A 72,089-nucleotide genomic window follows, 5' to 3' on the forward strand; every position below is an offset into this window, starting at 1 on the left:
CGGACGCTGCAGTCTGTGACAGCACTTTGGATGCAGTTAAAAGAGATGTAAGGTTTAGTCTCCAGGTGCTTCTCTTCTTCAGACTGTCAGAAGGTGCAGTGAACAGGATATGGAGGATTTTTGAATTTTGAATTTAGGATTTCTGAATCACTCCTGGGACAGTAGAATTCTGTCCTATTAAAATCCAAAGCCGTTTTCAAGGGTTAACAAGATTTAAAACCAATCTGACAGTGCTTGGAAACAAGGAGAAGCCACTGTGCTGCAATATAAAAGAAAGACCGAGTGATTAAATTCAAAGACCAAACAAAGTTTACTTTCCAACTGTGATGACTAACATTCTGCCTGTATGGCTTCTCTTCCATCCTGATTACATAATCCTCAGATTAATTATCTGTGTGTTTCAGTCACTTCCTGTAGCGCGACCCTCAAATGGGCTCCCTCTGCAATCTGGCCTATCGACTTACAGGGCGCCAGAGCTTTTTCTTTGAAGACCGCCTTGGCTTCAGAGGCGAAAAAAACTCTCTGATCTGACGGCGAAAGGAAAGGGCCCCTGCAGTGTGCCGTTACAGGCTGATAAAAAAAAAAAAAAACTAGAAAAACAACATTTGGGTAACACGCACACTCCCCGGGAAAAAAAAAAAAATTAAGAATAATTTGGTTGGGAAAACAAGAGGCGGTACGGGACAATGACAATCTGGCTACTTTGGTAATTTCCTCTCTGCTTTCACTCGTGTGATGTGGTCGTGACTGTTCTGCCGGGATCAATCAAACCTGCGAGCAGATGGCATCGCACTCCTCCGGTGGACTGGGGACTGTCTGTGTTTTTTCAGAGATGGTAATTGGCCCGCTATGTCACGGACCGGAGCATCCTAACAGGCACTGCCATCACCGCTGCGCAGCGACAACACCTATCGTTCTGCTTTGTATGGCTCATAATGTGGTACCTGCGCGACGGGCTCCATTGCATACCAACTCAAACTCATGTTAAACGCTGCTGCGGATAATAAAACTATGATGACAGTGTGGTTCGGGGAGTAAAAACACATTTCGGCACAGCACACAAGCCAGGAAACGCAACATTAACTTTGGCACTTCCATTTATCCTCTAAGTCATGACTGTAACATCACTATAAGTCCCCCCCAAACAGAATTTGGTTGACTTTGCGTGCCTTACTCAAAGGCATCCATGAGCCCCACAAGAGTCAAAGATATCACATTCTGGATCTGAAACTCTGCGCTGGATTTGCAAACAGGGTTTGCATTTAGGTGAAGAAAGCTTACGCGGATAAATGGAACCGTGTGTGGGAGACTCAGCAAGCTGTAGAAAAGAGAAACAGAGTAATTGCATGTGTACTGTATGAATCTGTGTGTGTGTGTGTGGCTGAGACGTCGGGCATTTCAAAGCTTTGATGTTGGAGCGCCTAAATGAGGGCCACCAGAGGTCCAGACTAATGGGACATCATGGGGAGATTAGAGGCCAAGTGTAGCAGGCTGACAACACAGCATTATGTATGCGTGTGTGACAGAGAAAGGCAGCGAGAACGCACGTTCATGTGTGCTGGAGTTCCTGTGTGCATTCTTTTTGCAATTAAAAGTGAAAGTTTGGCTCCAAGTCTCAGACAAGAGTTTGTCGGTAATTGGACAGGAAGTATCTTGTTGTGTCCACAAGTGCTGCAGGAATGTCAACAACACGACAAATGTTCTGTTTTTCATCAAATTTTCTAAATATATCCCAAAAAAAAAATCTAGCACCTTCCTCGGTATGGTATAAATCCTTTATTAAATAATCATAACAATAATTATAATAACAATCATAAAAAGAGCATTTCTGTACAAAGACTCCTTTAAAACAACAACAACAGCAGTCCTAGCAGTGCGAAGGGTGTGTGTGTGGGGGGGGAGGGATCCTGTCCTCTTTATGTTGTTTGGTCCTCCCAGGCCGAAGGGAGCGCTGTGACTGTCACTGTCAGTGTCAAATTACTGTTTCTGATACCGGCTCCAAAGGCAAGCTGGATCCCCGAGGCTCCAAGGCACTTTGAAAAGAGTCAGTGGGATCCAGAGATGTGGGCCTCAGAGGAGAGAGACAGCGAGCGTCGTGAAGGTGACAGGGATGGAAATGTTGAGTGCGTGTGCGTCGTGAACTGATGGTATTTTATGTTCTTCTTGGTCTCAAATATATGAGTCGCGCCTCGCAGCAGAAGTCATTGTTCTCTTCATTTTTAGGCCTCAGTGCCTTTCAGTGTGTCCAAAGTGTTTCTGAGAGAGAGTAAATGTTCTGTACATACATCTGTATATACAAGTGAAGCGTGTGGATGAACACTGAGACCTTCCCTCTCACTCTCTCCTTCTCATGGCTTATGAGTGCGTTCAGAGCATGCAAGGCAAGACCCTTTCAGATTGGCTCAACACCGCCTTGAAAAAAAAAAAAAAAAAATACTTGTCTTGCTGTGAGCGCTGCCATTTAAAAAAAAAATAAATCAACACACACACAAAAAAAAAAACAATAAAAAAAAATAAATAAAAAAAATAAATCACTAAAATTGGCCACAATTAGCCAGCAGGTTGAGGTGGGGTGATGTGTGTGTGCTGGAGGGAGGGGAGGAGGAGGGGTAGGTCCTTTAAATCATGGCTTTTTGAGGTCCACATGTAAAAGAGAGAGAGTTGCATTTCCCGCTCTCTCGTCTCGGTGTCACCTCAACGTTCCTTTTTCAACATTTCCGCGAAACGGTTTGCTTTTAAGGCTTGTCGTGTGTCCGGGCGCACAGTCATTCGATTGAGGAGAGTTTCTGTTTCTGGTTAATCGTTTGTTTTTGATCCCATTTTTATTTTTTAGTACTCGTGAGAACGTGGCCCCTGTGAGAGAGGGGCGGGGGATTTTAGTGCTCCGTCAGTCAGTCTCTCTCACTCTCTCTCTCTTTGTTCCTCTTCCTTCAGTGGTTCAGTCTCTGCCCTTAACAGCAATCCATAGGTTGCACCGCCCAAAGCTCCTTGACCTTTTTACCATTAACCACAATGTAAACGTGACCTTCTGACAGGAACCAGCAATAACAGACTCCGACAACTAAATCTAACAATAACGTCTCTCTGTCATTAAAAGAAAGTGTTAAAATGCCCCCCCCCCACTCCTCCCCACCTCTACACACACACACATACTGTCTTTGACTCCTTTTTTTGTTTTTTTGTCCAACTTATCTGCCATCGCAGACTGGCAGCGGGCCAGAACGAAAACATTGAACAGAAATAGAGTGATTGAGCAGAAAGACAAACTCGAGGGATGTCGGTGACTAAAAATACCACAAACTGTCAGGAACTAAGAGGATAACTGAGGCCGATAGGTAGCGGGGTCTACGACGGAACAAAAGAGCCAACAGATCACACAAAGGAGCTAAGTTCTAGGCCACTGTGTTCACATGTGATCAAAAAAGACGCTTTCTAAGCACATTCCTAACCTACCACCTTTCCAACACAATGTGTCTGGCTCTCTGTTTGTGTAGTTTACAGTATCCAGTTTCAAAACTAGACCTCTTACAAATCTATGATGCATTTATAAACAGTTCTCTTTTGGTGGACCAGGAGCAGTATTTGATATGTGTAGATATGTATTTTTGAGGCCTGACACCCCGCAGTGGGACAGTCCCTCTCGGTAACCCTGGTCTTTCCCTGACTGGTTCCTTTTGCCACAAAAAACTTACCGATACTGGACTGTGCCACATTTTCCAAACAGAAAACAAGTTCTCAAAAAAGTCCACGCGTCCTGGGATCTGCACCTTTGAGGAAGTAAACTGACACTAAAGTGAACTGGAGGAAATGAAGAAGAGTGAGAGGCTTTTGTAAAAAAAGGCCGCGTCTCTCGTTTTCGTTTCACCTGTTTCCGTGTCGCCTCTCTCTCACGCCTCGGTGCAGCAGCGCTGTTGGTTGAGTTTGACCTTGTGCTTGAGGCCGTCGTACAGTTCGAAGTTGTAGTTCTCCAGGGTGGTGGAGGAGCGGGACGACAGGCCGCTGTAAGAGCAGGTGCAGTACAGGAGGAGGCCGGCGCACACCGCCCCGAGGAGGACGCCCAGGGAGCTCATGACGATGATCGTGACCAGGATGGGGTCCAGCGTGTACAACCACGAGTTGTCCTTCTCTGATACACGTGTCACCGGAGGTTCGGATGAAGGGGACGCTGTGTTCCACTCAGGGAACTGTAAACCTGTGACAGGGCGGGAGGGAGGAAAGTAGACAAGAAATGTTGGACGAGTGCCGATTGTACAGACGCAGAGCTGACACAGAACAGCACATTTCCCAGCATTGGGATTCGTGAATTGTTGCAAGAGGGAGAGCTAGGAGGAATGCACTTTGGAGAAAAGACAGAAACTAAAAGAAATGTGCAGAAAGGGGAGAAGCATATTGAAAAAAAAAAGGTAACGACCAACACAAAACTTCTCCAACTACTAATCGAAAGTTATGACGGCCAGCCTTACCGCCACCGAGTGGGTCTCTGCCACTGAAAAGTCGTCCATCTCCAAACTCATTGGGTCTCTTAACTGTCGGAGAGAAACACAGGACACACTGACTTTGAGCATCAAGCAAATTCTACACAGCAGTTATGACAAAGTAACAAAACAAAAACAAAAAAAATCACCAAAACATGGAAGTAGAAATTGCACTGTAGTTGTAACATATTTGGAGCAATTGTCAGATCGCTTATATTGAATATGACTGTTTCTAGTTCTAATTCAATGCACAGTATTGTAATACACACACACACACACACACACGCCCACTTAAGAATAGAAAAATATGACTTTATTAATAGAGAAAGATCATTAAGATACATTCCTGTCAAACACACTGTCATCACATGAGATACCGATGGTATAAGACTGCTCATTCTGAATAAAAATGCAAACATGTCATCATCAAATAATTAAGATAACCCATCATTATCACTTTTAAAATCATCGGCACGGTCACTGTCAAGTTTAAGAGGGGTGTAGTAGGTGATTGAGGAGAAACAAAACAAAACAAAAAAATCAGCATTTAAGAAGTGCGCGTGACAGTCGTGCTTTCTGCGATAGAAACACTCTTGCCGGGCGGCGTGAACTGAAAATTGATATGTATGCGAGTGTCTGGATTGGAAGAATACAAGTGTGGAAAAACTAGAAATGGCTGAAGCACTTTAGTTGAGCCCAACAGCTCAAGTGTACTTGTACTTTAGATGAGTTTTCTTTTTTACTGTGTGTGTTCGTGTGTATGCATTTGCGCTTGCTGCTCTTGGCAAGCGTTCAGGAGTGGGAGTAACTGCTTGGCAAGGGGCACGTCCAGATCTGGAGGTCTATGATGGCCAATGGCATTATTAATACCGTTTCCGGGGCAACTGAAGTTGGCAGCGGATTGGGTGATGGAGGTGCGGTAAATGGGAGGGAAAAGTGCTTACCGCAGCCTTAATAAATGTTATCTGTCCATTAACTAATTACAACTATTAGAGGCTTGGAGCGTAATGGTGTCGAGATGGACCGAGTAGGGTGTCCAATCCCTCCTCCCCAAGTTGATTTAAAAGCACATGGTGAGAGCGTGCCAATAAAGCAATTTTTTTTTCACTCCGGAGAGAAACGCGCAGCTTTCTAAATCGTGACAACGAATCGGGGTGCGTTCTGCTGAGCTCTGGGCTTGTAGGTGATTTTTGCAGCTGTGACGGACCACGAAAGCACGAGTTGTTAAGCCGCAGAGGGAAGACCACAATTTCAGTCAATCCGGGGTGTTAAACTGAGCTCGTGTTAAATCTCACCGCCCCTGTACAGACTGATAAAGAGAGAATTTGGTGCCAATTTGTCTGTCAGTCAGATTTTGGAGAAATTTCACTTCAAAATAAGCTTTTAGATCGCAGATGTGCTAAATATTAACAAGAGGTGAATTAGCTATTCTATAAGCCAGTCGTGGCATTTTATGGCACTTAAGCGAAAACCAAACAGCTGGATCTCTGCTCTGGTTTTCATAACGTCTCGGATCCCTCTCAAGGGCGCACATATACAGCAAAACACTTCACTTATGGCTTCCAGCTGGTCCAGCGGCATTGTGGGATTTGTAGGAGTATAAATCAAGGAAGAAGTGGTGATGGCAGACAGCTGTGTCTATTTACAACCCCCCAAAAAACAACAAGCACATATTCAACACTGAAAACACGACAAGGCTGGGCTCGGCGTGGCTTTCATCTGGGCAGCTTAAAGACATGGGGAACAACGGGAGTGGGTGGTATGAAGCATGAATGGAAGTGGAACAACGTGCTTTATTACACCAGAGAATCAAGATGAAACACTAAACACTGAAGACGGCCACATCCATCACTGCCTGATGCCTTTATCGGGAGAAGACGAGACGTTCAATCGAACGAGCTGGTTATCTCCATTTGTGATGCAGGACTTTAAGTCTGATGGATTTGCATTCCTTTGTTTTTAAATGTGCACATGCTTTGTTGAAAAAAGGACAATGGAAACATTTTTCCTCCTCTGTTGCAACACCCTCGCTATTGGCACAACTCGTATCGCAGCTATCCTGTTGTTATTATACAAGATACCGAGAGCTTTATTTTCTGGGGCTTGCCAGATCATTTCCATAGCGAGCACATTGAATGCCTCTCAGCCTAACAGTTTTCTCCTCTCTCTCTCTCAGCACTGCAGAGCTCCTCGTGTCTCTGGGGTCTTGTTTTAGCCTTGTGGTTTGGCAGCTCTGGCTGGCTCTTGTAGCGGAACCAGCTCGAACCCCCCCACCCTCTTCCCAGCCCACACATTTCTGTGTGTACATCCGTGCCGGGGTCATTCCGGGAGGACCCGTGAGGTTGCGAGGAGCCAGACGGCACTCGATGGTCCGAATCGTGCTGCTCGGATAAATAACTTACTCAGACCCGAGTCCTCTCATCGGGAGCAGCGTAGTGTGAAATGTCAACAGAGAACTCCGTAATGGAACAGAGAAGAAAACAGCAACCGGAGCGACATCCATAAGAGACAGAGAGAGAGGCCACAGTGTTTCTTTGCAAATTTCCACTTCGCAATGCAGGACAATGTCTGCGTCATCATCGCCGTTGCAACTGTAAACTAAAGGAAAGAGGGTTCGTCGAGTGGATGTTCTGTTAGTCTTGCGGCATCCTGACTCACACTGCCACTGACATCACAAGCTGGCATCCCCCTCTGCCAAAATACAATGCAGCTAAGTGCTTCTTTTTAGCAGAGGGTACGGTGTCGGTCCCGGCTGTCCAACCTCACTGTCAGGACCGGCTCCACCCCTGGGGTGGCCATACTGGAGGACCAGTTAGAATACTGGAAGCACTGCGAGGAGCTGTGATAGGCCACTGACAGCTGGCTCTTCTTGGTGGCCAGGTGTTGTCGACAGCAACAGAGGGCTCTGACCAAGATGGCCACAGCCAGGAGAAGGAGGGCGCCCCCGGCGGCCATAATGTAATACCAGTGGATGGGCAAGGGAGGCACAGGAACGCCTGCCCCTGGTGGAGAGATACAGAATAATTTGCCAGCGGGAAAAGAGAGGAGTGGCACTTTTCTACATTTAATTCTCTATTCTCTATCCCTACTGGTCTTCATCATACGAACAGCAGGCGTGCACCTCATATGAGCATGCGCGAGCATGCCGGTTGCAAAAAATAAAATAAATCTCCAAGGCCAAAACAAGAAAAAATGTAATGCATCCATTTCTCTCATGTGGCTCGGGTTGCAGTCGGAGGACAAGTTTTCACACCAAGATCATCGAGAGATTTGGTTTGAAATCAGTCCAATAGTTGATCCAATTAAATGCAATGCCATTACTTTTTTTTTTTTTTTTTTCAAGCTCCGCTGAAATGACTTGGTGTGAAACGAAAACCAAAAACGATTAGTCATAAAAACACTCCCACACATTGAATTAAGGAGCTTCCTCTTCCTGTTTTCACACTAGCACAGGAAGACACAAACAGCCGCCTGGTACAGTGTCAGAACCATGCGAGACACATTCGGACACCACATGGGAATCCAATGTTCCACAGCTCTCACCGAGCTGCTATTGGATTGGGATTTGTTAGTTAGCTGGCTCAAGTTGGCAGATTTGTTTTGAGTACATAATTTATCCCTTTCTCTGCTCTTGGTTTTTGCATTTTCTTTTTTCTCATGCATCAGCCTCCTGGCCAATCCTCTCCTCCTCAAGCCAAAGCGCTGTCTCCTCGGAGACTATCTCCACAGATCCTCTATGCTGCTGCTCCTGGCTTGAACCCCTTTTCTCAAATTCTTGGTAAGGACCGGCTAACGGGCTTCCAAGAAGCTTCTACTCCTCCATCCAACTCTGCTGAAACAAACCCTCGAGAACACTGAAAATCGAGCCCACATGTAGGATCCAGACTGGAGAGCTGTATGTACGGTGTCACATTGAACTAGGGAAAGTGAAGCAGAGCTGAATACATCCTGATTTTTGGACCATGTCACATAATTACAGAGGGAAATGGTGCGTGCTGCTGCTACTTCACACTGCACACACTCATTAGACAGAGCTGAGTTAGGGAGAGGAGAGAGAGACACCCGTGCTCGATGCTGCTCAGTCACTCTATCTGATTACTTTTCACTGGGGACACTGGTGTGTGTGTGTGTGTGTGTGTGTGTGTGTGTGTGTGTGTGTGTGTGTGTGGTGATATTAATGTGTCAAGGGTTAGAAACCGTGTGCATGTGAAGGCAGAGGAGTAGAAAAGCTGAAGAAATGCACACACATCACATTCGTACCGAAACCGCCGAGCTCTTATCTTATTGGAAGACATTATGAGATGCCAACAGACTAACATCAATCTCGTAGAGTCCCCCTGGATGCTCTAAATATTTTTCACGAGGCAGACAGTTATTTAAAACCCCTCGGGCTGCGTCAGGCAGCCGAGACCTGAGAATATGCAGCTCTTTTCAAACATCGGACTCCGTGAGGAGGGCTTGATTTAGCTCACCTTGCGCGCCGAGTTTGCTCTTTTGAGACTAATCCTTTGTTTCCATTGAGACTGACGAGTAAAAATAAGCACAGCAACAAATTACGGAAATTATGTATTCAGCAACTTGGTTAGAGTTTGAGAAAATTTGTTTGGTATTTCCAGATCTAATCATTTCGATTTTAGTGGGGTTTTTAGCAGCTGCTGATGATGTGTGGGATTCAGTTTTATTAATCTGGGATCACAGAACTCTTGCAGACTCCGTTGTCACTGAAGGAGTGGTTTATGCTCTTTTTTTTTCGTTTAGACAAGTTTGTGCCACCAAGCAAAAAAACCCCAGGCTAGTGCATTACCAACGGGCAGGGAGCAAGACCAGAGAGGAAGTGACATCACACCAAACTCACCTGGATTTTCAGGAGAGAACGCTGCAAAGGGTTCTGCGAGGACAGAGAGAGAGAGAGAGTCAGGCAGAGACGGGAAGAGAAAGAGAGAGTGAGAGAAATGTTAGATAACTTTAAATACGAGGGAAAAGTCAGCCAAATGTCACAGAAATGTCACAAGACTATCAAACTCCTCCTGAGGAAATTTAAGTTAATTCCTCAGATAACGCACATGAATTATGGCATTTACTGGGCTCCTTTGCTAGAATGCATTTTCAAACCGAGCGCAAGGTGTGAGATGGGAGTTTGAGACGGGTTGGGCCGAGAGTGTATACGTGCATGTGTGTTCACAAAGTTCACGCATTTCAAGTTGTTTATCTGTGGAGTCCAGTTGAACAGGAGCGGGCTGTTTTTTTTTTTTTTTTTTTTTTTTTTGGCTTGCTGTAAATGCACAGAGCAGAACCTTCACTTTGATTGCCTGGAATGCAAACACAAAGAGCTGGTGTGTGTCTCTGTGTGTGTTAGAAAGTGAGTGTGTGTTTGTGTGCGTGTCGACGGGTGGGTGAAAATGAAAGAAAGAGGGAAACCGACTTGGGAACTGGTGCCTTTTGGCGGGAACGCCAACGTACTGTGAAAAACTCAACTGTGTTGGGTGATAAGCAACATCCCAGCATGCTCTGGGAGTGGCAAAGGAGGAGCGGGAGGGGAAGAGGGAGGAAATGCAACGACGTGGAGGCAGGAGGACGAGGGCTGGGGAGGAGGGAGGGGGCAGCGGGGAGGGGGCTAGGCTGTCATCTTGGCTGCTCTGCTTTGACTCTTGCGGGACTCTCATGACACACACGGCAACACAAAAATGACTGATAGAGAACGCAGACACGACGAGACAAAAACGCACAAAAGCAGACGTGTTGGCCGAAGACTAACAATGCAACACATGCGCACACTTTCCCTCAATTACACTGTGCCGGCTCCCCGCTGCGGTCCGGCTCCAAAGCGCACTGGACGTCAGTCAGAAGTGATGACGGCAGGTTTTTGGCTCTGAACCCCTCGGCTTGGTCTCTGATCTGTTTAAGACCCTCTCAGAAGCCCCTGCTTGGGCCAGATTAAAGAGGCTGCGCTGGTGCTCGGCTCACACCAGGCACCCAAGAAAACTTGCTTGGGAAACAGCCCGTCTAGTAATTCCCTTTGACGGCTCGGGAAAAGCTCTGTTTACAAATACGACGGAGGAGTGAGCGCGAGAGAGATAGAGGGAGAGGAGAGAAAAGAGAAATCTAATGAAACATAGATTAGCATCGCTGGGGCCCACGGGGCGTTTATGGCCTAGTTTTCCTATTCTTCTTTTCTTTTCTTTTTTCTTTTTGGTGGAGGAGTAAATTCTGTCCCTCCCTCTCCTTCCTCCTTTCATCTCTTTATTAGGTGGGCTCTTTGGAGGAGAGACTGTCTCCGAAACTGGGATGGGAGGGTGAGCGATGGGGAGGGGAGGACCGGAGTGTGGGGGTGTTTATCACTTCATTTGTGTCACTGTAAAGGACCTTGAGGCTTGAAGTGGAAGGTAAATAGATTCAGATTGTTGGAGGGCGAGATGATTAGGAGATGGTTGTGCTGACAGAGAAGGAGGTCGGTCAAATGGATGTGTGTGTGTGTGTTTGTGTTTGTGTATTTTCAATATTTTTTGGGTGGAAAAGATTTTAACAAACTCAAGCGAGAAGTAAGAAAACATGACTTACGTGTACATTCTTTCAGAGGCGAGCTGGAGCTCATGTGGATGTTGTCTATCCAGATGTGTCCTCTGGTGCCATGCACAAAGAAACCCTCCATCACGACCTACCGCAGCCAAAACAGAGGAGGAAGAGGAGGGAAGAAGCAGAGAGAGGAAGACGGAGACAGGATGGAGGCAAAGGGGTGGGGGGTTGGGGGGGGAAGCAGGGGGGATGGAGGCAAATTGAGAATGGGGACAAGTGGGAGGAGGAGGAAGAGGAGGAGAACAGGGATAAAAACTTAATACGGTGCCTGTGATTTCAAAGTTGCACTCAACACTTGCAATCATTCTCCCCATCTCTGCAAGCATCTTCGACTAACTTTTTTATGAGAACGTTAACTGCTTGTGATGTCTCTGACAAATGCACAGCAAAGCCCCAAACAATCATGAAGACAGTGGAGACAATATGGCATGCTTTATCTGCTTTTGAAGTCAAACCTGGCCTGAGGTGACACAGAGGTTAAAACTGATGTTCTGAGATGAATTCATCTCTGCAACCTGCTTGAATGGAGACATTAAAGACACGTTTCCCTTTCTGAGGAGACACACGATAAAAGGTGTGACCCAGATACAGATTTATCAAGCGAACGTACTCGCGGGCACTGGCCAGGATTCAAATTCTTTCCTTCTCCAGTCCCCTGCTTTTTCAGTTTTTATTTGAACTAAGAACGGAGTTTTATCATTACCTGGAAGTCTTTAGGGGAGCGAGGCAGGATGGTGCGGCCCTCCTTCCAGACGGGGCCCTGGTCGTCTTTAAGAGTCCACAGGACCGTCTCCTCGTTGTGGGCGTCCCGCAGCAGGACCTTCAGGTGGCCCTGCGCCTCGCCCCACAGCTGGTACGAGAAGCTCAGGCAGAGGGGCCCCGTGTCGGCGGCCACCACCGGGCTCACGAGCCGGGCTCGCTGCTGCTCCGTCTTCAGGCTCGCGTCCATGTACAGATAGCTGTTGAGCTCTGGAGGCGGAGGGAGATATGACAAGAGATTAGTGTTTGTAAAAGTCATCGCGCATGCTTTTATTTAGCTGTATTTACCAATTTTGAAAAACCTATGAAATTTGGATTTAAAACACTCGTTCAAATCCCAATTAGATAAACTCAGGAGATCATATGTCAGGTGAAAAATAAAGCTGATTGCTGAAAGACAATTTTACAGCAACAATATGAAACCGAGATGTTTTTTGTATTTTCGGCACTTTCAAAAAAATTAGCAGTGCTTTGTTTTAACCTTCAATTTGCTGGTTGTCAAATGAAAGTGGTAAAAAAAAAAAAAAGTGATTTAATGGGTTTTCATTTCAGCCCTCAAGGCAATAAAAAAGTAGGAAATTTGAAAGGCTGTGGAGACTTTTGATACCCACTGTAGATGGATGCTGCTAGAATTAGTTGGTGTGGCACAAATGGAGCACATACACATGGCGTGTGTGCGCTCAGTCACACAGTTATTAATCATGACCAGTGGCACATGTATACTGACAGTCGTTTCACACAATTAGACATTTCCAACAAGACTCTTAAACAAAAAAAGAAACTAAATCATCAGTTGCTTACAGGAATGGGATCACAATAGTCATGCCACACAATAGGGACAAATATAAACATAGAAGAATAGGTCGACATTTGTGCACCAGAACTCCAGCTAAGACCCTCGGGGCCTATTTCTCTTCATTCCCTTCCAGGTAAATGACTTAAACAACGGAAAAGTCCAACAAAATGCACGTCGCTCCATTTGTTTACACCAGAGGATGTTTACTTTGCAAATTGGATGTCGGCATGAATTCCATTGTGAGCAAGTCAGGCTGCCAACTGTATGTATGAGTATGAGAAAAAGGAGGCCGTGCATATGTGTGAGAGAGTGACTCAGTCAGGCGTCTGGTGAAGAATTTCTTAAGTGGGCCCTGTGGGAAAATGTCCACTATCAACAATCTGCAGATTAAATCACCTGCTTTATCATGTCTGTCTGTCTGTGTGTGTGTGTGTGTGTGTGTGTGTGTGTGTGTCTGTGTGTTGTAGCACAAAAATCAGGGAGTGCACAGAAATATTTTGCAGAATATGCGTGAATGTGTCCATTTTAGTTTTTTTTTCAGTTATACTACAGTTTTTTTTGTCCCATAAGAGTCCTGTATATTTTTAATGCAGTACGCTCAGGTCATTTAGAGACTGCACTCATAACCTTTTGCTGTGTGTGTGTGTGTGTGTGTGTGTGTGTGTGTGTGTGTGTGTGTGTGTGTGTGTGTGTGTGTGTGTATATTTCCAGCAGATCACACAAGCAGTATCTGGGGGGACAAATCTTTCTCCGATCTGACAGCTCCCCTCTGCCCGCCATACGCCCAGAGTCGCCTGTGTGTGACACTTCAGACAGTGTGTGTGTGACAGTATATCCCTTGGCCCTTTGCAGCCCTGGAATAAGTGTGTCTGTGTCACTGTGTGCTCGCCCTTTTTTTAGTTAGGTGTGTGTGTATACTGTGAAAGAGAACATATTTTCGCGCTCATTTTAAAGCCTCTTCCATCGTCTTTTCTTCGTGTTGAAGCACGCACATCTTGCAGAAAACTCCCCCCATTGTTGCGTCTCTTGGTCACCAGACAGCTCATAATCGAGGCTGTCTCGCCACACGCGATACAACAGAGCAGTATTAGTCTATTTCACAGTGGTTTCCTGCAGCCAGAAGCAAACAATGATTCAATCTACGAAGCCTGGTTATTGTGTTTTTACTAAGCTAAATACTACAACAGAATATGATGGCTAATTCTAGAGCTGCGCTTTTTTTTCCTGGTTTCATGAGGTCAAGAGGTGAGGCGTTTGTGGTCTCTGGGTCACATGGGAAAAAGGAACTCTATAGAGGAGGAAACAGTGATTTGATAGCGGTGAAATAATGATCCTGCGCTGGCTGGGATTTCTGACCTTTGACACGTGCAGGAAAATCAAAGTGACTGCGTGGCGTGTCAAAATGGCTGGAAACGATACTTCATACATGAGAGCTACAACCTGACTAATCTAAGCAACCCTTTCCAATCCGCCCCTTGATGAAAGAAGCCGCTTTGAAGCCCCCTGTCAAAGACGGTTAGGGCCCAAATAGGTCACACTTCAGGAGCATTTCCTCCCACCTTTCCGCTGTGAGATCTGTCGTCCCGCTGAACATGACCCAGGTGACGTCACAAATTTGACAGAAAAACGTGGGCTTTTTTTTAACCTCTTTTTTAATTCTCTCCAGCTGCAGAGACGCTGAATCTTTCATGGACACTTGCTCTAAACCAATGACTTTTAAAACAAAGTTGGGATAACAATCCCCTTTCCCTGCCTATGAAACATTATAAACAGTGCTATAAAAAAAAACCTCCCTAAACCCAGCAGGAAATGCCTTCTATAGCTTTTAATAACATGCCAAAAGCTGCACTTTTGATCCGTGGGTATGTGTAAAGCGAAAATGCTTAATTATTTCTTCAAGGAATGTCTAAGTAGATGGAAGTCTACGTAGCATCATATGGGATGTGCTTCAGGTAATGGAGGGGCAGTAAAGGACGGCTGGGAATAACCGCTCCTCTTTGGAATCTCCTGCTCCGTCTTTAATTGGAGCTACTGGGTCTTAACCCCTTCCTGCCGAGACTTTAGACGCACGAGCTGGTGTGTATCACACGTGTCACATGCGAGGCTGCACGACAGCGCCGTGGTGTCTGTTTCCCTCCGATTCCCTCAGTTCATTTTCATTCTCATTCGCTCGGAGAGAGCAGCGCGGCTGGCAGACAATGTTGCTGCTAAATTAGACCGGGTTCAATTTAAGGAATTATTTTAATCAAATTGAAAAAGGCCTCAGTGAAGATGCGGAAGGAGAATGACTCCATTTAATTATAGAAAATAGAGTCTTGTCTGGACCCAGTGAAGTTGATAAAATAAACTTAGTGCATTTGTGTTTGTGCAATTTTCGGCAGCCAAATACATTTCTTCTTGCAGCTGCATACATAAAAGCTCGCAGAGGACGGAAGCTGATAAAAAGTCACCAAACACCAGATTCAAATTGGAGATGGCCATAGTCTAAATTGTTTCGTCAGTTCAACCAGAACTAAATTTAAAACGGATCCAACATATGGTCGGAAAAACTTTCCCAAAGCTAAATCCGAGTCATTCTGCTAATCGGCGAGTCAGAGAATCTTTTTAGACTCACCGTGGCTGTGCAAGGACCAGAGCAGCGGGGCGACAGGGTCGTGCGTCCACCCACACAGGCCGTGGTCAAAGTCACACACGCTGTCCGACGGAGGAGAGGTGGCTGCTGTAGAGGTGGAGGAGGAAGAGCGAGAGCCGAAGGGCACAGAGGCGGGGCGGGGGGGAGAAATAATTTAGGATAAAGAAGCTGCTCTACATAATGTCACGCAGCCCTTTCAAAAGCCTTTCTTCTTTATTATTACAGTTTCCTAATGACACTATTAATCCAGCAGTTATTATGCTTTCATGTAAAACACTTTCGTCTCACCCGTAGTTGTGATGGGGACAGTGGTGGTTTCGACGTCAGTCGGGGTGACGGTGTCGGCCGGTGTGCTGGTTTCTACAGAAACAAACACGAGACAACTCAGGGTCAAAGGCGGTCTTATGAAACAATCCTCAGATGAAATCCCCTGGTGTTTATTTGACTGATTATTAGACATTTTGCTTATATTCCAATGTTTCCATAGAAACATCAACTAATTATTAGCACAAAGACTGGAAAGAGCACAACCTGGGTCAGCACAAGAGAAAAAAAAAATTCACTTAACAAAAAACAAATGTAAAAAGAAAATTCTCAGTTTTCTGGGGGTCAATTTTTGTCATGCCAAGACAGCCTCATAGTGAGAGGATATGTCAAACAGGAAACCGGAGTCATACTGCCATTTAAGTAACTTTTTAACCCATAAACAACATGTTTAAGCTTCTTATTAAGGGTGTGTATATCCAAAACTAACCCTCTGTCTTGTCTCCACTCGGAGACAGGCGGAGGATGGCACAGATCGCCCCAGAACACCCAGGAGGGCCCCTGTCATGTTGTGTCTGTGAGCTCGGGCGTCAGTATCTGTCTCCCGCTCGTACTGGCCTCAAATATGCAGACAAACAGATGTACAGGCCCGGATGTCCACAGTCTAATACACACACACACACACACACATACACACACACACATGTGCATAGAAGGCCTGGCGCTACAGCTGATGGATGGATGTGTCTAACAAACTCCCCTCGACCTTGGACAGGATGATCACACTCTGGGACCACTCTGTGGCTGTCAGGAGAGCACACACACTCTCAGAGACTCCCACTCTGAGCTGTTGGGTATGCATGTGTTGCAGACCGTGTCCCCTCACTCCATAACTCATATGGAAAAAGGGGAAAGCAAACACAAAGTGTGATTTTCAGTCTGCCATTACCATCAATTGAAATCCACATTCATCACAAAGAAGGACAAACAACGCACAAAGGCATAAATAAGCCAACGGTTCGCTCGTTAAAACGCATCACATGCAAACGCACATGTGTTGAGCAGGCTGCAGCTGGAATGACAAGTGGTGTTATTAGTAGCAGATGCGTCAACCCTGCTGGTGTGTTATGGGAGTTATACGGGAGTTTGGGTCAAGTCTCACCCCAAAGGTCCAAATTGATCATGTGTAGAAAGAAACAGTGTGAGCTGTTTGCCCTCTCCGTTTTCTGTCTGTTTAACTATTCCATAAAGCCAATAACAACATATTTACGCAATGAATGTGTTTTGTCACTTTCACTAAGCTAGAATGGAACAGATTGCACTCATCTGACATTAATGACTACGAAATAATTTGTGCTTTCTTCTCGGGCTTCATATTCATTTGTCAGCATTGTCACATCCAAATGACTCTGGGGCTCGGATGCCTGATCATGCGAGGCAGAGTGTACAAGTGGAAAAAAGAAACACAACGAGTACACAAACATCTAAAAAGAAAGAGTCTCATTGGTTCACCGATCTGAACGCCTCTTACCAGCACCTCCAACTGTTCATTTTCCTTTTCCTGTATGACTACATTATCATTTAAAGCAGGGGTATCAAACTCATTTTAGTTAAGGGGCCACATACTGCCCACTTTCACCTCAAGTGGGCCAGACCAGTAAATTCATAGCATAATAACGCATTCATAACGACAATATTTCTCTATGTTTAAATCATTGGTGAAGGTTTTTGGATGATAAATCCTATTTTAAGGTCTTTCTACAATAAACTAGAAACATAAAGACCAAAAACTCAGACATCAGCCCACTGTTTATCTGCCTGGGCTCTCCTCTGCAGATTCCCTAGCAGCGAGCGCTGCTGCCTGTGGCAATGAGCGCTGCTGCCTCCGGAGCAGAAATCATATTTACTCTGTTTTTGAAGCAATTACTGGATCGATTAAAAAAAAAATTACAAAATGTTTGTACTCATAAACCTCCATATTCTCATAGAAATGGAATTTATGTCTTTCTGTAATTTTCACACTTAGCAAAGTCATCCGGCGGGCCGAGCTGGACCCCCTGGCGGGCCGGATTCGGCCCGCGGGCCGTATGTTTGACACCCCTGATTTAAAGACTGTGAAATGCAATAAGGGCAACAAACACACCGCGATCTGCAATTGATCTGCTTAAAATAACTTCCTGTGGAAGTGAGCGCAACGGCGCCCCAGCTGGAGAAATGGCAGACATGAAAGGACCGGCCACAGCTGGCGACGGCTCCTGACATTAACCCAGCGTTAATGTCACGTCCTTTATGCCAGTCATTAACTACCTAATGAGACTCTTATCGCTGCCGGCCCACTGGGGAGGCAGAGGCAAGGAAAGCGAGTCTCTTCCTGCAACCTCTCCTCCTCCTGACTCTCAGATGCGCGACCACCTCAGGTTCACCACCTTCTCCTCCTCATTCTGTCTCTTGTGTTCGCTCTTCTTGTGTTTGCCATCTTTATTCCAGTCTAACCTTTGAGTCCTCCAGTTAAGTCCTGGGACCAGGTGTTAAAATAAACCCAGTGTCTCCACATGACTTGCGCGCTCCTACGTGTGCCTATAACTAAACACACATAAACACCAAAACACACATTCTACAGTCCATTAAGATTCCAGCCGACTCCTGAGTACTCTATGCTTTCAAAGGTCAGGCCTTGTCACAGTGTAAATGTGCTGACCTTTCCAGGGTGTGACAGGAGTGTCGAGGGCAATGGGAATGGGAGTGACTTGGCGTGTTAGTGTGTGTGTGTGTTTACGTGAGACACAGAGAGAATGTCTGTTAACGTATGTGACCTGCCTACCTTGCCCCGAGCCCCTGACCTTGAAGCGTGTGAGGACTACAGGCGGGCCCTACTGTACATGCGCATCGGAGGGCCTTGTAATGCGTGAAGAGTCCCTCTGCAGCAGATTGTTGTCTTATATAATGTGCCTACTGCTGCAGGTGATGATGCAAGTCATCATCATGCAAGGGATGAGACACCAACACTTAGAGCTGGGCCCAGGGGAACTGCTGACATAGATAATGGAGATGCACACTTGCATACATGCATGCTCCCGGATACGGATTTAAAAAAAATTTTTATTTCATTTTTTTTGTTTTAAATACACAGAGAGGTGAGGGCCAACCCTCCCTGCATAAAAGACGTTGTTCGCTCCAAAAGAATCTGACTCAGCAATATGTCAGAGAAGAGAATTTTTTTTTTATTCAATTATGGAGAAAGCCTTTCTGTAAATCTCTCCCTGGCAGCCCCGAGCACACATACGCTGATGGATGGATGTGTGAGTACATACAAACCCCCCCCCAAAAAAAAATCACAATGGGTAAGACGATCAGCCATTGTTTGATAATCAGACGGGTGAGGTTAAGTGCTCAGATCAAGGTTCATCCACACAGTCATGTTTCTATCACTTTACATTGACTTGCATTCATTTCTCGGAGGGTTACTCTGATCAAAACCGTGACAACTGGTTGCCAAAGGCTTAACCTAAAATTTAATCACTTACATTGAGGGTTATTGCTTTTTTTCCTCACAGTGTGACTGTAAACCAACTCATGTCCCCACAACAAGTAATTAAAGCATATAAAAATACACGCACACGTCTGCTCACAGTGAGGCAGAACTTCCAGAGAACATCTCAAATAATATATACGTAGGACCAAACTGTGTTTTTTTAAATTATTATTATTATTATTATTATTATTATTATTATTATTATTATCATTTTACAGTGATCTCTACTGTATTTACTGGGATGTGGAAGGAATCAGAAATATAGTGTGAAGCTAAAACACTTGAGGTTTAAATTACAGGTGTATGTGCCTGTGTGAGCTCCACTACTCAGTGCAAAGATTAAAATGATTCTACCTGGAAAGAGAAAAAGGTGATATATTTTTTTTTTCTACTCTAACATTTCTTTCCTGAGCTCATACATTTTTCATTCTGGGAGTACGTACAACTAAAAAAAGAAAGGAGAAACTGTCTCTGTAAGCCGCTGTGTGTGAGACAGCTGTGAAGTGGGAAACAGAAGGAGTCGGGACCAACAGCAGCGAGCATGGAAAAGAGGTGCGAGTGATGAGTAACAGAGGAGGAGGAAGAGGAGGAGGGCGGGAGGAAAAGAGAGGAGGCATGGTAACCAAAAAAAGAACAAAAACATTTATAGACCCACGCACTGAGCCTCAGGGTGGGAAGAGGAAGAACTGCAACCATGTGTAGGAATGGGGAGAGAGGCCTTATTCTGCCTCGCTGTAATAACTGCTGCTATGTTCAAACTGCACAACAGTAAAGATATGGGGTAAAAATGAGTCCATTTTATGAGCCGTGTGAATGAGACGTCACTGAGGGCACAACAGAAACAGTGAATAGTTTGAGTGGAAGAGGAAGTGAGTGATTTACAGGATGTCAGCAGGAGTCCACTCGTCCTGCTGCGCTGCAGTGGTCTGTGAACAACGTGTGACCCTCAGCAACTTTCTGTGCCACATTTCCCCTCCAGTCCATCTGGTAAAAGTCACCTCTTTGTAAAAGAGTGGTACTCTCTAAGGCACTTCATTTTGCTTCCATCTCAGCAGTTACTGTTCATTGTTCAGTGTATTTCTGCGCGGCGTTTTCCACAGGGCACTCGTCAGTCAGCAGCTGATGTAAAACACATTGTTTCCTGTGTTGTGGATGAGTTCAGTGGGGGAAATAAAATGCCCAGAGACGTGTGTTTAATGCAGCAAACCAAAGGAACGGTCACAAACTGCATGCAAGTGAAATTACTGTTATTATTCTTTTACTTTTTTTTAATTGTTTTTTACTATAATGTTACACTAATATCATGTGATGTGTGGTTAAGCTTGCTTTAAAGTGACTAGAGGTGATCGTGACAATGTGATATTCTGAATATTTAATCTAGAGAGCAGCGCACTTCATCAGCCCTCGTGCAAAGATGCACATAAATCACCTTAATGAAGGCACAGCCTGACTTGCATTTATAGTGTTGATTCCACAGAGTGTGTGTGTGTGTGTGTGTGTGTGTGTGTGTGTGTGTGTGTGTGTGTGTGAAGAGCCTGGAGACCGTACATGTACACGTCTATTTTTCTGCGGTTTGTTTGGTAAATTAGTGTCAGAACGTGTGTCCGTGCTGAGCATGTTGAGTTGTAACAGCTCCGTCGTCCTGTTTAGGCACAGAGGGAGTAGTAAACAGTGTCAGTCCATATGTGTGTATGTGAGTGTGTGTGTGATCCAGCACTACCGCACATCTGGGAAACAGACCATGCTGGAAAGTGAACAAACCCATGCTCTCACTCTCTGTTTCTCTCTCTCTCTCAGGGTTTTAACATTCCTTAAAACCGAACCCTGTCCACTCCCTGCTGCTGCTGCTGATGATGATGATGATGCTCGCATAAGTCAATCTTAAATATTCCAGGTGAAACAATATCAGAATTGAATCCAAATTATAACTTTTCCAGCTCTCACAATTCCTTTTTCTTTTCACCTCCGGCAGACTCTTATGACTCTCACGCATATCTAATGTGGACCTCATGTTTCGAGTGAGCCACCTTCCTCAAGGTCCATTCAATCCTGGTTAGAAGTCACCTGACTTCATTACAGTGCAGGGCAAATAATTCAGCCTGGGATACTGTGGGCTGCAAATTATCATATATAAAGTCACACCCTGTCACACAAGCAGCGGCACAATGTCCTACCTGGAAGGTCACAGCCCAGTATCTCCACCCTCATCCCGATCCCGGCTGGAGACCACCTCTCTGGATACAGCCTGACGTACTGGGCCACCGTCTCCTCAAAATGACGAAGCTCCGGAGTGTCGTAGTGTGTGTTCCCCTCAAAAATCTGCACAAAATACACAAAACTGCAACGATTACTCAACTTGGAAACAAAAAGCGTGATCCTCCTCATCTGTTGTTGGAAAAATTGCTCAGAGGCTTGGTTCAAAATCAAACACATTGGACATTTATTCTTGCAAGAAGGAGCAAATACATGCACCCTCAAAGAGAGGTGTCCAGCATTGCCCCTAGATCTCCTCCGTAGGGCAGCTTTTTACAGTGTGACAAACAATTGACAGTCACTCCTATTCCCTTTGTATCTGCTTTCGTATGGTAATACTGAGTTGGCTGTAGGTCACAAGATAAGGACACAGGGGAGTCGTCAATTAGATGTGGAAAGTAAAACAAAAAGGAACTTGCAAATAAGAGAGAAAACAGAAGAGACTTTTCGGAGCCTGCTTAACAACAGACTTTCCGGAGCCACAATGCAAACGAGAGGAAGGGACAAATCTTTTTTTCCATCATCTGTCCTCCACCCTCTCACCCACCTTGGGTAGGCTCGTCTTGCTGTCCATGATGAAGTTCCACTCCTTTCCGTTCAGACTGTGCGCCACTTTGTACTTCCTGACAAATGCCCGGTTGTCGGTGGTTGCTCCGCTTCCTGCGTCTCCTCCCCTCGCTCCCTGGGTGATGACTCCGCGCACCGTTTTGGGCACACCCAAGTCCACCTGTAGAGATTAGATTTAGATTTGGATTAAAACACTTAATGCAAAAAAAACCGCATAGTTGAAGCTTGTTTGGCAACTTCATATGCAATATGCAGAAGCCAGAATTTAAAGGAGCTACGTGTTGCATTTATAAACATGACATTCAGACTGTGAAACCTACTCACTGCATCTTTAATACATAAAACAAACCAGACATGCATCTGCATAAATGTATTTAAAAGCCTCTTGTACCTGCAGCCACTCCTCTCCGGCAAGGGGCTGTGCCGGAGCGGGGAACCAGCCGGAGCGGCTTGCCACAAGTCGGGCGGTCCCGGGATTCCACACCATGTCCCGGCTGGACGAGGCCGAGATCTGTGCGTCGGGCAGCAGCCCGGACAGCAGGCCCTGCAGGTTCGAGCAGGGAGCATCTGGAGCAGAGGCAGCGAGGGCAGAGATTAGACTTTCACTTCCACTTCGGGGGAGTGACGATGGAGAAGATTCAGCGATGGCTATAACATACACTCGTGCCGTTACACATATTCCCACCAGGGAACTGTTAAGCTTCGCCGCAGGATTGCACTACTGGCCGCTAAAGCATTAACAGTTTAGACTGGAAGAAATAAGGAAAGGATGAGTGAGAGAGCGAGGAGGGAGGGAAGAGAAAAAAAAAGACGTGTAACGCAGCACTACTGCTTCATGTTCCATTTGCAATTAGACTACCATTAGCGAGATAAAAGCATATGCTTAGTCTGCTGCTGAATGGGCACTCTTTCCTGCTTCACATCCCACACAAATATTTAAGCATCTTTTAATGTTGTTCGGTGTAGTGTTTCTTTATATTCTGTACAAAAGCTCATCTGATCACTATGTAGCACATATTTTAAGTAGATTCACTGACTCAGGGAAAGTTCTACGTACACGTCAAAGCACTGGGAAATGAAACTCAATCGGATATGGATGGGCGAGTAGAAAATAACTTGCCGAGGGAGTATGTGAGAAGGAGAAATGAGGATTAAGGGGATAAGAAAGGTATAATACGAAGAGCTGGGAGGCAGAGGAGTAGAGAGCGGAAAGAGTGGAGGAAATAAAAAAGCAAAGAGAGAGGGAGAGAGGCTCAGAGAAGACGGCTGCGGGAGACGGGGAGAAGGAGAGCAATATGTAGAGATGAGACGCCTACGGACACAAACAATGTGAGGGGGAAGGATGCAAGTGGGAGGAGTTACAGAGTGGTGGCGTTGAGAGGTAGCGAGAGCTCGAGGAAGAAGAGGAAGGGAGAGACACAGAGGAAGAGAGATAGGGGGAGATGTTAGTTGTGCTGACGGTTTAAGAGAACACAGATCAAAGTTTCATGCTGTTATGTCACTGCAAATGCAGGAGATGTAAATAATGAATAATAGGCACAGGAAGTGTATGTGCACACGCCGGTGGGTGGTGTCTGTTTCTAAAAAGGTGCGCTTGCTTTTGAGGTCATCAGTTATATTTAGAAACTGCCCGTGTGTGGATGTACCTATACTGTAAGAGCTAATAGTTATTTCAATAGCAGCTGTTGAGACCGAAGCGAATCACAGTTTCTGATGTAAGAGCGAATGGGGAGCCGTGAATGATTGATCGCTACTCGTTTCTCGATATAGAGGAGCTCGCGGTGCAAAGAGGACACATCAAAAAGTATCTAAAACCATGAGAGGGGGGAGGGGGGGGGAGAAAAGAGGGCCAGCGTTGTGGGAGTCGGAGATAGAAAGCGAGCGCAGACGGAGGGAAATGACACCGGTGGTGCCGCCGGAAGGAAGACTCGAGTAAAAGTTTCCTCTAATTAGCCGGAGGGTTGCTATGTTTAAAAGATAGCAAGGGGAACGTGGAAAAGACACTGAACACACATGTGATGCATGTGTGAGATGCTGGTTTTTATGCTTTCGGGTTGATAGAGCTCAATTTATTTTTTTAAAGCAAATTATATTCAGTGTTCAAAAGGGTTTTTTTCTTGGCAGGAAAAGGTGCAACATTGCAGGTTTTAACCCCCGAGGCACCAAACTGGAGGATCAAATAACCGATGAAGTGCTGATGAGACTGAACCCAAAAGTGCAACAAAAAGTTGTTGTTTTCTTCTATTCAAACTTTAAGCAGGGTGATGCTGGCAACTGGAGTTTCTTTCAGGAAAATAACAGCTTAGAGAAACGTAACCTTGCGACAAACACACACACACACCTGTAATCTGGCATCCGTAGAGCTCGAAGCGGAGGGCGATGCCGTTCCTCCAGGTCTGCGGTCGGATCCGAACAAACCGGGCCAGAACCGGCTGCGGGACGCGGTTCAGGACCACTTCGGCTGGGTCTGTGTTGGCGTGGAAAATCTGGGAAAAGACAAACAAAAGGTTGGAGGAAATGTACTGTACATAGGCTCTGTAAGTGCTTCTTCCTCTCTTTCTCACACACTACCTCTGGCTTCAACACCCACCCACAGTGCACCGTTTCGCTTGGCTTCACACACACAGTGGCAGGCCGGACAAAGCACAGACAACCCAAACACGGATCCAATGTCACCCGCCCAGCTGTCGATGTGTTCTCGGGTCAAAGGTTCAGCTCTGGGAGGCTGAGAAAGCCCAGCGAAGGATGGGGTTCTCTCTGTTTCACCTTACACACACACACACACACACACACACACACACACACACACACACACACACACACACACACACACACACATCCACCGACCTGCACACACCTCCATGCTGGTGACCATAGGAAGCAGTGGGAGACGTGACCTGACACGACCAAACATGATTAGCCGTCAGACGCAGGAAGTCTGTCCAGGTGGGCAGGATGGGAGTGAAATTCCCTTCCTAAGGCGTCCACGTAAAGACGTCAACATTCACTTCTTCTCCTTGAATGCTCCCTTCCTTCCAGGGCGGGGCAGCGGGGGTCGGAGGGCAAATGTAACAGGGGTGGTCAAGTTACTTCTGATTTAGGGCAGAAAAGGGCCGAGTGATGCTGCAGGGCATTGAATGGGGATGCTCAGTCTTTCCTTTTTGCATCCCGGTTTGTAATTATGAATAACTTCCTCCTCCACATCCTCTTCCCTCCACTCTCTGCTTATTGTTACCACATCCCTCTCAATCCCTTCATCTCAAACACCTCCATTTTCTCCATAAATCCCTTCCTCGAGACCGCACAGTTGATATCTCTCCACACCTCCTCTTTCACCCCCGTATGCCTTTTCTTCCTCCTGTCGGTGGCGACTAACTGAAACCACACACACACACACACACACACACACACACGCCTTTTCTTCCTCCTGTCGGTGGCTACTAACTGAAACCACACACACACGCGCGCGCGCGCGCGCACACACACACACACACACACACACACACACACACACACACACACACACACACAAAGACTCCGGAAACCACAGGAAACCAACACAAACACACACATACATCCTCCGCGCTCAGATAAGCAAAGGAAGTGTCTTTTAACCGACTGTTAAGTGTCATTCACTCTATCTGTCTGCGGTTGCCGGGTGATAGGGAGAGCTACCGTTGACCATTGACGGATATCAGCCAAACCACAGCGCAGAGCGTTGCAGCCGCTGCACACAATGGAGAGATGGAAAGACAACTGCTACAAGCAGCTGAATTAAAGATTAAAGGCATCATTTCTAAAAAAAAAAAAAGGTCCCAACATGATTTTTCTTTTCCTTTCATCCCAGCACAACATGATCAAACCTAAACATGCTCCCACAGCCTAAAAATTTGATTCTCCTCTTCTTTTTTTTTATGCTGTTTTATCATAAGTGAAAAACAGTCTGGTTCCTATTAGAGTTAAAATATTATGATACCATACTGCTGTAACCTGACCCATTTGTAAAACCCCCGCACCTCTTAAAATTATATTCCAGAAATTCCATAACCAGTGGGAATATGAGGGATATGACTTCAAAATCCTACTCAAGGGGTTTTATTTGATTTTGGGCATGGCCTGATTTAATCAAGTGGAGCTGACACTGGTAATACAAAGCAGTGGGAGTGTTTGAACAGATAAGTGGGGCTATCTGTGCTGTATCTGCTGCAGCATCGAGGACAGACAGCTGCCGTGTTTACCTAAGAGGCAAAACAGTGGATGTGGGCACTTATGGGGGTTACGCAAACACCCACGCATGCTCACACACAAAGACAAGTGTATGATGGAGGGTCTGCCGCGCGTACAAGCTGCCCCATCTTTTCCACTCCGAGATATTCTGTCAGTGAAACAAAAGGAGTGGAGAGGACGGGGAAAACTGTAAAAGGACTGCAGGAAGGAAGAGTGTCCTCAGAAGGGTGGTTAAAAAGAGATGATGGAGGAGGGTGTGAGTGAGGGGAGACACAGAAAAAGGTTGAATGGAGGACAGAGGATGTAACTCAGGAATATGAAGAGAGGAATGTGGAACAGGAGGCAGGGAGTGGTGGCGAGTAGGAAGGAAAGAACAACGAGAAGATTCATGGCTGAAACAGGAAATACTCCATCCAAGTATTTATCTCATAATTAGATAAAAACTGTGAAATTCTATGGAATTTCCTCAAATCGGAAGTAAATTACTGGCACCGCATCGCAAGACAAACAGCGCAATTCAAGCAAAAGTTTAAACTTTTACTTGATTTTATTCTTTAATGAAAGAAAATATATGATGAAGTGTGATTAAAAAAAAGAAAGATGACATGTTTAGTTGAATTAATGGCTCAGTTTTTTATTTACTTTCCAGAAATGTCTTGTTCCAATATGCGAAATGCCCAGAATCACTGAGAGGCCATTAGCTGGCGCATTACAAAGCTGCCAGCTGCTTTTCTTTTTGTTTTCATCCCAGGATAAAAGCTGGGAATATGGCCAACATCACTGACACAAAAAGAACAATTTGTTCAAGAAGAATCAGCTCTCGAGAAGCTCTTTTCATTTTTCTTTTGGATGTGTGCAAAGACAGAAGGAACTTAGACAGGAGGAGGAGAACGGAGAGAGACGAGTCTCTTCCTCCAGTCTATTGTCAGGATACCTGAGAGGTCGCTCATTTGACTCCTGACCCATTGCTTCGAAGGTCAAAGGTCAATGGCCTCAGGAAGCAGATGGTTGGTCATTGACCAACTTGTTGATAACATGGTTACATTTTGACTAACTGGGAATGAAGACAATTAAAATACAGCTTTTCAAAGTGCATGTGTGCATGTGTGTGTGCGTGCGTGTCTTGGATGTATGTGTAAGGTTGCCGGCGCGTTGTCTATCCCACCTCTGTAATCTGCCCAACAACAGGCATGTTTTTGTCTGTATGAGTATGAGTGTCTATCAGCCTCGCCCCTCACGTGACACGCCATCATAGTAGACTGAATAATTAATGTTGTCATGTGTGTCCTGGTGTGGAGAGTCATGAAAATATAACTAAGGCAGCCGTTACAGACAGACACACACACACACACACACAGACACACACACACACACACACACACACACACACACACACACACACACACTCAGCAGCATGCGACGGTCAGACCCCCATTTGTGTGGACATTGGCGGGATGCAGGCACTGTAGGTATTTAACTATTGATGGCCCCGCCGGAGAACGAGGTCACAGTGAACGGTGTGTGTGTGTGTGTGTGTGTGTGTGTGTGTGTGTGTTATAGGAAACACCATCACTGAAGATCTCAGTAAATACAGTGAAAAGAATCTAAATGGAGAAAATCCACTGGATCCTGTGAGAGCGAAGAACATTTGTTTCTGGGAAATGAAGCATGGACAGATGTATATATCATAGCATGATTCATTCACCGCCTCTCCTCCGCTTCTCGCTCCATTCTGTGCTCTTGGCACACGTCTCCCTCCTCTGCCTGTGTTTGTCTACAGGCTGATGGCACCAAGGGGAGATGTGGCAAGCTCTGCGCAAGCCATTACTCGTTTTCACGGCCGTTTTTTTTTTTTTTCATTCCCATGTTGTTCCATTGATCCCGGGACTCTTTCTCTGTCCATTGCACTCCTCATCCCCGTGTCTCCCTGCTTCTCCCCTTCCCCACTTTCTTGGTATGAAGATGTTGACAGTAGGAACTGGTTCCAGCTGGCCGCCCTTCACAACTGGCTCCAAGAAGGGCTGGCAGTGTGTGTGTGTGTGTGTGTGTGTGTGTGTGTGTGCAATGATCCTCACTCTACCTTTGGTTGAAGTCTCCCACTTGATGTTAATAAATCGTGTCTGACTGTGTCTGTGTGCACATCTTTACCTGTGTGTGCATATGCAAAATGATTATGTTTGTATTTTTTTTTTTTTTTTTTTAAGCATCAGCATGTAGAATAAGTGAAAGACAAAGCGTGTTGTTTGTGTCTGTGTTTGTGACACAGTGTGATGGAGGAGCAGGCTGAAATGCTGTGTGGGCTGTTTTTTTCTCTGTCTTAGGTTACTGTACGTGTGTGTGTGCGTGTGTGTGTGTGTGTGTGTGTGTGTGTGTGTGTGTGTGTTCAACAGATTTAGCCCAACCTCACAGTGCATTTCACCGAAACAAAGCTTGTTTAGCACTGGGACTACTGGGATTTTTCCTCACAGATGGATGACAGTGTGTGTTTTTAATTTGAATTCATTTGGGCTCAAGTGTGTGTGTCTGTGTTACAAAAAATATATAAAAAAAACAATGTGTGTTTCCATGTGAGATGTGCAATTCCTAAGTGTGCTGGCATATCATCAAGTAATGAGGTGCATATGTGAGCAGTGTGACTTAAATTAACAAGTCACATGGGTGTCAAAATGAAAATGTGTTCGTGTGCAGAAAACGAGTGAAAAGAAAAATTACACAAACGCACACAGATGCACAAGGCCTGTGTGCCGGTGTGACTGAGGTGACTAATGTGCACCGCCGGTGTTTTTTTTATCTTCCTGCAAGCACTTTGATTTGCTAAAAAAATTCACGTTTTCCTTCTGCTTCAAAACTTTATTGGCATTTCTTCTTTCTGCCTTTGTTCACGCAACAAATACAGACACACATCTTGACAACAAATGGGAAAGGGCTCTCGCCCAATAACAAACACGGTAAAGTAGGAACTGGCAAGCAGGTCCTTTATTTTGTTCGTGTGCGATTCATATCCGATGGACACTCGTGCCTCAGCCCTCCACAAACACGCATACTACACACGCCCATGGCACGCGCGCTCTTTTGCAAAGCCACATTAACTTCAAGCTCACTGTTAAATGACAATTAGAAGAACCAAATCCCAGTCTTTACAGGACCCCCTGACGAGAACTGAGCTTCAACTACTTAGGGCTCTTTGGGGGGCTTAGGATGGGCTAACTGGGAGTTTGTGCGACATGACTGGTGGATTAACAGTCACGGAAGATTCCCCCGCGGCCCGTGGGGACAGGAGGAAAACCTGGCTGACGAGGAGTATGAAGGGTACCGTGAACTCTTCAGTTTTAGCCTTATAATGTCCGACCGGGCTAAAATGGTGGCTATGAATTGTCCTAGTTGCTCACTATCACTATCTGATGTTCAGGAAAAATCTGTTTTATCCAGAAGCCCTGCCTCTTTATTGTACATCAGACTGCAACCAGGCACAATAAATCCTGGCCTAATTTGAGAGCCCTGTCCTGCAGAGTAAATGCTGTAACTACCATCTTTTCTTTATCATAATGAAAAACAGATGGTGTACTTTATCATATCTTCAATTTATGGAGATTATGCAATATCATATTAGTTAAAGTAGCGGATATTATTTCCAGGGATACTCAAAAAGTCTTTGGTCAACTTAAATTAATGCTGTGTTTCCCTGCAGTCACATCTTTTTCGTCTTTTAGTGATCGCTCATCTTCCTCCTGGTGTTTTCTCAAAGCTGAAGACGGTCTTCAGAGGAACCACCACAGCTACAGTAATATCTCTCACAAATGCATGTTGATGCATCTGTCTGAATCCATATCTGAAAGTAGTCTGAGCATTTCTTTTTTTTCCCCCTCAGACAGATTATTGGATTCAGATTACACCATACAGACAGAGAGGCACACAACATATACATATGCGCACACACGCACATATCTCAAGACAAGGAGATCAGCCAGAGGTTATCTAGAGGAGGGGGCTGTGGGAGTGGAAGGAGTGTGTGTGTGTGTGTGTGTGTGTGTGGGGGGGGGGGGGGGGGGGGGGTTTCTAATAAATATCACAGATGTTGACTTTTAAGTCAAATCCACATTTTGCTCAATAATCTCCACATCAAATACCCCCCACTGACCCCACCCAAACCAATCACTGGAACACACAGATGAGGGGCCCGGTCTATGTGGGTGAGTGGATGTGGATTAACTCCTTCCCCCCTCTCCCACACACACACACATACACACACACGCTACTCTCTTTTTCTGCTTGAAATCCACTGTGACCTTAACCCAGATACGAGGGACAGAGTTCGAATCCCCCGGAGACGGGCTCACTTCCTGTAGGGTACCACCATGACATCAACAACCTGCACTGTATATGTATTCACACATATGTGTGCACAACCCTCACACACAAACACACAAAGATGGATACAATGAGGCTCAACCAGAGCTCGAAACATGAACGGTTTCAGGAAATAATGCAGCAACGCAAACTTCCTCAATCCGCACCTCGTGGAACTCCGAGGCTTTCACAACCCCAGGTGTGCGTGTTTGTATGCGTGTGCGTGTTAGATCTGAGAGAGACGATAAATAGCGAGCCCAGATAAGGGCACATAGAGGACTCCATTGTTCTTGTTTGTCAGCTTCTCCCTCTTATCTTTATCTCTTCCTCCCTCCCGTTCCCTTCTTCTCCAAGTCATAACTGGGGTCATGACTTCAGATTCATAAACCGTGCTCGAAAGGGGAAACACTCCTTCAGGAATGTTGCATCCACTGATACGACTCATGGATGAATACAACAAGCCCCTGTTGTTTGAGAACATTTAGTGATGGTGATAGAAAAAAAGGGCCCCTTTGTTACGCAAAATTTCAAATTCTGTTTGGAACAAATAAATGTTTTAAGCTCGTGGGCTCAATTTCCCTTTAATGCACGCTTGTGTGTTTGACTTCTTTTTCATAATTTACAGTTTATGTGTGAATGTAGAAGTGCATATAAAAGCTTACCTTGTGGTTCTTGCCATGCCGGTACACCATCCAGTCCTCTCCATTGGTGCTGACCTCAAGCTTGAAGGTGGTGACGTAGTAAGACTTCTGAGTCTCCTTGGATACGGCACCCTGCGTGGAGATCCCTGTCAAAACCTTGAGGAAATGGAGGTCAACCTGGAAGAAAAGACAGGATTTAAAACTCTTTATTGGATAGAAATGTGTTTTCTAAATGAAGTGACTAGAGCAGATTAGAAATAATAGAAGAGAACTGCACAGATTGTGGGATTTATGGTGCTGATGGAGATACCGGGCCAGCAGCTGTGTGTATCAGTCACACAGACAGCAGGGGATGGACGCCGACTGTGGCCTACTGCTGAGGGAAGCCTAGGTGGTATTTATGTGTGTGTATGTGTGTGCATCTGTGCATTGTCATGTGTAAGGGGAGGAAGGCTGGAGGCAAAGATCAATGGCGTAGTGTTCGGATGCATTCCATGAGAGCACCTTCATCAATCACGGGCTTCTCGCCGCACTCCTCTGAGCTCCACGTAGGCATGTACGCGTGTGTGCGTCTGAGACAGGAAAGATTGAGAGTGCAGAAGCACTTCCTTATCATCAGTCCACAGTTCCTCCATTTCCTCTATGCGTGTACCGCTGCGTGTCCTCGCAGTAAACGAGATGCTGTTGCTCAGTGCATCCTTTCCTCTACACTAGTATCACAGAGACACATTTATTGTCCTCAGCAAGTGAAAGTAATCCTGATTCAGATATCTTTAGGTGGTTTTTAGGGTCACTTCACAACTTGGGTTGTGATGATTTTTGTTTTGAAATGTAGGATTTTACTGGATTACACTTCTCTCTTTAAATTATTATACACAGAAAAGATTAAACCTACTGTTGTTTAAGTCAGAGTTTGTCTTTGCTGCTCTAAATATCGAGAAAAAGAAACTTCTTCAACGGCAAAGTAGAAAGACGACGTGTAATACGGTATGATCTTGCACATTAATACCTGTATGTACTCCTTGTTGCTGTCCTCGGAGGGTGTCCAGGCGTTGTCGTCGTTGTTGAGGCGGGCCTGACGTGGTAACCAGCGGTTGTCATAGAAGGTTGTCGAGGCAGAGATTTGATCGTCGCTGATCTTCCCCGACTCCATACCGAGAGCCATGCTGCAGTGGAAAGCTGACGGGAGACGGAGGAAGCAACGTTAGCTGTATGTTTGTGGAGATGGAAAATGAGCTGTAAGAAAGAAGGAAGGAAGGGAAGGTGGATATAATGAATGACAAGAGAGGAAAAGGTAAAGTCAGACAGAGACGAAAGGACAGCGAGAACTGGAGAGCCACCCAACAGGTGAGCAGAGGCAAATTGAGGTGAAGTTAATTTATATTCTAAAGGAAAATAGTATGAGCCTGCTGAAAAATCATGCTCTATTAGGAGAGAGCAAAATAGTCTGAGAGGGTTGAGAGAGCGCTTGGAGATTGAAATAGCATTAAAGTAGGCAAAGCTGAAAAGATCGAGAGGTTGAGAGTAGAGAAAGATGAAGAAAGAAAGATGAGTGTCAGCAGAGATGACAGAGACGCAACGGTTGAAAGAGAGAAAATAGAGGTGGGGATAAAAACAGGTAAACAAACCTTTTGCACACACAAAAATACACACAGTCACACACTCTGTAAAAGTTATCTGGCACTCACAGTCGGTGACTTCTTTGTGCGTCATGTTGTAGCGGGCGGAGAAGCCGTCTTTGGCCACGGCCATGTCGGTGTGGAAGGAGAGGGACAGCAGGCCGGAGGACGACTGGATTTCTGGAGGGATCTTCGTCCCGCAGTACCGACCAATCAGAGGAGCCACTGCAGACACACACACACACACACACACACACACACACACACACACACACACACACACACAGAAATCAAATCGATGCAAACGTGCAGGATATTTTTGTCATTTTTTGTAGTTTTTTGTGTAAAAAAAAAATCCTTTTAAGACACTTGATTAAAAAGTAAAAGGAAGATGTTTGTGCTGTTGTATCCTATTGCATTTACTACTTCAGCTATATGCTACTTGCTACAAGATAAAATCTTACGAACGACAGTGTGTTCGTTCTTTCCATCTAAAATTAGAAAAAGGAATCCAGCAAGGCAAAGACAGGTTTCCAGTGGCCATGCTGCTTCAGTAAGTGTTGTCTAATGAGTCACAGCATGCTTCCCCCCTCCATGTCCCTGCCTCCCATCATTCCTCTCTCTCCCTCAGCGCTCCTGTCCATCCCTCCATCTGCCATGTGAGTCTCAGCCAGGGCCCAGCAGGGGGATTGGAATCCCTCTGCCTTAATGCAAGCTGCACTGGGATCAGCTGCAGACAAGCACGCACACACAGGCACACACAAACACTGAGGATTACAATAGTCTCAAGACAGCTCCCTCGCCAGACGTCAAATTCTTCACCCTTCTTCCACCCGTCTTGTCTCCCGTCCCTCTTTCAAGCCCGAGGACTGAGCTCACTGGAACTGGGTTACACTTTAATTTGCTCCTAATTCTCAACTTTGAATGGTATAAATTGTTTTCAGCTATCAAAGCTGCTAAATTCAAGGCTATAATTGGAATTTTAAATCCACTTGGATCCCTTTTTAGCAACTGAAAATGGAATAATTAGAGCAAATCCTCAGTTCCCCGTTTCATATTTTGAAAAAAAAAAAAAGAGGGGGGGGGACTCTGCAAGTGAGAGGTGAGAAATGAAGCACTCACCACTACTAATGTGGTTTTCATCAGCACCACAGCTACTACCATTACCCTATGGCTATGGCGGCTACTGTCAAAAGCCCTTGATAACATCCTCAAATGTTTTTCTTTTTCCTCACTACTTCCTGATCTTTTGCAACACTTGGCTCCTCCTATCGGACAGATACTCATCGTCGTGGCCGTCACTCTCGCTCACCCGGGGAGGAAGGAAGTGGTAGGTGATAAGGAGGGAGGACGGGGCGGATAGGAAGGGGGTGATGAAGGGTGTTATTATGGAGAGGGAAGAGGGCCATGGGAAAGGACTGCTCCTTAGGGGTTGTCCAGGCACTTTCAGCTCCCTGTGTGAAATAACGTTTCCTCTATGTAATGTAATGGGATGTAAGGCAAGGCCGCCTACATCAAAGAGAGTGATGGCTGCTCAGGAAATTGAAGGCTGCTATGCAAATTTCTGTACAGGAATGTGGGGGATTGCACAGGTCGGTATGAGTTCTGACCTATGAATGTGATGGCGTGTCGCCTGCACCCAGAAACATACATTTTTAAAGCATGTGTGTGTCCATGCAGCTCAATAGTTGAGGATGAGGATTGTGTGTGTGTGTGTGTGTGTGTGTGTGTGTGTGTGTGGGTGGGTGCCTGTGTTGAGTCATTCATGCATGCGTGCCCTCACCTTGTGGAAGGCCGTCCCACACGTCCAGCCAGTCGTACTTGCAGTCGCCCTCTCCCACCAGCAGGGGGTCGTTCTCAAGGTCAAAGGTCAGGAATGTGAGAGTGATATCCATGTGGGGCGGGGCGATGATCATGTAGGAGCACTCCAGATTGTGAGGGTATTTATCTGGGAACCCAGGGGACTCGATCATCCCGGAGGGGCTGGTGAAATTTCGGAAGCAGAATTCTGACCCTAAAAGGATAAGAGGATATTAAGGAAAAAAAATAAATAAATCGGTCACATTAAGAGAAGATACAGGCGTGAGCAATCGATCACATGCGATATCTCATCTGACTTGCAGAGGGTGTTTCAGAAAGTCATTTGTCAGCGACAGCCGGCTGGAATATACAATAGCATCTCAACTCGCTCCTCCAAACACACACGCGATTTACGATTACAGATGGAGTGAGAAATACACAGCGAGCAAATGCTCAAGTGGGTGTACGTAATGTTGCATCATGCCATATGAGCAGCTCTTTGTGCCACGTCCCAACGAACTGATGAGTACAGCCAGGATTTTCTGACTCAAAGCAAATTTCAACAGCTTCAAAAACATTAAACGTGTACTTAAGATTACAAAAAAAAAAAAACAAAAAAAAAAAAATCAGCAATATTATTTTTAATGGCTTAGTGGTACTCTTGTTCATTTTATGCTCTGTGTGTGTGTGTGTGTGTGTGTGTGTGTGTGTGTGTGTGTGTGTCGCTCTCTCACACACACTCAAACACCACAAAAGTTGTGTAATGGTTCTAAGTGGGCCCTCTGCGGCAGCTCCTCATTAGCCATGCAGATTTATGCGCCCTGGGCGGCTCACCTTGAGCGGCAGCAGCTGTGTGGCTCAGATCATCTACCCATCAGCCACTGCTCCGCGGCCCCACTGGGGAGCCTGAGTCACGGCCGAGTGTTTATGGACCAGCACATCAATGAGTGTGGCAGAGAGCTGACAGTCTCCACACACACACACACACACACACACACACACACACACACACACACACACACACACACACACACACACACACACACACACACACACACACACACACACACACACCCTCATTCACAAACTGCGGTTATCTTCTCAGCCTGTCTGTTCGCTGTCCCCTCCAACATTTCTATCTTTATAATGTTGGCTATAAACAGTCAGCTCTGTTTCATTGTCTGTCTTTATGCATCTATTTTTATGCTCGCCGGAAGGACAAATATCTTCACGATGTCGCGAGGAGACTGCGGGGTTTTCATTAGGTCTTTTGCTTAAATGTACATGTCGGGAATGCCGTCGCCGGTGGCCTTTCTAAACTGACTGATGACACTTATTTAATCACCGCTCTCCGTGCAAGTATTTATAAGTGCACTTGTGCAGAACATCCACCTTCTCTCCTGCTGATTTTTCTGATGCAAGGTTAACTGAAGATACATTTCATTACGAGTTTCTTTGCCAAGACGTTTAGAATTGGCAATCATATAACTAGCATAAGGAAACAAGTCTGCTCATGTGGTATTTTCCCATCATTCACTGTGTTGGAAAAGCACACAGGGAGGTGAGGTTGAAGAGGCTCATGGGAGAAGCATCTGGTGGATTTCAGACCTGGGAAAGCAGGGTTGCATTCGGCAGCCCTGCGCTGTCTCATGGAGCTGCTAGGCTGCGTTTGAGAACCAGATTCATATTCATAAATGCAGCGCAGAAACGTTAGCGGAACATTCCTTCGGCGGCATTCCTCCGAGGCACCAGTCCTTATTATCAGGCAGCCCTATAAAAGCAGCGGGGTCGACTGGCTGCTCTGGCCCTCCCCTGTCTACACTTGGTTAATGGCAGACAACTGACCCCAATCAGCACAGAGACAGAGGGAAAACACTCAGGAGACACACACTCTGTCTCTCCCTTTGTTTTTCCTGTTGTAAAGCTCCTTGTTTATATCTGTTTTTTTGTTTTTCATCTCATCATTTTTGCTTTATTTTAATGCCGATTACCTTTTCACTCCCTGATTTACATATGTGCATGTATTTATAATCTGTGTCGGGATCTGTGTATTGATTCATTTGGCACATGTTTGCTGCATTGTGTATCAGCTTCACTGAAGATGTCCACAACAAATGTATGAATCTACCCCCACATGTCAAAAGCAGCATTGAACCTCTTGTGTCGCCTCCCACACGCACCGCAACATCAAAACACCCGTGAATCATCTGCCTTCTTGCTAGGAGCCTGTCTGCCCACACACACACACACACACACACACACACACACACACACACACACACACACGGCATGTTGAAATATGACGGCGATTTAAAGCAAGCTACCGGCGATATCTCCCTATCCCCTCAACAACTGACCTCACCTCTCTGTGTTGAGTGTGTTTTGTGTTCGTGTGTGTGTGTGTGTCTAAAATTACGGCGTCTGAGTGAGCAGCATAAATGCTGCATGTAATTGTAATGTGCTTATAAAGAAACAGTAAACACACGCCTGTGAAGGTGCGTCTTCGGATGCGTAACATATCTTTTTGTTTGTGCCTTTTGTTAAGCAGCTCGCGTGTGTATTTCCTGCTGGGATGGTTGTCTCTCTGTATGCGTCTCCTGTGTGTCTGAAGGTGTGTGTGTGTGGTTGTGTGAGTGACAGTATGTTTGAGACCTAGTAACACACTGGCCTGGTTTCTTACTGGGTCACAGTGCAGCAGTCTGGAGCCCTACTGCCTGAAAACTTCAATCTGAGCACAGCTTGACTCCGTCGCCTCCAAATACACCACTCTGTGTTCAGACTGTGTCTTTTACACCAACTAGTCGCCTCGCACACTCTCACATGCCAACGCTGTGTGTACGCGTGTGTGTGTGTGCGCGCGCGTGTTCGCGTATGCACGAGTACCTTCTCCTTTCGTTATTGCTCATTAGTTCACAGTATATGAACATGCCAAAAACAAGTCCCCCTTCCTGCCTCCCTCCTTCATCCTTCAGCACACACACACACACACGCACACACACACACACACACGCTTGCCGTACGCAGGCCCCTGGTTGGTGCTTGCATCGCGCCATGAGCTGCCATTTGGCAAGAGCTGTCTGCTGGCAAAAGAGCGGGAGGTCATGGTGTGAGTGTGTGAGAGTGTGTGTCAGTGTGACGCGGGGAGAGGGGGGTCGAGAAAGGCGAGAGGGTGAGTTGCTGGGTAGAAACCACTTGGCTCTTGCACATGAGTGCCTGATGTAGTAGCAGCTCCACATGTTGTGTCAGGGCAACCCCCGGCCCTCCTCCTCCTCCTCCTCCTCCTCCTCTTCCCTCATTCCTTCTCCTCTCGGCAGTGAAGTGCAGACTCTGTGTTCATTCACTCTTTTAACTCTCAGTCTCGTCTGGCGTCTGGCGTCGTCTCGCTCCTTCCTGTCCTCGGCACGCAACTCTCGCTGAGGGCTCACCTTTGCGTTTTCGCGAGTGTCTGCTGCACATCAACGCCTCCAACCCCTCACCCTCCGCTCTCTACCTGCCTGTTTCCGTCTGACACAGATCTACTCCTCACACACAGTCACACACAGATCTCTCATGTAACCCGACTTGAGCACAGTTCAGGGTTTCATTGAAGAAAATCTCTCCCGAGGCATCCGGGGAAGAGGGAGTGTGTGTGTGTGTGTGTGTTTGTTTGTGCGAAAGGGGTGTGTAGCGGAAGGGGCATGGTACACAAGGGAGTTAGAGTGGAAAACCCACAACAACAACAACAACAACAACAACACTGCGAACAACACGAAGACCCAAGAAAAGGAAAACAACATTCTTGGCGTGCCACACTTTGACACTTTTTTCGACCCACAGAGACAATGTGCGTCCGTTTACACAGAGAGGAATGCTTCTTCTAAGTCATGTTTCACGCTGATGCCTCTGTGTTTTGTTGTTTAAAGGAACGCCATCATCAAGTTTTTTTCATCTTCAGCACGAAAAACGCAGATGCCAAAAAGCCTCCTGCTGCTTGGGATCAAAGTGTTTATGCAGTATGTGCGGTTGCTGATCATGCCTTATTATTATTTCATTCTGGGTTGCGCTTTCTTCATCACTGATCACTCTTAAACACTCTTTGTGCTCAGTTTATTTATTCATGAATTGAATTCACCTTTGCCAGTTAATTACTTTTGGTGTAATTCCAGCGACGGGATGACTTGTGTGTTTCGGGAGTAACTGACAAATCGCAATCAGCCAAACAGTAACAGACATCACTGACATGAGGGTCAGCGTCCAATCAACATGATGGCATTAGAAATACACACAGCGCCAGTGTTCCTGACTGGCGCTCGAGCAGGGGGATGGGAAGGGGTTAAGCTGTGCTCCCACTGCGACCCCACAGCTACCACGGCAGCGGTCACAAGCGGTCGCAGAGGGAACCCAAAGCCCTACGGTGCTTTAGACCCGGGTCTCAACTCGGGATTGGCTGCAGCGCTACATCTGCCCCCCCTCTGCTGCGCTAGCGGTGGGCTTTGGGGAGCACGTACAAGGGGGCTTCGTTGGCAAGTCTTCCCCTTGTAGCCGTGGTAACAGCATCAGCACCACGTGACTTTGAGTAAGCGAAAGTGCACGAGGGATGGATGGGGGCATTGGGGGAGGGTGAGGGGTGGTGGGGTGGCAGTCGGGGCTGAATAAAGGGTTAAGCACGCATGAGTAGGACCAAAGTAGGCCACAACAATAAGGGGGAGGAGGCGTGCACTTTCACTGTACAGCAGGATTAAGTTGTACTATATGTGTAGGCGTGTGTGTGTGTGTGTGTGTGTGTGTGTGAGGGTGGGTGGTGGGGATGGATGGAAGGATGTTGTTTTGGGGCAAACGCTCACCCTGCCTCCCCTCAGGAGGTGCACTGAAGGGTGGAGGGGTATTCAGGATGGATGTAGAGTCAAAGGTCGACTCCTGATCTTACTCGCTGGAAATAATTAGCTTTTGCTGCGCTGTACTTCAACACACACACACACACACACACACACACACACACACACACACACAGATTGCTTGTCCAATTCCAAATCCCCTGGAGTAGTTACAGTCACCGCTTACGTAATAAGGTTGAATGAACAAAACAAAAACAAGCCGTGGTATCATTAGTTCATTGTACGGAAAGCAGGCCAAGACACACACACACACTCACCGAGTAAAAAAAGACAGACACACACTGTCTGACTTCTAGAAACAGTGTGGTGGGGTCAGCCTGTGCCACGAGCTGTACTGTCTGTTTAAGATGGAAAGGAAGCAACACACACACACACACACAAGTCTCCCAGCTGTGGCCTCAGATTTCTATCTTTGTCAGGACGCACCCTTTAAAAACACATACAGATCCATAAACACAATCTGCACACTATACACACAAACTGACTTTGAAATAGAGGTGCATCAAAATATTGTTGATAATTTTTTATTTTTTCCCCCAAAATAAAAGTAAACAAAAACGCATTAACGAGAGCGACAGTAGAGGTTGTGAAATTACTTCTGCTCTTGTAAATAAACAGATCTGCGCCAGGATCTCTGTGTCCCCCTTCAGAAGTTGTAATCTGTTCAGTGGAAAGCCGTGGCCCGGGCCTGCCACGCGGAGACAAACAGCGATGATGAGCGAGCGTGCAGGCACTGGAAACGCCGTAATTAACACATGGCCTCAATCACGCATGCCGAATACATTTTCACTCTCTGACTCACTCTCTTTTTGTCAGTCTGTCTCCCTTCACCCCAATCATTTTCCCACCGTGTCCGTCTCTTTTTATCTGTCTCTCTCTCTCTCTCTCACACACACACACACACACACACACACACACACACACACACACACACATCATACCGCCTCCACATACAGACAGACAGACAGTATCTCGCACAACAAGCTGAGTGGAACCACCCACACGTGCAGGCAGCAGACACCTACATGTGCTCACACAGTGACACAATCTCCTATACCCCCTGAATTTATACCAGGATCTTGTTAAAGCCATGGCAACCGCATCCCCCATCCACCAGCCTTCAATCCATCTGTGTGTGCGTGCGCGTGTATGTGTGTGTGTGTGTCTGCGTATAAGACAGATGCAATCTACACCATTACATTGTCGGGGTTTGGGCTGGTGGCCTTGGTAACAGAGCTGAACGACAAATCTGGGTCACATTCATTTGACACAAAACCAGAGATATTTTTCAAAGGAAGGAGGTGATAACTTAATGCATTCTTTCCAAGAGGAATGCACTTTTTTTTTTTAAGCTCCAGAAACCTCGACTCTTTTTTTCTGCAATGGCTTTCAATATCGACATTCTTTCAATTTCTCAAATCGAGATCCATTTTGAGAGCTAAAAGCTGATTTTAAATGACCGAGGAGCCGCCATGAATGTTGCAAACACTGCAGAGACAATCAGCTGGTAACTCACTTGAGCATAAATCTTGCTGCCCCAAGGCCACCTGACCATTTCACCTCTACAACACACACACACACCTGCCCCCAACCGTCAAAACAAATATACTTCAACCACGTCTGCGAAGTGCACTTCGTCTCGGGCACTTTGACGACTTCAAGAAAATTTCATTTCGGCACACACACGTCCCCATCAATCTCCTCGCTGCAGCCTCTGCCCATAAACCTTTAACCTTAAGTCCAGCTCCGCGTTGCCTCGGAGCTCCTCTCCATCATCCCGCTGCAACCTCTCACACCCAGCCCTCCTCGTCTCCCCAGAGGAAGTGGGTCCGGAGCCAATTAAGCAAGCATTCCTCACATGCTTCCAGGCGGCTTGAAAGTAGCTTTTTTTCTTTGTAAGTTTTGTTTACGTGCCCGGCTGCCTCCGTTGATGCGATATGCGGTGACTGATCACAGGTTTTGGGCAATTACCACGAGGGCAAAGAAGTGGAACAATGATGAAATCATTAACCCAAGATTTAATGTTTAGCATAGCCTTATGATTGGCTCAGAGTTGTGTTTCCCACAAAAGTCTTTGTGTACTTTTCAGCTGAATTACATGCAGTGAGCGGTAGACCCCGGCCAAGAGTGCATTTTATTTATACTTTTTTGTCTTTTCTCCTTTTATTTTATTGGTTGGATGTTTGATTTGTTACCTGTTCTTCACTGATTTATTGGATATGCCTTCTGTTGCTTTGAGTTTTTTTTCTACTATAAAATATTACTTAAATGGACAAAAAAAAACATTAAAACACCTCACTTACAAGTAATTATATCATAGTTGGATAAATGATCAATGAAGTGACATTACTGATCAAAATATCCTGCATCATTCTATAAATAGACTCATCTTTGACAAGCTCATTGCTTTAATTAATGGTTGCTCACCTGTTTTAAAAATCTCGTAGCGCAGAGAGAAGCCCGCCCCCTGATGGGCGTAGTCCGAGACAAACCGGATCTGGAGGGACGACCCTGACGAGATGATGGGCGCCGGGGCGATGTTGCTGCAGTGTCGACCCAAAACATCAGCCGTTTCTGAAGTCCCATCGCGGATCTCTATGAAGTCGTATCTGATCCACAAAAACACAAAGTGAAAGAGATTATTCAAATGTTTTCTTGAAAGTATTCATAAAAAAAAAAAAAAACGATTTCAGCATTCAGTTTACATTGAGCTTAATGCAGCTGGAAGGGATTAAGAAAGGTAATAAAAAGGAGAGCGGAAGAGGGGAGATAAACATAGATAGATAGTTATGGGGTTATGCAACCAGCTAAGCTAATAAAAACCAGACAGGTGTGGACCTATTTACCATCAGTGTTCAGCCTCAGGACAGAACTCTGAGCGTCTGTCTGAGCGGGAACACACAACATAAAGACATAAATAAATATATCTGCAGCAGACTTTAGCTTGCATGAAACTGCGTTCAATAAATTCAGCTTTTATGACCAAGCTATGCTTCGGATAACAAACTCAGATCCCTTAGACAATACTTTTGGGGTGAACATTCTCCAAATCTCTGAATCGCAGGAGAGAAAACAGGGAGGGCTGCATTTCACACAGAACATAGTTGAGCCAGTGGCTGCAAACTACGGCTGAAGATGCAGGAAAATAAGACAGCTGGATGGATTCGTTAATAAGAAGTGTAAAAATAGACGGAGACGCTCATGAAAAAGTAGAGGTGAGGGCCGGGGGATGGAAAGGTGACGACTTAAGCAGCACGGGCGCTTGGGGAGTAAAAATCGGGATAAGTAAATGTGAAGATACCTTCCTTATTTCCTTATTAGCTTCCACATGCTTGAGCTCTCAGCTCATTGTGACCTTTGTCTAGCCAACTGACCCTGAACGATAAAAGCAAATTCTTAACTGTCAGGCGTGCACGCGTGTGTGTGTGTGTGTGTGTGTGTTTATGAGTATGTATGAGGAAGACAAAGAGAGGGCCCACCTGGCTGATCCAGAATTAGCTCACAGCCCTGTGTGTCATTCCCCTGCCATTATTAAACATAAGCAGCAGCACAGGGTCACAAATAGAGGCAACACATATATTTCCTTATGGGAACACAGGATGGGCGACAACTTCAAGACGAATCAGTCACAGAAAAGTTCTGAAAAATGAGCACCAGTATGCATGTTAGGGTCAACAATCATCTTCGGCACAAAAAAATACTGTCACCACTGAACATATAAGTGTGAAAAGTATGGGCTTACATTCTCAGTTAAATGTAGAGTACAAGAGTGATGTGGCATTTACACGGTTTATTTACCTACTCAAATATTGCTTAGATACTTGCATGACTATCAGGATATTTAAGTGGCTTTTACACTCTTTGTTACGTAGAAATTGGGAATGTAAATGTGCAGCAAAGCCGTTTGGTACCCGAGATGCTGGAAACTGTGATTGACTGTAAAACTATGCATTACCTCCAATAAATATACCGTAGCTTTGTTGATATGATTAAGATGGGAGTAGCCAATTCTCAGGTGTGACAGTGAATCACTAGTTTTAAGGTAATAATGTCGGGTTGTGACAACATTAGAAGGTGTGGAAATCTCTATAATTCCTGTTTGTTCCTAACCTGCTGCTAAAGTACTGTTTAAAGCGAGCTTCGATCATTTTATTTGAGCGATGTTTCCTCTTACACACAGAGAGCGATTCTCACCTTTTTTTTTTCTCTTAAACGTGTTTGTCATGCTGTATGTGTGTTTGTATTTACAATTTTCAAATTTCCTTGTCCCCCTAATATCCATCCCAGTCTCCCGCTACAGTTCTAAACAAGCGTCTCCTCACATGCTGCGTTTCACTGCAAAACTAACTAACTGCATCGCTGCAGGGGCTACAATGAGGACGCCCTCCCAAATATGCAGACACGCAAACACACTCGCCTCAATTAGTTCATCTGACGAAACTGTCAAAAAAAAACACAGGGCCGCTGCTGTCTCTCACTAATTACTGTGAAGGGCTGTTTGATGCTGAAAAAGCATCGCAAGCTCTGAGTTTCGAGCTGCATTTAAACTCAGCTTCTTGCTAATTCTCCAAAACAGGAGACCACTTTTTCCTTCTTGAAAATGAAAAGTACTCAGAAAAGCTGAGACATACCAATCAGCTCCAGGCTGCGTTTCTTTCTGGCATCCAAGCACTAAGACTGCTTTTGTGCTGCCGGCTTGGAATAAAACCTGGATTAAGTAGAGTCACTAAACCTCTTTTTTTGAGGGGCGGCGGAGGGGGGTCTATCTCATCCCTATATGGATTCCCATACAGAACATTCAGGCTAAGACTGCTGATGGAGGGATAATCTTGACCACTTTAATCTGGGTCAGATTGGAGCATGAACAGGTTAGGATCAGAGTGAGAAAAGTCAGCGATGAGCTTGTAATATCACCACAACATTGCAAATATCTGACTGATTGAGCTTTACTCCACCAAAGAAGTACAACTGTATGCAATTTTTTTGGATTATCTAGATAAAGGAAAGGGTTCTGATTTGGCTAAAGGGAAATATTTAGGTCCTGATCTAACTGGAGATTTTTTTTTAAGGGAAGCCTGTATTTGAAAGTGAAGGTGAAGAGTTTGTGACGGGAAGATTTCAGACAAGGAAGTCCCAACAAACTTATTAGACCTGCAGAAGCCAACTCTCTGCTTCTGCTGCCTCATTTTTGACTCTTTCCTTCTCTCCAAATGTCTCCTGCCAGTCCCTCAACCTTCTTGCCAGTGCGAGACTAAATTTCTGGAGAACTCTTCTACTTATTCACATTTCTTACATTTAAAAAAAGTGCTCAAAAAATGCAGTTGCATTTGGGTTTGTCTTGGTGAGGAGACATGCCTCCGTCTTCTGCCCTCTTGCAATTTAAGCATGTGATGGTTGGGGCTAAAGCAAATCTGCACAAAAGAAGGCCTGAAGAGCGCTCAAGCTGACGAGTAAAGAAGATGCTGTCCAATACTCTTATACATGTCTTGGTAGTAATCCTGCATTACGGAGGCGATCGTAAAGGCTTTAGCGTCAAGCTCCCACAGTGAGTTTGCGAGAGCCGCAGCTATCCCCGAGCACGCCTGCTTAGGGCTGTAACTGACACATGCTTAGGGAAAACACACTCAAACATGTGCCAACAAAAACATGCGCGTTGAAAGACAAGACGTGCTGGACAAACAGCAGCGTGCGCGTGTACGCTTGCTGCCGTATCGCCAACACCGAGGATGAAAGGCCCGCGAAAGAGCTGAGAGCCTAATTAGGTTTTAATTGATTTTGGAGTGGGTCTCTATCCTTCTCTTTCTCTCCCTCCCTCTCTCCTGTCGTGGATTAGCGTCAGTGAGTGAGTGTTCCTCAGATGTGATTATTGACCTGTTCGCTCAGCCTCTCCCCAGGCTCTGATGAATACATGCATGAGGCCCTGACGTGTGAGAGCCCACTGTCTGTCTCTCTCAAACACTCACTTGAACACATTCCAGGACATTGCACACACATAAATCATTTGCACATGCGCACTCGCATCTCTGCGCCCCTGAAGATGCACACACATCCAAGCAGACAGCCCCCGTCCAGATCCAGATTCCATTAGGCAATGTTTTGATCCAAACTCCGCCTTTCTGTCTGACACCATCAACTCCCCGGCTTTCTGTCTGTCTGTCTAGGTCTGCATGACCGGCCCCTGTGTTTAGGGGAGCCATTACGGGGGCACCAGTTTCACCCTCCCCTCCGTTTCCACCAGAGAGAATAGCTGCAACAGAGGGAGAGGGGGTTAAAGAAACTAAAAACCCTTAAGGGCCAGTAATTCTGCACCGATCCAGACATGTCTTCTCTTCCGCTGCTCTCATATATCACACCGCCTCTGCGACAAAACAACTAATTGCCTTTCACACCTTTGCCGTTTGTCGGGGAGCAGGGACGTTTCCTGCAGGCAGCAGCGTCTCACCACAACATAAGTGCAGTGTATACAGTAGACACTGTATGTATGTTTATCTATAGGCCTGTCGTAGGCCTTTACAGCTTCTGCTAGTGATCACTCTGCTAAAAGTACCAGTCAGTTTCTTTCCATAGGGATCAGTAACAGCCATACATACTGTATACTGTGTGCAGAACCGCTGTTGCTTCCTTCAGCTTTCATCTTTTGTGAAAAAGAATTCTTATCAAACTGCTTGTCTGCAAAACAGCAAGCTCGGGGTATTGTGTTTCATTTAGTTTTATCTAAATCCCTATATAAATACATTCATTGGGAACTTCAAAATTACATAAAAGATTAAAACACAATTTGTTGTGGGTGCGTCACGGTCGTCTGATTTATTTTGTTTATGCCGATAAAAGAGCAGCAGCTGTTCTTGAATATCAGCAAACCAAACTTGGCTGTGCTCAGACACTTGGGGCCTTCGGCTGAGATGATTTCTTTTCCTCTCTGCTGCATTGTGGGGTTTTTTTTTCCTACCCCTCTGTTTTTACTCTTGGAACGCGGAAAACCCACAAGATCCCGATCCGGTAAACAATGAAGAGTCTGTTGCTCTCTTTCGTCTCCCCTCTTGGTGATTTGCAGAAGCAGAAATTAAGAAAGGCGGGAGGATGCACACACCCAGATACATCTAAACACACACACACACTACCACCCACTCCTTCCACCCTCAAAGGGGACTCTGATAAACCATAAGTGCCTCTGAAATATTAACTAGATGCTGCGAGCAAAATCCCTGCAGATCTACAAGGCCTGCCATCTTCAATCTAGCCCAAAAACAAATTGCACTTCTCTTCCCCATTCTCCTCATGCCTCACTTCCCTCCTCCGCTGTCCATCACAGACTCATACTTACAGATGACTGGGATCCAACCGCTGACCACAGGCCGTCTAAGCTTGGCCCCAGACCTTCTAGTGCGGCATCGATCCTGAAACATCAGACAATAACTGCCGTCTGTGCTGAAGCCGTGACCCAGCTCACCCCTGCTGGATGCATCTTAATAGTCCTCCATCAACATCTATTTGCGATCAAGCTCATCCAGACACGCTGCTTTCGCTCCGGCGCAGAATTTAGCCCGAGCGGTCAACTTTGATTACAGGTTTGACCAATGAACTTCACGTAGAGACAACAGTGCTGCTGCAGCTGCACCAGGCGAGGCTAATCATACAGCTTTGATGCACTGCCCGTATCTGATTGTCTATGTGGAAGACAGGAGAAAATTAAACACAGAAGGCATATTCAAGTTTTGCCAATGCCGTTTTGTTTTACATTTAATCGTGCCGGCCACTTATTAAATCATCATTATATGCAGGCAGCTAATGACTGCCGGACACCGATGACCATGATCTTGCAGACCCAGTGCCAGATATTGACAGCTCTGAACCTGAACCGCTCCCTTTAGTCGTGACCTCTGGGAACTCATCTGTCTCTCCTTTCAACCTTAACCATCATCCTCCTCTTCATCCCTTCTTCGTTCTCCTTCCTTCAGGCTATTGCTGATCATCTATAGATTTCCCATTACAAGAGGAATACAGGCATTGATCTCACACCTCTCCGTCCGCCCCCCTGGAGTATCAGTAAGAGGGTGATATCATACGTGTCCACACAGAGTTGAGAGCTCTTGCTGTGTGTTAGTGACACCTCGCCCTGTGAGGACAGAAGTTTTACAGCTCTGTGTGTGCGTGTCTGCATGTGTGTGAAGTTAGAAAGTTATATCATAAACTTGCCCCCCCTCAGGCTGCATTCAATAACAAATAACCAAATAAAAGTGAGAAAATAAAACCCACAAAGGTGGAAGAAATGGATCTTCGGGAATGAGAATTGTTTTTTTTCGTGTGTGTGTGTGTGTGTGTGTGTGTGTGTGTGTGTGTGTAGGTGACTCTGCCCGTTTCAATGTTTAATTCAAATGTGTAAAAATAAAACACTTCCTCCTCGGGCTAGAGGAGAGGAGGAAATGAAAGAACAGAGACAGATCAAGAAGAATGGAGGGAGGAAAACAAAGCGAAAGAAAAACAAAGCTGGAGAGAAACAGAGAAAATGGAGGGGGAGTGATCTCCACCTGCAGCCTCCTCTCTTTCTCTCTCTCTTCCTCAGCTCCTGGTATATCACTAGGTAGCATCCTGGGGCTTGGTGATGGCAGATTGCATTAGAGATACGAGCCTGATATTTCATCTAGCCTTTATTACATTTAGTTCACATCAATCGGCTGGCAGCCTGGAGGTAAGAGCTATTTGGCACATGGCCGGACTCCCCCTGAAATGAAATCCTGAATTAAAGTGCCACCTCAGACATGGAGCGCCCTGCGTAAGGCTGCCGATTTGATTGCTGCAGTAGAGCCGCGGTTTGGCTACGCTGCATCGTTCAAGATCTGACTGTTTGAACCCACTGAGGGAAAATCACCGGCTGGCCTGGCATATTAGCCCGACTTCAGACCCCTTCCCTGAGCTGACCAAGCACTTTTCTCGGTTTTATAAAGGCCTCAAGAGCCCAAGGGGGGATATGATGGCTGATGAGTGCTTTTTTTTACCGACAGGTTGCATGCTCAAGTGTGTACGTGCGTGTGTTTTTAACAACCAAAAACATATGTTCACTCGCAGTCTTTACAACCGTGTAATCATCGTCGCTTTTTTCCTCGATGTGTTCCCGTGATCAGCAGTCTCGACGACGCTCGGTGTCTTTCAGGTAACACAGCTCAGGTTTTCTCCACTGCCATCTCTGTAATCCCAGCTGTCACGCAGATTTTTCAGCCCTGACCGAGATGCCGAGCCCCCATCACCTCTGGCTCCCCTCGCCTTGCAGAGGACCGTGAAAACATGCAAAAATCGACTCTCTGCTCACTCGCTCTCGCACCGCCATGCCTAATCATACAGGCCAAAAAAGAGAGGAAACAACCCGTGGTAAAAAGCAGAACACAGGACGGAGAGAGAAGCAGGAATATTGAGCAATATTTGTCTTCTTTCTACTTATTTTTGCTGTTGTTTCTGTGCCCCAAAAGGAAATGCTTCCTCCATGAAGCGCAGAAGGGCAAGTGTTAGCGGTTACGCAAAAATAAATGTTGGCGTGATCCCCTATTTCTCTAATGGGCCTTTAAAAAGGGGCTTTTCACACGCTGGAAGGATGGATGGATGGATGGATGGATGGATGGATGGATGGATGGATGGATGGATGGAAGGGTGAAAGGGAAGAGGGAAGAGGGAAACGGAGCGGCTCGTCTTACAAACTAACACTTGCTTACATGCTTGTGGAGTTACTCACACGTAGACGCACACCCACGCTTCCCGACTATTTCTCATACATACAGGGCGAGGGGAGATTGAGTGGGAGTGTGTTGGAGGGCAGGCTAAGGCCTTAGTCCCTCCAGGCGGGTGTAAAAAAAAAAAAAAAAATCCCAGTAAAACTGTCTTTGGAGAGGAGAAAAGAGGATGGGGGACTTCAGTTTTCTCTTCCTCCTCCTGCCCGGCATGCCTTGGGCTGTGAGAAACTGCTTGCCACAGCTTACCAACAGCTGAGCCGCTGCTCTCCTGACCACTACGGCAGGAAGTCTAGTGAGCTACAGTGCTGACCCCGAAGACGCTGGTGTTAAAGCTGAGAAACATCTCGCAAAGGAGATAATTACACAATGTTTTTGCGACACGAACCTACACGGAGACACAATAAAATAATATTTCCAGTTCGCTGCAACGTGAAAAGAACCGACAACCATTACAAAGCCCTTTGACCAAAGCAGCCGTTGGTGTGCTCATAAACATAACATTTTCCTCCTGGCCACACAAAGTGCTTTGCAGTGAATAATGCACACACAAAAAAACCCACCCATCGAGGATTATTAATTCTTCAATCTACAGAGAAAGGAGAAATAAATGGCTGCGATGGCAAAAAATTAACTGATAAATCTTGTCTGTGTTTTTTTAAACTGAACAAATGGCCTTAAATGGAAGCAATTCTGCCTGACTCGGTTGTATAAAACTGGATTAAACAATGAAGACTGCTACTTCTTCCTCCTCCCCCTGAGGTCGGAGACAATAGAAGACCATATGATTTGGATTATTCATGTCTCTTAGAAAGGAAGCTGACCAACGTGGTCATATCCAGATAAACAGCTGGGTCTTATTTCTTCTGCTTCTTCCTTGTTTATTCTCTCTCTCTCTTTCTGCTCCCGCCTTCCCTCAAACCCGACTTTAAAATATGTCAGAATTCCTTTCTTTCATCCCGTCTCGTTATTCGTTTCCCTCTGACCTCCGAGACTAAAATCAGACCTACAGATTTTCAGATGTTGCTTGGCATTTGATTATCAGATGGAGCAGGATTACAGCTCTATCGTCTCAATAATGTCAGATAGCTTGCAAAAAATTCAAACGTGAACTTGAATTTTATCTAAACTTTCTGATTTTGGTGTAAAAATCCTCTGCTTCTTGAGAGAGTAAACCAAAAATATCTTCTGTATTTTGTTATCATTAAAGTTAAACGTCACTGTGGTCGTTGTCTGTTTTATTGTTTTTATTGTTACATATTTATACTTGTCTTGTTTTATCTTTGCATTTTGCACACTGTGTGACTGTGAGAAACGATATTTCGATCTCTGTCTGCATGTCTGGTACAAATGGTGGACAGACATTAAAGTTGACTTTGACTCTGATCATCAAGCAGTGGGAGGAACACATGGACTAATTATTGACTCATTCTTTCCATTCAGTCTTTTATTGTGACCTGCTTTGCTGGTCTGCGTTCACCAGAAAGACACGGAGAAACATCGGGATGTGGAAACTGAAACAAGCAACATTTCCTCCTCTCTAAAATGTTGAGTGTTGCAGCTGCTGTGCCCTTGAGCAAGGAATTTCACCCGGTAATAGCCCTGGAGAAGCCTTTAAAAAGACCAATACTACTTATATTAGGCACCATCTTGGACAAAATGAGAGCAAATAGCTCGTGTTGCTCGCTCAATAAATAATTATTTCACAAAATGAAAACCACAGTCTGCTTTATGGGCGGCGTTTTAGAGAACGCTTGGATCGACAATTAAAATTTCCGTTGCAGTTGACCTGTTGTGGTAACAATGTGGACAAGGTTTCAACAAGTTGGGATGCAGCCAAACCACCAGCAGTGAATTCTAATAATATGTAAAAATATGTGTGTTTCAACAGGAAATTACTTATTTCAGATACAAATGCTTTTGCGGCATACTAATGAAAACGTCAACACAAATCATCATTCAGCCAGAATAGTAGTCCACCGTGAAATCACACTGGTGGAGGCAGAAAAGAATAGTTTATGGAATCCATTATTATGACACAACTCCATCTTACTTGCAGTCGAGCCTCTCGATCTCGAAGTGTGGGTTGAAGTTGAGGACGATGCGCTGCGAGGGCTCCGGTGCCGTGACGACCCAGTGACAGTTCTGATGAGGAGGGTACTCCAGGGGATAACCAGGGGAGGTGATGTAGCCGGCCTCGCTGGCATCGAAGACGCCTCCGCAATCGAGCGCTGCAAATAAAGACCGAGAGAAGGAGACAGCGGTTATTGATTGTAAAAGCAGACAATATACAGCAACAATATTTCTGATGTTTTTTGACATTTTGTCACACGGCGGAGCATCAAACCATTTAAATACCCTGTAAATGGTACAGTCCCTAGAACAGCAGCTCAGAGGACGCTCCTTCATTTACCTTGTTTCTCGATATGAAGATGTGATGAGCAACAGATGAACATTAAAACAAAGAAAGCAATTTAGACCATCAGTTAGGAGAAAATTGGAAAAACTTCTCCATTGTGGATTCTCAATGCGAGCATGGCCACATGGGTGAGGTATTAAAACAATAAAAAGAGCATCACTGCTTCATTTGGTGAGCACGCACACACACGCAGAGAGAAACACACAGAGCCTTTTTCACCCTCTTCCACACCCAGGCTCTTATCTCCCTACTTCCCCGTTGGGAGCGTTCTCCAAGTGTAATTGTTGCTCCGGCAAGCCAATCTGCAAACATTAGGACACATTCCCTGATCCTATCAAGCTCTCCCAGGAACAATAGCCTGCCAATAGCGTGGCTCTGCCAGCTTAGACAGGAAGTGACACACAGACGGCCTGTCTAGCGGGGTTCTGGGGGTCACCCCGACTCTGTAATGAGAAGCTAACGCCTCAACAAAGGCCCTATTCTCTGCTCACGCCCTGACAGCTACCGCGGCTCTCGTGCTTCGCGTTATCTCCCACAAACACGCTAAACACATAAACTCACATGCACATACAAAAGGAACATGTACACACACACAATGAGTCATCTCACACACACACGTGACATTGTGCACAGAGGCTCTTTTATTAGTCTTGCATTGCAATAGATTCGCAGCATTATTATTCTTTATGGCAGCGAAAAGGCAAAACGTGTTCTCCATGACAACAGCAGGGGGTGGTTTAGCTCCCCTCCTGTCACTGTATAGTCTGCATGCATGTGTGTGTGTCTGTGTTTGCTGATGCTCCTGTGGGATCTCTAAATGTAATGAACTTTGTGATATTGAACTCAAAGCAGGACAAATACTTAATATTGTAGCTGCGGTTCGTCGACCAAATAAGGAAAACACCTTACAGACGAAGTAAAAACTGCTCTATCAGGCAACAAACTGAGTCTTCTGGTGGGCTGCCATTAACAATGCGCTACCAAACGGTGGGCTTAACCACTCAGCCGCTGAACTGAATCTATTCTTGACATAAATGGGTTGATATTTTTGCCTGTTTCTTTCAAATTTCTGTGAAAGCAGAAAAAAAAAAAAAAAAACAGCACCAAAGGCTTGAAGTGTAATAGACCCTTCAAGTGTTGACATTTCCACCGCCTATTGTGCTTAAAAGGCACACTTAAGATTCTCTGACATTTGATAGAGCTACGATGGCTTCCTTACTTTGTTACTGGAGAGGAGCAACGCCCACGCTCGCGCATCAGGCACACACAGCTGCCGGTGATTTCATGCGAGTGCGTGACTCCTGCCGCCCACATGCACACACACAGATACAAGCCATCACATGAATATACAACACACACACACACACACACACACACACACACACGATGGCACTCACATGCACTGTGATTTAACACATACACACAAGCATTTATGCACACGTGTAAACACACAGCTGCTGCCACCCACACTTCCAAAAACGTACAGAGGGCCTGTCAATCATGAGGGCCAACAGAAGGGAGAAAAATAGCTAACTGAAATTTTTCAAAAAGATAGTAGGGATGGCAAAGAATGACAGAGACAGAAAGCCACACACACACATCTCTTTATCTGCTGCGGCTGTGCAGACAAGACAGTCATTGTTGGGAAGCCTATGGAGGGAACGGTGTGCAGGAGGCTATCAGCGCCTGGAGCCTCCAAAGATTAAGCCGTTTGGGGAGAATCCTGCAGCCTCAACACTTTTTCCCTGAGCTGCCCATTCAATGGCCTCCGAGGAGGATGAAGATGAGCGGGCGGAGGAGGGAAGAGGATTACAGTGGGAAGGAAAATGGAAGAGGTGAAGGAGAGGAAAGGGGGGGGGGGTGGACGAGAGTGAAGAAAAGGGGGTGGAGACGAGGAGTGGGAGATGAGGAAGGGTGGATTGAAAAAGGAGGACGGACGCGGAGGCGATAGATAAAACGATGGATTGAGGAAGAAGGGAGGAAAGATTGATCGGAAGGGGAGGAGGGTGAAGGCGAGGGGCTGGGTTGATGTACGATGGGAGGGTGTGCACGCATAGGTGGGAAAGGCGAGGGAGAGTGACGACGAGTGACAGGCGCAGCGAGGGAGGGAGGCGACAAAAGGTGACGAGGAGGGAGAAATACAGAGGGTGAGGAAGGGAGGGAGAAAGATGCAGTGGGGGCTGTGTGTGTGTGTGTGTGTGTGTGTGTGTGTGTGTGTGTGTGTGTGTGTGTCTGTGTGTGTGTGTGTGTGTGTGCGCGCAGAAAGCCTGACGAGCCTCATTAAGACATGCCTGCTATCCAGCAGCTCCCTGTAGACACTGACCCCACTGGGAAACCTCTGTCAGTCAGCTCACACACACCGGCGCTGGCAGCATGTGTGCGTGTGCGTGTGTGTGTGTGTGTGTGTGTGTGTGCGTGTGTGTGTGTGTGTGTGTGTTGGTGTTTGTTTGCTGCTGCTAAGAAAATAAAAGTGTAATAGTGATGCAGAAACAAATATGTCTGTACTAAATGAACTGCTGTGGGAAGATTTCTGGATTCTGAGGACAGATGGATGTTCCTAATTTGTTAGATATCTTTGAGGTTCATATTTTTTTTCAAAAAGTATATGTGCATGTGCATGTGCGCGTGTTGTGCTGTCAAGCAGAATGTTTTGGTGAGAACAGCACTTGTGTTGGATGAGTAACGCAGGGGAAGCACTCAGAAGCTGCCAGCGAGCTTCATGAATTACACCGTCTCTTCTACTCGAGGAGCCCATCTGTCTGCACACGCACACGCATGCACACAAGTGCTGCATATGTTCCTACCATGCAGGGACCAAAACCCTATTACATGAGAACAATGACACCACTATGTGTGTATGTGTGTGTGCAGAAGCGTGTTTTTCATCCGGGTTTCCCCTTGACAGCGGACATAACATTATTCTGTACTGAGGAACTGAAACCAGCAGTGTGTACACACCTCTATATGCAGCCACGCCATTTGTTTTTAGCATATTATAAAGCTGTATCAATGAAATAAGGAAATTCACTCTGCTTGTGTGCGTGCACATTTTCTAGTCAGTTCGGATCAAGTCAAACCTAGAGATGTCTTTGTACCCGCTGCGAGTGCCTTTATCTTCATTATCTGAGGAAAAAGTGCATATGTCTGCATGTCTTAGCTCACGTTCTGCACTCTGTGTGTGTGTGTGCGTGTGCGCGCGCGCGCGTGTGTGTGTGTGTGTGTGTGTGTGTGTGTGTGTGTGTGCGTAGGTGCACATCCATGCTCTCATTTCTATTAGCTGCCTTATCAGGGAAGCATGGCGTCACGCTCTGGGATAAGCTGCGAGTGTGAGGAGAGGCGCTGATAAATCCCTCCATCATTCCTAGTGTCTCTCGCCCATGCCTTGCACCCCGTCTGCCCCCCTCACACACACCCTCCCCACCTTAATTAAAAAGTGCTATCACCCAAGAGTGAGGGAATAAGAGGGGAGAGTGGGCAGCACTCATCCATTCAGTCAAGAGCAGAGGGTTGTCTCTCCGACTGCTTTTAATCTGCACCCATTCCACAGTAGACTGGACCAAAGCAGGAGGGTGACAAAGAAATATTCACTTTCATTGGCCCCGTGCTTTCAGACCTTTAAAAAGTGGCAGCATGGGAAAAGGTTGCAGCGAGTGTGATGTACGTTTATTTATGTGCTGTTTTCAACGCTTTCTTACACCATCTGGAATATCAGCTCGGTTTCATGGCAAAAACGTGAAATAGATATGCCGGTCCACTACAGCAAAGACAGAAAGAAGACACTGTTTAGTGTAGATTGTAAAGTAAAAGTATAGAAATAAAGGGTCAAAAATCATATTCGGCTCCACATCTCCAAATTGTCAGCTACAATTATAGATGTTTCACTCCTTAATGTCTTTTGCATGTTGCACGTGAAGATATATGGTTCTATATTCTTTATGATGGATTTTTCCCATTAAACAGTTGTACAAAATAGTCAATTTAGCCTCCTCAGTGGTCAGTAATGTGCACGTATGTTTTGGTTAGATTAAACATACTCTGCAGCTTTTTATCTGCCCAAAAGATAGCAAAAAAACAACAATCAGCACAGGAATGCAACATGCACAGACAATAGCTCTTTGTTAAACACTGTTAAATGTGTTTAAAAGGGGGATTTCTTCCTTTTAAGACCCAACAAAAGCCACATCAAAAGCAGATAATATCCCCCAAATCCTCTTTTCCTCTCTGTGTCTCCCTTTTCTTGCTCCCTCTCTCCACCCTCCCTCCCTAACAGGATAAGTGCCCCATGCTAATCAGCTAAATGCACAGTGCTGGCCATCATGATCAATGGTTCAATGGATCAATAGAGTAAACAGATGGTTGCTGGTGCCTGCGGGAGAACGGGAAGGGGGGAGGGGGGGCGGCCTAATCCTAAACACTACCTGGCTACAATATCATGTCTCCTCCACTGTCGGTGCTGTTGCGGCATCAAACCTGCACGGCCAAGGCACTTCTCACAAAAGACTTCCCTGTCTACGGGTGGAAACGGCAGAGCCTACATCAGCACGGGTGAGCTGTGAAGAATTGAGCTTTGCTGCAGGAGGCTTGGTGATTTGTTGCCACTCGCTACCCCCCCCCACCTTACAAACGGTTATCTTTCAGTGGAAGTGACTGCTTGGAAAAAGAATCCCTTTTTGTGTGAATAGCTGTTCTCACAAACGCTTCTTGTCTCCTTAAATTCCCGCCCTAAACTGTTTCCCCTTTCACTCACTCTTCTTCAAACCAGCTTTTTGAATTACAGTTTATTTAAAAATGCTTTGCCTCTTCACAATGCTAACCCCCTCCAGCTCCCATCTAAACCTGTCCCTGAGCACCCGTTAAGACCCCCTATGCGGCTAATGCGACAGGCTGAAAGACCCAGCTCTGTTTTATTTATGGGGGTCTTGTTTTTAATTTCACCCTGAGTGCGGTCGGCTGTTCCAGGGCTTTTGTGTGAGCCTCTGACTCTCATACCTGACTAGTATTGAACTGGCCTGCTCAGTTTGTCGTGGGCTATGAATGCTAATAGGTGACCTTGTTTTCACAGCTGATACCTCCGAGGCCGGGCAGATTAAAATACAGAGAAATGCAAAGAATTGAAGGGCTAGTTGTCGAGGAGAGGATAAGAAAAAAGGCAATGTGGAGTAAAATTTAAAAAAAAGGAGAAGGGCAAAAACAGCAATAAAAGGTGATACAAAATTTGAAAGTTTATTCAGCCAGGAGCTAACATTTGGAGGTGAAATGATTAAATGAATAGAAATCCAACTCTGGGAGAAGTTGATACCATAGGTGGCAAGGATGCCTTGCTGCCTACTCAATAAACATGCAAATGAGCTTCTTAATGGCTTGAATATTAATGCCGGGGAAAAGGAGTAATTAATGTACATGTCACTAAGTCAAACTATTGTGATTACAGTAGGAGATGAGTGGAAGTCTCCAAACTTCAGATAGAAAAATTGCAGCAAAGTGGTTTTAAAACTTAAAAATGTACTGCTTCATGTGAGGGGGCTGAACCAGCATTTACGTCGAGACCGTGTAAGAATTACAGACGTTTCTGGGTAAGATGCCTCAGGTTTGCATCCGTTTGTTCCAAAACATGAACAGAAACCTATTGCTACTGGAAATGAATCGAGTAGTTTGTCATTTAATAGCAGGAACTCTTTGGAAAGTAAAAAAGCGTTACTGTGACTCCAGTGTACTTAACTTTTATAGGAGTATCATTTTGTAACAGGGTGTTTTCCACCAAATGGTAGATAGATTTCTCCTCTTTTATTTCCGTCCTCTCTGTCGAGCCCTGGCTGTGATTTTACCCCACTTTAGCTGCGTCACCCCAGATGATGGTGTCACTTCATAAACCCTTAATGTGATCTGTTTCCTCTACGTCCGGGGCCATTTTAACTCTGTGACCCCTGCACGCTTTGATGTTTGCCCTCTCCTCTCATACTCTGTTTGATGCACAATCCAGTCCCCCGAGCTCTTCTCCAAGTCCTCCTCTCCCTTTACTGCCTTCGTGCTACTGGATGGCATGCTCACTTGTCTGTGCTTTGTGTGACTTTCCTCTCTTCTGCTCTGCTCTCTGTCCGCGCCGCAACCTCTCTATCTCTCCCCTGACTCGGCAGACCTTCCTGCTTCTGTCTCCGTTCTGTTCTCTGTCAGTCTCTCTTTCCTCTGGCATCTGTGTGTAATGTGGCTCTTGAGGGGAGCATGGAGGTAGGGACATGTGGTGCAGTGTCTTGGCGGAGAGAGTAGGGGGGGGGGATTCAAGCTTCTTGCTTGCCTGATGACTGCCAAGAGGCCCACATCTGTCTCTGATCAATGCACGGGCAGCCAGTAAAACAAACACACACACACACACACACACACACACACACACACACACACACACACACAGAGGAATGGATGGGATGACTATCCTATTTAAAACAAGTAGCCCCAAAAAGATGACCAAATGAAGTGCTTGGCTTCGTTTTGAGGCACGCCAGTGGGTGTTGTTGTAAAGGCTCAACAGTCATCACGGGATCATGAACAGCGCCCCAACCCGCCTACTCACGGAGAAAAGGAACCACAGCACTCGAGCCAAATGTATGCAAACAGCACAAAAACTATACGTCTAACTCAGAATACTCAGTGTACTATAATAGTAAATGATAGTCATGCTTATTCGAACATCTTACCGTAATAAGTATCACTGACACAATCATTTCAAGAACAAAACACTGTTTTAGTTTTCGCGTAAAAATACGCACCTGGCGACTAGCGGCCAAAAGGCGCCTATTCGCGGATAATATACAACCCCGATGCCAACTGTCCACTTTAAATGTAACAAGAATGTCAGACAAGGCTGAGCGCGCGAGGGGCCATGTGTCATCCCACCAGTGGGATCACTTCTCTGTATGGTAAACCCCGGAAAACAACCCTTTCCCACCAACCGCTCCTAAACCTGCCGTCACATCGGGTTATCACCCAAATTATCACGAAGCACCACTAATGAATGAGACCTTATTATTATTATTTGATCAGTTCTATGTAGGTGCCCAGACGGAACGCGCTGCTCCCTGGCGCACGTTTGATTAGGTTTCTAAATATAATTGGCGACTGTTCAATGTTTGAGCTCTCAGAAGTAAACTCGACAGTGCCGTTTCCCTTTTACATCAAGACGGACCCCAGCATAAGTGTACCAAAGCACGATGCTCTGAATCCATTCCAGCTGTATGGCTACTACTCTGCGGCTCGCTCTGTACTATAATCTGCCCGCATATTGTTATTTGATTGCTCAAAGCGCACGAAGGTGGGCGCTCACCAGCAGCCCTGCCTTCCCCCCTGCACAGACAACACCACGGAGCACGAGGAGATAATGAATGAGAGAGACTTGTGGTGGCTAATAAAGATAATGATGATCTTATTTGCCAAATCCTAAAAGCTACACCGGCTTTTACGCACGGATTCTTGGACACCAGCAACTGTAAAATAGCAAGTTCTACCTAAGCCTCGCTAAAAACGGTTCTCATACTGATTTGAAAAGTATCATAATTAGGCATTTGTTTAGAGTCCAGTGATGGATAATTAAACTAACAAAAAACATACATGGAATAATCAATGCGCTTGAAATTCTTCATGTATTGTATCAGTTTTTTCACAGAGAGCTCATAGTAGAGCTGGGAGAGATAACCGTTTCCAATTTTATAAATATTTTATGAGAGCATCTAACTTCTCCGATTTCAAATGTCTAACTGGCCAACTAAAAAGTCCTCCTGGTTCCCACGATTCTGTTAAAACAAACGCATGATACGCCTGTATATTTATATATATATATATATAAATAAATAAATAAATATATATAAATATATATAAATATATGCACACATTTATAAATATCCATTAGCCTTTCTTACTGTCACCCATATGTATATTTAAAGGAAATAAAATATCTAATACAGAGAGAAGAAACACGAATCACACAATATCTTTATCATGCAGGTGTTTGTGTGAATTGAAAACAAACACATACGGAGCTCTTGGAAATCAGCTGTAAAAAGAGTCAAATCAGTTGTAATGTAAAGACCACGGAGTTTAATTGAAATGTCATGTTTAGAGTCAATATACGCTTTTTGTGACAGACCACGCGTGACTCAAAACCAAGAACTAAGTAAAACTCACCCTCTTCTCCTTCGACTCTCAACGCCAGATGACACATTGCCATTAAAAATCCAATCAGTGATGACACAAAATCCATCTTGGATGACTCAAAAACTTGTGGAGGGCTTTAAGTATCTGGTGTTTCCACCACAGATGCTGCTGTTCCTCAAAAAAAAAAAGAATCCACACCCTTCTAGGACCAAACACCACTGGCGGCAGTTAAAACTAAACCGCTTGAGTAAAAATCCCACGACGTTTATTAAACCATTGGCGGAGAGAACTGTATGCCAACTACATGTCATTGAGGAAATTCAGAAAAATTCTATCAGCGCAGCTCTTTTAAGTCTGTCCATTCAGCGGAGCGATGGCACCAAACCTCATCCAAAAAAAAAAAAAAAAAACAGAGAACAAACTCCGTGATCGATACTGCGTGCAGCGCTCCGCAGCTGGGAGGCTTCAGGCGATATGTGCGCCTCGGAGACGCTGGACAGCGGCTCCAGGGTGCGTCAAGTTCCGACTGCGAGGTTTCCCTGTCCTCGTATCTCCCCTCTCTGCGTCCCCGCGTATTTTGCGCACACGAGGGTTGGTTCTCCCGCAGGGGCTTTGTAGCAGCAGCCAAAGTCCACAGTTAACAGCTTTCAGAGCCCCGTAAACCTGAGTCCGAGTGTCACAAGCTGCTTTTCAATGAAGCACAAAAGTCAAAGAATAATAAATAAAAAGTACAGCGCTCATAAAGACCGTTCATATCATGCCACCTCCTGCAGCACCGCTCCTTTCTCCCCGTGTGTGTCTCTCTCTGTCTGGTAGCAGCTCCGTGCAACCTGCGCTCTGCTCCGGCACCAGCATGCGTCCTGCGTACAACGTCTGCGAGGTGTGTGTGTGTGTGTGTGTGTAGAGTGACTGTGTGAGTGATCGCGCTTTTGAGCTGAGCAGCTATCGCGTTACAGTCACGGCACCTCGACTCCGCCCCCTCCCGTCGGTCGCCGATTATAGGGAGGGACGTGCACGCGCCCCACGCTCTCTCTCTCTCTCTCTCTCTCTCTCTCTCTCTCTCTCTCTCTCTCTCCAGCTTTCTCCCCGTTTCTTTCTTTCTCTCTCTCTCTCTCTCACACACACACACATATACAAACATCCCCCCTTCAGAAGATAGCACTGATATGAACTCTTCCACAGATAAGGCCGAGATAAAAACATACTGTAATGGTAAAGCAGGGAGCTCAACTTCTCCTGGGGCTGTTAAGGATACAGGGGAGGGGGGACAGATTTGGAATTGGAAAGAAAAAAAAAAAAATCACAGAGTGAGAAAGGGAGGAGTGTCTGACTGGGGAAGGGGTGGCTGCACAGCAAACCAGCACACGGCTGCCTTTCACCACCAAAAACACATGAAACGACCAAAGTCAAAGCCCTCAACTCAGCGGAGGGAGAGCCCACCTCAGCCCTGCCCAATCTCAGCCCTGCAATCAACAGGCCTAAATACAGAGCGGGAGGCCGTATAATGACACAGTAGTGAGCCCAAAATAATCTGCTGAGAAAGGCCTCTGCAGCGTCCAGCCCATGTGCCCTGCCTATGGCTTGTATTACCGTGTAATGTAATGGACTGGCTGAGGCCTGGCTGTGTAATGAGGTACAGTATGTAGCCTCGCTGGCATCTTTATTTGGAACAGCTAGGTGCATTCCTAAAGGTCAGGACACATGGGAAACTTTTTGAGGCGTTGTAACACACAGTAGGTACACTTCAGGTAAGACGTTCTATGTAGGTGCATTTACTTTTAAAGGGAAGGGAACGTAATTGGATAGAAAGGTTTTGCACACACCGTCTTTCCTTATTCTCTCTGGATTATGGAAGTTGTGAGATGGAAACAACGTCAACAAAAGACCCCAATGCCCTTGACAGAAGGTTGTGTGACAGGTCTGTGTGTCAATGTCTGTTTGTCTGTCACCTCAGTCAACTGTCATCCCCTGCTGCTCCACGCCCCCCAGCTCGACTAGATGCCATCAACTCGCAGCTTTCTTACTGCCTGTCAGCCACCTCTCGCCCGAGGGCGCGGCGGCTGTCAGACGTCACCGTGATTGGCTAATCTGAGCCTCTGGGCGGGGGTCCGCACTGGCATAAACCAGTTCGCCATAGTGTGAGATTATTTTTTTTATCCACGTGCCACTCGTGTGTTATATATATATATATATATATATATATATATATATATATATATATTCTCTGTCTGTGTGTGTGTGAGCTATCAGAGGAAGAAAGCTCAGATTAAACGCGATGTGATGAGCACAGCTGATCTTTCTTTAACCTCTGCTGTGACCCTTTTCACCGAGATAAAGACGGAGAGGGAGAAACACAGCCAGTATAAAACCTTCAAGTAACACTGGGTCACTTTCTGTTCTGTTCCCCCTCCTAGTCCCGAGGGGTCATTCGATACTCTCCTCTCCCATTTGTCAACATCTCTGCCCCCACCATCAGCTTTCAACCCCCCCAAATATTGGGTCAACGCATGGCTAATGGAGGCCGACCTGTGAGGGAGATACAGAGGGAGTGTTGTGGGTAGAATGTGTTTGTATTTATCCCACGAGGGAACACTGCAGTCCTCGTATATGTATATATGATTCTTCCCACTGCAGATCACCTGTCAATCAAACTGTGAAATTGGCTACACAGACAGACTAAACACTTCTACTTCACTTCCTTTCTATTTATATAAAAGAAGCTGCAGAATATGCAGCAAATGACTGAAATGAAACCCCTACCGCCCACAAGCATGTGGAGCCCCTGTGTAAAAAAGCCTCTGCAGGTCTCAGTGACAGAGGCTGTTTAAGTACCACGGCAGTGAAATCAGACACTTAACCTGCAGCTGCAATATGTGCACCCCTTTTTTCTAGAGTATTCTTTCCACCCCCTGCAGGTCCTACCATCTGTATTTCCTCTGTCATCTCTCTGCACCGCAATACAGTCGACAAATGGCTGCCATACAGCCCAACTCCTCACCTCGGCACACCTGCGCTGTGTTCACTCATGGGTGGCAGAGAGAAACACAACAGGGTCTTTCTCCCCCCGTTATGTGAGTGTGAGTGTGAGAGAGAGAGAGAGAGAGAGAGATAGGAACCACCGCCACACTGCTGCTCTTATCACAACTTGCCCCGGAGACTGACAGCATGACTGATAACTCTCCCTCTCTTTCTTTTTCTCCCCCGTCTCTGTCACACACAAACACACACCTCTGTACCTCTTCTGCTCTCTCAACACCTCTCCTTTCCTTTCCTTTCCTTTCCTTTCCTTTCCTTTCCTTTCCTTTCCTTTCCTTTCCTTTCCCCTCTCCCCTCATCCCTCGATGCGTTTCAGCTGGCTATAGGTTCAAGAGGAGAAAAGTGTGTGAAAGTAGTGGTCTTTCTGAGAGGCTGAGTGATCCCGGTCGAGGCCTTCAGCTTTCTTCTCCTCATCACCGACAGACACAGCTTTAGATCTAACGGTGGGAGATAAGCTCGAGATAGCTTTGACTTGACCCTATCAGCATCTTCAGAGTGTCTGTGATTGTGTGTGTGTGTGGGAGGGGCTACTGTAGGCACATCGAGAGTGGAGGGTCAAAAAGGGAGTTTTGTGATCTGTTTTGGTATTCATGACACCTCAGCGTGTAAAAATATGAGCTTTCTGACATTTTTTAAGGACAGTAAACACATCATGAAATATTAAGAAGGATTACACACAAATGTGCACACACATACTAAAGCTACACAAAGCACAGGTTGGAGATAGGATGTATTAAAATGGCTCCTGCTGCATCTTTAATCTTGAAGCTCTTCTGTTTGTTGTATTTTTATCTTCTCACTGTTCTCCACCGCTGCTGTGACCCAGTTTCCCCTTGGGATCATTAAAAATCCAACTGATCTTTATCTAATAAGTGAATCTCTGCACGCACACACACATCCTAATAATTCCTCCAGGAACAAAGCAAGATCTGCACTTCTCACCAGGAGGCAACAGACTCCAAATATCTCCCGTCTTCTGCTATTTCTAGACTTGCTGCCACTGTCAAATTCCTGATGGGCCACCCAGGCTACGGGCATGCCCTGGCCAGGGTAATAATTACACACACACACACACACACACACACACACACACACACACACACACACACACACACACACACACACACACACACACTCACTAAACCTATTGTACTGCTTACGCAAATCTTACCTATGCTGTACTGGCTGACTGCTTGGATTGTATGGAAACATCTGGTGTCTGTCTGCTGTCTTACCACCACCACCACCACTCCTCCTTCTCCTTCTCCTTGTCCTTCTCCTCCTCCTCCTTTTCCTCTCTGTGTGTATGTGCACTTCTGTGCCTTCAACACCAGAAAACAGCTCAATCATCAAAACACTTTCAGCTGCAGTTAGAAACAGCGTTCACAGCAGACAGAGAGGAAACCTCAAAGTAAAGCTGTGCGAAAATGCTGTGTTTTTGTTTAAGGAAACACCCTCAGAAACACATGGTTTCATGATCTCGCTCTTCAGATTTGTCCAGAGTTGTTGTGAACTGAAACATAAATAATCCGATATTTTGTGGTTGCCAAGATCTGTTTGTCACCTGTTCAGGTAGGAGAGATAACAAAACACTGACTGCAGTCTGGAGTCAGGTCCAATGACTTGTCAGGACCTTGCTCACGACAGGATGATTCATGTGCAGTACACAACTCAGCCTAATGGGGGCAGGCAACTGCATAAAGCTGAGGAGGGTGAGAAATCCAGGCTCCAGGCCATCTTTAGGAACATGTAAATATCAAACTTGAAGTTAGATTATGCATACATTAAAGCTATGAAGATCAAAATGCATGAAAGGTGAACATAAGACAACTATCTTGGCTGATTATCTTATTAGTTAAATCATGGCATTTCAAAAGCATCTCAATGTTTACAAAAAGAAGAATTTATTAATCATTCAGTAAATCATGAAGAACTATTTTGATGGATGGTATTTTATCAACCAGCCGTTTCTGATTCACAGCAGCTTTCCTTGTTTCATATGAAAGATGGCTGCCCTGCTGTGGCTCCACATCACTGTTGTCTCAAAAATGTTGTTTGCCCACTTTAATTGCAAGATGCCGGCTCTATTCCCTGGTCACCTCTTGTTTATGATACAGCATCATTATCCTCAGTGTGCTGCAGGAGAAAAAAAGGGAAGAATACATCTCCTCCTCCTTTGCTTTTTTCTTTCTCTCCACCAGGATCTATTTTACTTCTGCTCTGCCTCTTTCATCTCTTTCCACTGGCCTGCTGTATGACTTTATAGTCACATCAAAGTTACCTTCGCCACCCTGTTTTCCTCCAAAACCCCCACCCCTCCTTTTAGTCTGGAGACCAGAGGAAAGAGAGGCGCACAGAGAGAGGCTTTACTGCACAAATTCCTCCGAGCAGCAACACAACACCTGACAATTACAACCAGAACACAATGACATAAAAACTTCACTGCAGATGTTAGGGCGCATGTTTTAGGCCTTATCTCTGCTACTTGACATAAAACTGTCATTGAGATCAGAAAAAAGTGAGCGACACCTACTTCCGTGTTTATTTGTGCATGTAAATTGGCATATTGAAGCATGTCTCCCCTTTTGCCTTCTTTCCTGTTTGCAGTACGAGTGTGTGTGGGACTGTGCAAGACACCGTCCACAAGGTGTTTGTAGGTGCCAACCCCACTTCATCACAGCAGGAATGAAACACTGCATTAGGAGGCAATACTAAAAAGACAAGAGGCCATTCTCCATGCCTTGTTTACTCTACGGGGCCTTTATCGCTCGGCCCCTGAAACAAAGATCAGCACTTGACAAACTGGGGAGAGAAAACACTGGAGGACAAGTGCATGCTAATGAGAGAGAGAGTGTTTCATTTTGGAGGGAGATAAAAGTGCTGCACGGCCAGGAGCTACAGTTTTGTGTCCTATAATGCAAAACAGGAGAGGAGGAGTCCTTCTTGTGTGAGGTCAGGCACTTAAGCATGCATGTGGGCTCGAACTGTGCCATACTGTACTATTACATCATCCACAGGCAATTGATTATATCAAAATTATACTGTGCCTAACTTTTCTGCATGACGTGTATTCTTCCAAGGACTAAACTGGCATTCTTAAAATATTTTTTGTTTAGTTTTAGTCTTTTTATGACATCTATCACAGAAAATATACACTATCACTGCCCTTTTTTGTTATTTATTTGAGTGCAATCTTATCATCTTTTTATTCCCATACAAAGCTTTTTCTCCTTTATGTTCCCATGACTTTCTCCTCTGTGTTTTGTCAGCAAACAAAAATGTTGAAACAAACCGTGATGGGAGGAGGAGGAGGAGGAGGACGAGACAGAAAGATGGAGTTTGACTCCAGAAAGTGTTGGACTTGAAACATTTTGTGTTTGTTTCTGAGGAAGAAATCGTGCCAATAATTCAATTAAAATGGAGAAATATGAAGGCAGAGAGAGAAAGAGCTGCATAGACAGATGGGAAGAGGAAGTTATGGATGTAAAAGAGCCACAGAGGAGGAGATTTGTGGTGCATCTGCTGCCGGGGAGAAGGATGAAGAACGAGAGAACGAAGGGCACGCAAAAGAAGAAAGGTTCCATTAATGAAAGCAGCAAGAGGCAGAGAAAGAGAGGTAGAGGAGGGCACTTAGGGAAAGATGGCTGACAATTTAAAAAAACAGGGATCTTTGAGAAAGGCGGCTGCTTTAATGTGGTTTAACCCTGATGCATTCACATTACCATGGTAATCTTATCAATACTGCGCGTGTGTGCTGGAGACAGCTAAGCACTCGGCCCCATTAGCAAAACCTAATTGACTTACAGCCTTCTGACCACAAAGGTAACATCTGTGTTAGGCATGTAAGCGAATGCCCCGTGTCACCTCACACACACAAACACACACTTTTAAGTGGCATTTGCTGCACTGTGCATCCCTTTGCCACTGATTGACCTTGATATGCACCAGTGGATGCAATATGGACTGTATCTATGTCTCCTTGAGATGAGATAGAGCAGGAAATAACGGCAGAGAGACAGACAGACCGGTTTGTGTGAAAACATTTAACCCCTTTTTAAAGATAGTTTCCACTCGTGTTTTTAGGGCTGATCCATTTCACCAAATAGGATCTGCCTCATACACGTCGCATATTTGGATTATCACCTTTAATAGTTGTTTCAACCTTTTATTAGAACATTTTAAACTGTGTTGAATAATTAGAAAAATACCCAGCGCGCACTGTGGTTTTCACTACCAGACATCATCACATGGCTTCCTTCCAGGAAGTTGGCAGCAGATAAATCAATCTGTGGCCTGAGTTCTAATCAGAAGTTATATATTTTTTTTAATATAGTTTAATTATTAGAGAGCGAGCAGATCGGCTGGTGATCGGGACAAATGTCCATTTATTGTAGAAGTAGCTTTAATAATATTTGAAAAAAATGGAATACGTCTAAGGAATACAAGTTTTTGGATAATAAACTGTTGTTTGTATGATAAATTCAGCCTTATTTTATTGTATATTTGTTGTCAACACAATTGTTTCTGACATTTTATAGATGTTTCCAATTCAGATACAGTCACTAATCCTTTAAACGCAGACTGATAATATTGCAAGACAATGACTCAAAAGCCAAATGTGTTGACAAATGTAGTGCTGCACTTATAGTTTGGTGAATTGTGAGAGATTAAAACACGAATCTTGGGTCAAAAATCACTGCATCTCAACTCAATGGCACCTTTTATGACACCCTCATTTTCTAACACTTTGAGATGTAGATGACCCCGATAACATCACGGAGGGTTATTTTCTCAGACTTCTCCCTTGTAAGTCACTATACAGCTGTATTAACAGGCTGAGTACTCCCCACTAGTCATGTGGTCTTCAAGCGTGAAATTTGTGAAGTGCCCCCTTGATTTCAGTGCACACAGGATGAGACCCAGACTAGCCAGCAGACAGACAGGCGGGAAGAGAGACGGGCACAGCAACAGCAGTGACACACAGACAAAGGCGGGGAACGAAGGAATTGTCTGACAGGTGAACAAGACGAGCCCAAGGATCCATCATTATTTAGCCATGGATATAGAATATCAAACAGAGGACAGGAGACGCCTCCGTATCAGCCTGTCATTATTGAAAATGACTAATATATTCTGAAGAGTGAAAGTCAGAGAGTGAAAGAGAGATGGATGAGATATGGAATCCGATGGAGACTGACACTCAATCTTTCTGAATAGCAATCCAATAACGTCTCCTGAGTTTCCTTATGGCTAATCAATTGTGCCGCAGCGCAGAAACAAATCACCATATCGCTGAGTCAATAACCGTCAGTCACGGAAATACCTCGGCTCAACTGTCAGTGTTTATCAGGCTTGGCCGAGTCTCAGCTCGGGCTGCGAGGACGGAAAGAAGGGTGACACCGGTATGTTTGGTATGCACTCTTGGAGCTCCCTGAGGTGGCCCCCCCGGCTGGTTGTAATTTAGATTGTGATAAGAAGGAGATATCAAGGTGTTATCAAGCATGCCCTGACCTCAGGTGAAACCGAGCACGACCAAAGTAAAGATGGATGATGAGCTGCGGCTGACAGGGCAAACACAACAAACAAGTTTATCAGGGAAGGGGAATAGGTCACGTCATGCCTTCACAACAAACACAAGATATGTCCTCCAAGGCTACACGTTGTAAAGTTCACTCAAACTTTTTCTTTCACATCACTAAGAGCCAGTTTCCCCCCCTTTTTCATCTGCTGCTGAGTCAATGGGCTTCTCTTCTCACGACACATCACAAAACATACACAGATCTCTCACAGGGCTGACGTTAAACTGGCCCGCCGCCTGATCACAGTCAGCATCTTTGGTCAAGATCAGGACAGATCAAACTTAGGGAAACGGGAGTACAAGCCGTTCTCCTTACCTCATCATGGACTCATCCAGATCCGGGGAGTGAAAGATCCTCCGAGGTAACATTATGAAGTCAACAGGCTCCAAAACTGAAGGATCAACTCTTTGAACAACCTTGACAAAGGAAAAAAAAGGAGTCCTAAATCAGTAAAAACTCAAGATTATGTCCAACGCTACCTGAGGAAGTTTGTCAAATGTGCCAATAAAGAGCTTGATGTCGGGGTAAATTTAAATATCCCTGGGTTGCTGTTTGAAAAGCCTGTGATAAGTTTAAAGCAGCTCTTCTCTGTAGTCTCATAATAAAGGGAAATAAAACAACCGCACAAACACTGAAGACTGAATGTTTTCTATTGATTGTTTACAACTTTTCTGTTAATGTTTGCTCAGTTGATAGATGCATCTCGGCTGACAAAGGCCGAAGAAGCTCACATTTATCTAGCAGGTTTTATTACACTGATAGAAAATACTTTAAAAAAAAAAAATCTCTGTTAAAGTAATAAACTGAAATACTGACGTTTAGATACAGGTTTGGGGAATGTTTTGGCCACTTCCTCTCTGCCATTACTGATCATCCTAACATGCTACCCGCCAGGCACCAAACAGCAGACGTATACAGTTAGCCTCTAAAAATGACTTAATGATCGACATTGTTGCCAAAACTTGCCAACTTAAAGGACAATGGGTTGTGTTAATTGCTTTTATTTGTTGCAGCCCTGAGGATGCAAAAAGTCAATTATGGCACATTTCAGATATTTTCACATCACATTTTAAATGATAAACCTCATGTAAACATTCATATGTTCATCAGCAAGGCTCTGTTGGCTGGCTGTTCTGTCACTGTTGCATGTTCTCCAATGAAATCAACAGCTACGTGCGAAAAGATACAATTGGTTTGGCTGTATTTAAATTCACTCATTGTCAAATGTCCCTAATTAGCAGACAGTAGGCTCACTGGGTCACAATGACGACAGTGCATTAACATTAAAAGGGTAGTCAATATAATTAAAGGCTCTCTTCTTACCTTCACAGCAGGTATCTGGTCTAGTCTGGCCCCATCATTTACTGGATTAAAAACAAAAGACAGTTCAGCTCAAAGTCCTCAGTGTTGCCTGTTCTCAAGGTCTGAGATTTTGGTGAAAAGGTTGAAAAAGTAGTTGAGCCCACCTGCACTCATCAAGGCCTAACGAGTTGGTGGAGTCGTTAGGCGTGTTAATTCTGGTGTGTTTTTGCTTTCACGAGAGGAAAATGATAGGACTTCCAAAAGAGTTTACGTAGACAGATCTTTATACTCTTTATCCTCCTCATGTCACAATTAATGTAATTTCACCAACTCTGTGGACTATAACTCTGACTCACTGATAGAGCAAGTAAGAGCAGCAGGCATCGGACCAAACCTGGCTTCGAATGAATCGACCTCATTGCAGCTTCATCGTTCTGGTTTCCTATTAATTACAGTGAGGCGAAACTGTCAAGGTTTTACCGCCATGATGATGAATGAAACATGTGACTGCTGCGTCTCTGCCAAACCAGACTTGACTCATGTCGGTTCTGACCTAGATAAGCCGACATTTGGTGATGTGTTTTAAATTTCTGTCTGAAGCGATTGACATAATATACAGGCCGGTGATGGAGGGCTGTTTCTCATGGGGATATGTTCATGTTCATCTCTGCCTCCGTCTCTTGTGTCCTTACTCAGATCATGAATATATTGCAAATGTGAAAATCCCTCACTCTTTGCTCAGTGACCTCAAATTGAAATATAATAAACACTCCAATCAGGAGTCGTCAGAAGTGAAGGTGCAAATTCCTTATTTTATTTCTTATTCCTCATTTACTTGTTTGAATGGGCAGAAAAGATGTCTTGATTTTTAAGTGGGGCTTTGGTATTAAGAAAAGCTTTACATGTGAAGCTCCTTTGTTACCAGATTAGCAGAATCCTCATCTGCATTAATACTATGTCTCCACAGCCTTTAATTATAAAACATAATTAAGAGAGCTCAACTTTCTGACTTGTCACTCTTTCTTGAAATAATTAAGAAATCCAACCTAATAGAAGGTGAATAGAGAGAGGCTTCTTCAAAATTGCTCTATTTACAAGGGATATTTCATTCTCATATTATAACATCAGTGTAGTATGAAACATCAGATGTATCTAATTATTATTATCCACTTAATGATCTCTTATTTCATGGAGTTTTAGTACGTTTTTCTATTCTGGAAGCAACCACATCTCTCCATCAAACATACTTTTGCACATTTACATAAAGCACGAGTAAAAGAATTATGTTTTTATGCTCACCATGTTTGCTGGACCCTTTCACTAATTGAAATGAATATTTAAGACAGACAATTAAAACACATTTAAAGTAGGACTAAATTTAACGAAGCTAATACATGCAGGTTCTGCCGTGCTCCTGCTACGAGTTTCTGTGTCAAATGTAGCATTTTCATCTATATTTTAGCATCTCTGGTTCAGTTTTCTGATATCACACACACACACACACACACACACACACACACACACACACACACACACACATCATTGCTAACAAAGCTCAGTAAATTCTCAGCCGAGCTCAATCTGATAAGGGAGGCACTAAAATAAACCTTCAGTGGTGCTAAATTGACATAATGGGAATCTATCCCGAGGTCAAAAGTCTAGCGAAATGATAGTATTTATTTCTTAATGAAATATCATTTAATTAGGTGGTTTCCTCAGGCAGCTCTCACTGATTGACTGACCTATTAACCAGTTTGTTGATCTTTATAGAAGACTTTACAGATGAGATGTCTGGTGGAATACTATCAGTGTGCTTTACATGCTTTTATTTCCATGGCTGCTATTTACTGGCACCACTACTCCACACTAAAATGTGCGTTGTCACAGCTCATCACCTTATTCAGCACAGGTGAATGAAACTCTCTGACAAAGGACTGCTTTCTGATAGGAAACACCTCTCGGTCGGCTCCATTGCCGCTGTTGCTCATTTCAAAACAGTCAGGGCAGCAACAATATTCAAACTCCGTTTAGTTTGAGCATTTTTTTTCTCCAACAGAGAGCTGTAAATCTGTAATTACTCCCCAACACCTTCTGCCTGAATGCTGTGATACTCCAACATCGCAGACAGACAGTTGCCAATTAGCATCCTCATTAGTGAAAACCTGCTAAAGATACACTTTAAATCCAGCGAGAGCAGTCTGATATGTGTCAGTGTTAACTTTGGATACTTTTGAGATTAATTCTGCACCAGAGTTGAGAGCCCCCCTGACGGTTTGGCTGGTTTTTTTCTTTCCGTTGGCTCGGGTGTGTGTGCACGAGGGCGGTGTGTGGTTTTATGGTGACGACGAGCCCAGTCGAGAGTCAGATGTGGCTCAGTAGCTGCTCACCCAGCGGCCATCTTTGAAGAAGATAATGTCACCCGAGTGAAGAAAGTTATTTTTAAAAATTCATTTGATTTGGAAACAGAGGAAGAAAAGTTTCAACTAATTAGTAGAATATTTTAACTTCTTTAAACATGATTAGAGGAGTCAAT

General features: G+C 45.2%; 1 protein-coding gene across 3 annotated transcripts; it reads right to left on the bottom strand.

Moving 5' to 3' along the window:
• Window positions 1–1,761: 1,761 nt before the first annotated feature.
• Window positions 1,762–60,557, bottom strand: nrp2a (neuropilin 2a). 3 transcript variants are annotated; one of them, XM_069166278.1, is made up of 18 exons: window positions 59,670–60,557; window positions 51,132–51,309; window positions 41,787–41,968; window positions 34,469–34,699; window positions 32,755–32,910; window positions 32,076–32,245; window positions 31,088–31,243; window positions 24,193–24,337; window positions 22,243–22,418; window positions 21,832–22,011; window positions 21,206–21,350; window positions 15,524–15,595; window positions 15,218–15,319; window positions 11,752–12,017; window positions 11,034–11,130; window positions 9,331–9,363; window positions 4,464–4,526; window positions 1,762–4,192 (listed from the first exon to the last, which is right to left on the bottom strand). In XM_069166278.1, exons 1-18 carry the CDS (start codon window positions 59,743–59,745, stop codon window positions 3,888–3,890), a joined length of 2,733 nt encoding a protein of 910 aa, XP_069022379.1. In that variant the 5' UTR covers window positions 59,746–60,557; the 3' UTR covers window positions 1,762–3,887. The 3 variants fall into 3 exon arrangements, with proteins under 3 accessions (XP_069022379.1, XP_069022378.1, XP_069022380.1); XM_069166277.1 differs by having other exon boundaries at window positions 15,218–15,322; XM_069166279.1 differs by lacking the exons at window positions 1,762–4,192; window positions 4,464–4,526 and adding an exon at window positions 4,767–7,477 and having other exon boundaries at window positions 15,218–15,322.
• Window positions 60,558–72,089: the final 11,532 nt, after the last annotated feature.

This window comes from Embiotoca jacksoni, unplaced genomic scaffold (assembly GCF_022577435.1).
Source record: "Embiotoca jacksoni isolate LCO1_2020_lvr unplaced genomic scaffold, fEmbJac1.0.p SCAF_38, whole genome shotgun sequence".
Classification (NCBI taxonomy): domain Eukaryota; kingdom Metazoa; phylum Chordata; class Actinopteri; family Embiotocidae; genus Embiotoca; species Embiotoca jacksoni.

Bases quoted from the DNA above. Each gene is read 5' to 3' on its own strand.
- nrp2a (XM_069166277.1), bottom strand. From the start codon at position 59,745: ATGGATTTTGTGTCATCACTGATTGGATTTTTAATGGCAATGTGTCAT. The intron at 41,969-51,131 runs GTAAGATGGAGT...TTTGTGGATCAG, and splicing joins ATCGAGAGGCTCGACTGCAA to ATACGACTTCATAGAGATCC. The intron at 21,351-21,831 runs GTGGGTGAGAGG...TATTTTGTGCAG, and splicing joins GCAAGACGAGCCTACCCAAG to ATTTTTGAGGGGAACACACA.